The sequence below is a fragment of the Mytilus galloprovincialis genome, chromosome 7 (genome assembly GCF_965363235.1).
Source record: "Mytilus galloprovincialis chromosome 7, xbMytGall1.hap1.1, whole genome shotgun sequence".
NCBI lineage: Eukaryota > Metazoa > Mollusca > Bivalvia > Mytilida > Mytilidae > Mytilus > Mytilus galloprovincialis.
The window spans coordinates 57,679,525-57,751,613 of NC_134844.1; the positions used below are offsets into that span (position 1 = coordinate 57,679,525).

At 33.3% G+C, this 72,089-nt stretch overlaps 1 protein-coding gene across 3 annotated transcripts; it reads left to right on the plus strand.

Annotated features, from left to right (window-relative positions):
• The first annotated feature begins 20,427 nt into the window (after positions 1 to 20,427).
• LOC143083360 (sulfotransferase 1B1-like) lies at positions 20,428 to 48,707 on the plus strand. 3 transcript variants are annotated; one of them, XM_076259619.1, is made up of 7 exons: positions 20,428 to 20,446; positions 20,584 to 20,681; positions 23,622 to 23,821; positions 26,333 to 26,656; positions 27,362 to 27,462; positions 29,900 to 30,068; positions 30,996 to 31,122. In XM_076259619.1, the coding sequence occupies exons 3-7, from the start codon at positions 23,623 to 23,625 to the stop codon at positions 31,103 to 31,105; spliced, it is 903 nt and encodes a 300-aa protein (XP_076115734.1). In that variant the 5' UTR covers positions 20,428 to 20,446; positions 20,584 to 20,681; position 23,622; the 3' UTR covers positions 31,106 to 31,122. The 3 variants fall into 3 exon arrangements, with proteins under 3 accessions (XP_076115734.1, XP_076115733.1, XP_076115735.1); XM_076259618.1 differs by lacking the exons at positions 20,428 to 20,446; positions 27,362 to 27,462; positions 29,900 to 30,068; positions 30,996 to 31,122 and adding exons at positions 43,941 to 44,041; positions 48,153 to 48,321; positions 48,581 to 48,707; XM_076259620.1 differs by lacking the exons at positions 20,428 to 20,446; positions 20,584 to 20,681; positions 23,622 to 23,821; ... (2 more) ...; positions 29,900 to 30,068; positions 30,996 to 31,122 and adding exons at positions 37,005 to 37,198; positions 42,974 to 43,297; positions 43,941 to 44,041; positions 48,153 to 48,321; positions 48,581 to 48,707.
• The last annotated feature ends 23,382 nt before the right edge of the window (positions 48,708 to 72,089 follow it).

Here is a 72,089-nt window from a genome sequence, read left to right on the forward strand (position 1 = left end):
TAATCCGAGTCGATCTGTCTTTTCTTTTATCTTTTAATTTTGAGTGCTTAGATAAAAATAATTCAGTCGTTATACATGACATATAACTGGATTTCGACCATGATGTACTTGAAAGTGGCAAGGAACTCGTAAATTCCTTTTAGTTGTTATGTTCACCGTCCTCTTAAAATCCTGCTGCTTATTTTTTTTTGTAAAAGTTCTCAGTGCACACAATTAGTATTTCAGACGTAAAAGTACGCGAGACCATTTTTTTACAATTCTTGTGAGTAGATAGAAGCCATCATACATGTCTGAAATATAAACATTCAATGTATTACTATTGCAGAAAATTCGAAGCCTAAATAAATATTTTTGGTAGAGAATGGTTTGGAATGTTTATAGAGCAAATGACTGGTGCTATGAATTGTAAAGGTAAGCCCAATACAACGATAGTCATGTCGTTATATGACTTTAAATACTAAAATTGCATAAGAAAGTTCTTCAAGCAGACATAACTTTATTCTCTGGAACTGTATTAAATAAAACAAGCTGAAAACAGGTCAGCCAGACCGAGCAGAGTATTCTTTATTCAAGTCGATATGTCTTTTTATTTATTTGTAAACTTTGCGTGCTTAGACGTGTTAGAGACATCAACAAAACCTGTTTTTGGTTGGGCACGTCAAAACGACCACACTTGAACAACGAAACAACCGAAGTATTTCAAATTATTTGGCTCTTATCTTTAAGACACGTTTAGTCATATAACTCTTCACTTACATGACTTATTTTGGTTACTTTCATTCTTGACTTCAGCGTTCCTGATAAAGGTAGATCTTAATCTATAAAAAAAAAAAATTTGGACGAATAAAATAACAAAGCTATTTGCATGTCTAATTCTATTGATGTTATTGTTTATTTTTGGAACTATTTGTCCGTTCCGTACAAATGGCCATCAATCTGCTGTGTCTGTTGAAGTTTTGTCTCTTTAATCAGTCGGTATACATGACATGTCACTGGATTTCAACCATGCTGTACTTGATAGTTGCAAGAAACTCGTAAATTCTTTTTATTTGTTGAGTTCATCGCTCTCTTAGAATCCTACTGTTAGTTTATAGGGAACACAACTAGTATTTTGAAAGACGTAAAATTACGCGACACCGTTTTCAACAATACTTTTAAATCGAAACAGTCATACGTGTATGAACAGAAACGTTCCGTGTATAACAACTGCAGAAAAAAATTAACCCTACAGAATTATTTTTGAGACTTTTAGAGAATGGTTTGGAGTATTTATAGAAAAACATTACTGTTGCAATGATTGCTAAAGGCAAGCACAATGAGACGATGGTCATGTTGTTATATGACCTGACTTACTAAGACTGCATAATAAAGTACTTTTAGCATACATAACTGTATTCTATGGAACTGTATGACTAAAAGAAACAAGCCGACAACAGATCAGCCAAACTGAGTAGAGTATTCTTTATCCAAGTCGACCTGTCTTTTCATTTATCTGTAAATATTGCGTGCTTAGAGAGAAATCAACAATTCCAATTTTAACGTCTTTGGTTTGGCACGACAAGGCGACCACACTGCAAAAACGAGACCACTGAATAAGTACAATTGTTTTGCTCTTATCTTTAGGACACTTTTTGTCATATAGCTTTCCATTCGTTTGGGACTAAATAAACTTATCATAGATACAAGGATGACGCACTCTTGACTCTCAAATATCTAGCCTTGGGCATTCCTGATGAAGGTAAATCTAAATATATATAAAAAAAACAATTCGGACGCATAAAATTACAAAGCTATTTGCATATCTAATTCTATTCATGTTATTGTTTATTTTGGGAACTATTTGTCCGTTCCAGAATGTCTACCATACAAAGAGCCACCAATACCCTGTGTCTTTGGAAGCTTATTTCTTCAATCAGCCGGTATACAGGGCATGTCACTGAAACTCAACCATGGTGTATTAGATCGTGGCAAGAAACTCGTAAATCCTTTTTAATTGTTAAGTTCACCGTCCTCTTAAAATCCTGCTGTTTATTCTCTAGTTTTTTGTTCAGTGCAAACTTTTCCTATTTAAAACGCGAGACCATTTTACCAAGTCTTGTGAGTAACTTGAAACTGCCATACATGTATAAACAAAACACGCTCAAATTATTACTACTGCAGAAAATGTGTATAGATATAGGAAGATGTGGTATGAGTGCTAAGGAGACAACTCTCCATCCAATAACAATTTATAAACGTAAACCATTATAGGTCAATGTACGGCCTTCAACACGGAGCCTTGGCTCACACCGAACAACAAGCTATAAAGGTCTATAAAGATATTTTTGAGACTTTTAAAGAATGGTTTTAAATGTTTATAGAAAAAATAACTGTTGATTTGAATTCTAAAGGCAGGCACTATGAAAAGATGGTCATGTCGTTATTTGACTTTTGAATTATACTCAAGCGACATAATTGAGTACTTCATGCAAACATAACTATATTCTCCGGAACTACAAAAATGAAAACAAGTCAGCCAGACAGAATAGACAATTCTTTATCCGAGCGGATCTGTCGTTTCATTTATCCCTAAATGGTGCATGCTCAGAGAAAAATCAACAATACCTTTTTTTAAACATGTTAAAGTCTTTGCTTTGGTGCGTCAACATTACAACCACATTTCATAGTTCATATCTAAAATCAAATTAGTTGGCTCTTATCTTAATGTCTCGTTTGGTCATATAGGTCTTCACTTGTTTTGGAAAAAAGACCCTATTGACTTTCAAATACACTGCTTTGGGCGTTTTTAATGAAGGTAGATCTATAAAAAGCACATCAGACGCATAAATGTTACAAATCTATTTGTATTTCTAATTCAAATAAAATAGTTTATTTTTTTAACTGTCTGTCCGTTCTAGGGTGTCAACCATACAAATGGCCATTAATTTTGCTGTGTCTGTAGAAGTTTTGTTCTTTCAGTCAGTCGCTATACATGACATGTCACTAGAACTAGACCATGATGTACTTGATTGTGTCTAAGAACTCGTAAATTCTGTTTAAAAATGTTAAGTTCATCGTCCTCTTAGAATCCTGCTGTTGTTTTTTAGTGCAAACAACTAGTATAATTGAAAAGACGTAAAAGTACAGGACACCATTTTCTACAATTATTAAGAGTAAATTGAAACAATCATACGTGTATAAAACAGACACATTCAGTTTATTACTACTGCATATAAAATGAAGCCTACATAATCATTTCTTAGAATTTTAGAGAATTAAGGATAAATGGTTTGGAATGTAATAATACGTAAAATGACTGCTTAAGGATACAACGATGAAAAAATCGTCATGTCGTTATATGACTTTAAATAATAAAACTGCATAATAAAGTACTTCTAACAGACATAACAGTATTCTCCAAAACTGTAAAATAAGGAGGCAAACTGAAAACAGGTCAGTCAGACCGAGTGGAGTATTCTTGATCAGAGTCGATGTGACTTTGCATCTATCCTTTACATATTGTGTGCTTAGAGAAATAAATCAACAAATACCTGTTTTAACGTCTTCGGTTTGGCGTCGAGGCGACAAACCCTCATCAACGATACCACCGATAAAATTCAAATTATTTGACTCTTATCTTTAGGACATTTTTTGTCATAAAACTTTTCACTTATTTTCGTTATATTACATTCTTAATTTTAGCGTTCTTGGTGAAGGTAGATATCAATCTAAAAAAAAGCAATTCGGAATCATAAAATTTACAAAGTTATTTTCACTTTTAATTCAGTTTATGTTATTGTTTATTTTAGGAACTATGTGTCCGTTCCGGAATGTTTACCACACAAATTGCCATCAATCTGATGTGTCTGTGGAAGTTTTGTTTCTTCATTCAGTCGTTACACATGACATGTCTAAACTATGATACATTTGATGGTGGCAGGTTTTGAGTTCACTATCCTCTAAAACTCCTGTTTTATATTTTGCTTTGTTTTATAAATTATCATCGCAAACCAATAATATTAAAAGACAACGTTTTGTGGTTAGCCAAACCTCGCGCTTTAAATTCATGGAAATGTTAAATGTACCATTAAAATGACTACAGGAATATACTACAAATAAATGATAATTGAAACAATTATACATGTATGAAACAAAAACGTTCTTCTTCTTTTTCTTCTCTTCCTCTGGATTTAAATGTCCCCTTTCCAGTTGCTTTTACTTCGTGTCGTCCCGTCCTCCTGTTTATCATTTTATTCATTCTTTTTCTTATCCTTTCAAATTGTCTTTTTTTTTCTTTTGCATTTAGTTGTTCCTTAGGTAATTTTATAATTAGAATTTGAATTTTCTTTCTATAAAATCTTTTTTCCATCGATCGATTTTAGTTGAAACATACATGCATAAATTTTAAAATGGACTTTCTTTTAAGAGTTGTTCTACTTACAAAACATTAAATTTAAAACTTTTAAAATAGTGTTCTTCCTGAAATAAAACCCATGTTATATTCGTAATCATTGGTGTTCTTTGATCCTTTTCAGGTCGACAGGAAACATACATTTGATTGTTTATTTATGTTATAAAGTACACGAAATTCGCTGAAATAGGCACCATTTTGATTTTTTTTCTGTTAAGCACGTACGGTTTTATTTTGAAAATATCTGTAAAGTCGACAAAAAGGTTGTTTTGTTGGTTTAACTGATGACATTACATAAAAATATATATAAACAATTGTTGTAGAAAAGATAAATGTTGCTTTTATTTTCGACTTTACATCAAGCAAAACATGACCTTAGCCATGTTACAAAAACATAAAATTAAAGTAAAGTGATTTATTACTTGAAGAAATATTCAAATTTTATTGTCGTTTCCTTTCAATATTAACGACTTGTCTTCATAACGTGAAGTTTAATATTTTGAAAGTCAAAATTAAAAATTGGGACATGCCTTTGTTCATTGTTACAGTCATTTTATGTGTAATATTAGTGACCTAATAATTGGCTGTTTATCTGGTTAAGTCATATAGAATCTATTTCAGAATCAATGACTGTCGAATAGAAAGAAAAAAAAACAGAAAAAAATAGTACGAAGCTTAAGTGCATTTTAGCCCAAACATTCCGAATATTTCTTGAATATGTCTTATTGTCATCTTCTGGTTCAACATATATCCTCGACTCAATTTTATATAATATTATTAATTGTTCAAACAACTTTGCTACATAAGAAATTTGACTTCGCCACTTAATCATAGAAACGTGGACATCATTTAGTCTATCTTCATGCTTTTATTTTAAATCTTATTGCAGATCTTTGAAAGACTATGTCAATACTTTATTATTCACGAATCTTCTAGAATTATATTGTTTGGTAGTAAATAGTAAAATCACAAAAATACTGAACTCCGAGGAAAATTCAAAACGGAAAGTCCCTAATCAAATGATAAAACACATCAAACGAAAGTAAATTGTCTATGAAATGAATTTTCTGAATACATTTTTATTTTCTTCCTAATTATATTTCTCCTTTAAACCACCATCTAAATATTTTAGATTTTCAAAACCAAAAATGCACAACAAATGTCTCTTGGAACTTTTGCAACGTTAGTTTTGGTACAGTTTGTTTAGCTAATACATGACGTCGTATCTGTAATTTGATGAAACACTCATGATGGTAAAGAATTGAATGTTTTGTTCTTACCATATTTCTGGGTTGGTTTTTTTTTTTTGTTGGTTTTTTTTACTTTTTCTAACTGAACCAACTGGACTAATTTAACCTAACTGTATGTTTATATCATTAGGTCTATAAGAAACATCGTCATTGACACACCATTTAACTAATGCAGAATGAGTCTTTAGCTATATACCGGTATATAACTGTATGTTGTTTTTGTTTGTTTTTATTGTAGTTTTATTTATTAGTTTAGCTGGGTTTTTTTCGTAGCGGAAGTCCTTTTTCTTTGGGATATGTTATTTGCATCATATATTTGGTCACCTCTTTTGCTCACATGTCGAACACGATCTACATTCTCTTTCAGAGTACCTGTCACCCCTGTTTTTCTGGGGTTAGTATTATTTAGAGTTTAATCTGCTATTTTATCGGGTTTTTGTTTATTTCGTTTTTGTTTTTTGCAATGGCGTTGTCAGTTTCCATTCGTCTTTTGGGTTTAGCGTATCCCTTTGGAATCGGCTTGCTCTTTTTTTTCTAACTATATTTCCATCTTTTAAGATCCAAAAGTTTGACATGTTTGAACGTCGTAAGTTGCACCATAGGCATGTTTTGTAAAATATCCTGTACCAAGTGTGGAATATGGTTGTATGTTGGCAATTTTTTCTTATAGTTAATGGGTTTCACTCGTTGATGGTATGTGATCAGGATTTGTATTCGCTTATCGATTTATTGAACAGTAGTATACTACTGTTGATTTTGTTGGGACATTTTTGTGTCTTTTGGGTGATGTTTTATTTATGTAACTGTATTTGTTTTTATGCACATTCACGAAATCATGCGTATAATATGTATCATGTGAATCTACTCAAATAAGTCATATATTTAGTTATTAATACTGACAATATTTTCAAGTTATAAGTTCGATTAACGTTCAAGGTACTTGTTGTTCTATTTAAAACCATGTCAAAACTGACAAACTGTCAGAAATAAGTATCTTTATCAATCTTTTACAGTGTTTTCCCCCCAATTAGATGACCTAGTGAACAACAATAAGATCTTTCCATCAGATTTCCCACATGCCAGCATAATTAAATACTAAATATAGCAAACAACCAATTATATAAACAGATTTGTTTCTTCGTTTTGTTTTCGCAATGAATTACACAATATACAATATTCGTTGGACGTCAGCTGTTTCAAAACAATTGATAGCTAAGCCTTGGGGGTTAGATTTCCCTGAAATTATTTTACAAAGCTGGGTGATTGTTAAAAAGGCACAGAAAAAGCAATCGTGTACAGTTTACCCTTATGACCTACTCGAGCTATACATTTTTTTTATTAACGTACATGTATATGTGCACGCATAAACATAAGAAGATGTGGTAATTATGATGGCCAAAAAGACAACTGTGCACTTTTGCGCCTGTTCCAAGTCCGGAGCCTCTGGCCTTTGTTAGTCTTGTATAAATTTCAATTTTAGTTTCTGTTATATATTTCGGAGTTTAGTATGCCGTCCATTATCACTGCACTAGTACACATTTTTGTTTAGAGGCCAGCTGAAGCACGCCTCCGGATGCGGGACTCATTGGTGGCCCTCGGCTGTTTCGTTGGCTCTTTGGTCGGGTTATAGTCTCTTTGACACATTCTCCATTTCCATTCATAATTTTATTAAGACCAACGGACAAATATGGCATTAAAATCAGGTCGCGTTACAACCTCAATCGATGAAAAAATACATACCGTAAGGTTAGCTACAAGAGACTCCATTCGTCATTATATTTGTAGTACAATTCTATAATATAACGAGAGCAAACACTATATATACAATACAATGTCAAATGATATATGCGCACACACACAAAGCATGCATAACAACCTGACATATATATTAAATTGTGAGAGATCTGTTTGCGCCAAAAATGCGTCGTCCTTTTGTGTCAATACTTTTTTCTCCGATGCTACGTTTGCGCCACATGTTTTAAAATTACATGGTATCATTTGCGCCAAAAACAAAACATACGATTGCGTTCAATTTGACAGACCTTAAATTAGGTTCCACATATAACCAAAGTTGACCTTGCAATCCTATTCGGTATGGTTTCGGATCTCCTCCTCATTAAACATGTACCTATGCATGTAGCATGTATAAAAGCAGTTATGAACCAAAGTTTTTCCGGATGTTGAGTTTTATTCCTATGTGAAATGTTTAGAGCCTAAAGTGGCAGCCGAAGAGATTTATGTACTCATTCTACATTGGTTAAATGGTGTGTTGGTGACATAATACGATATATATGGGGTCAGTAAAATCCATATGAGGTGAGGGCAAAGCTTGAATTTATCTTATCGACTATCTTCACAAAAGTGGTAGTTAAGGGAAGTAACTCACATACCATGTAACTAATAATATGCTGTTTAAAAATTTATACACAAGCAGGTTCGTGCAGCAATCATCTCCAGTGACGGATCCAGAATTTTTTGTAGGGGGCGGCGCTGAAAGACCTAAAAGGGGGAGGGGGTTGCATCTCCAGTCACGCTTCAGGGATTCCCTATATATTCAACCAAAGTTTTCCCACGAAAGGAGGGGGCCGGCTCCACAGGCCCCCCTGGATCCGCTTTTGATCCCTTAAGTACTGTAGAAACATTAATTTTCGTGGGGTTTAAATTTCGTGGTTTTGTCTCTATATAAGATTTCATGGGGATTTAATGTAACAGTTGTGGTTTTCATTAAATTGGAAGTGATATAATATGTAGGTTAAATTTTCGTGGGGGTTTTAATTTCATGGATATATTCTTTCCACGAAATAAACGAAATTAAATCCTCCACGAAAATTTCTGCTTTTACATTATATCATTCGCAGCAGTCCTTTTGCGCCAATTACTGTTTTTCAGGGGTATCATTTGCGCCAAATTTTGTTTTCCAAATGTATCATTTGCGCCAATAATCGGAACTCATTTGCGCCAATTTACCTGTACACATATCTATCATAAATATATTAATGATAAATACTTATTCTTATTTTTGGCTTAAAAAGTATCATATGATCGGAGATATTTCATCATGAAGATGAGCATATTGTTTTTTCATTGGTTCACTGAGTTACCTTATTGAACTCTTCTTTTATCATCAAGGAGGTATATTTCATCAGACGAACTAACTTAAACCAAGGCCAATTTAATTTAAACCTAGCTAGTGTATTGACAGAATATGTCAACTAGTCTAATATTACATTGTATGCTTGTCCATGTCTGGTCCGCTCTAAGATAAAATCATACAAATGAGAACTGTGTGCCCTATTGAACTCTTTCTTTTATCATCAAGGGGATATATTTCAACAGACGGACTATCTTAACTTGACCATGGGCAATTTAATGTCAAATCTAGCCAGTATATTGACAGAATCAGTCAGCTAGTCTAACATTACATTGTCTGCTTGTCCATATCTATTCCGTTCTAAGTAAAAAATCATACAAACGTGAATTCTGTGCCCTATTGAACTTTTTTATGTATTTTTCTGTCAAAACGTCTGTTAAACATATATTTATATTAGCTCAGCAGATGTGACTAACATAAAGTGGATGAAGAATGTTTTTTTTCAAACAACAAAAAAAAAAGATTCGTTAGATATAATGTGAATGAATAATAATCATTTAGTGCAGATACTTCCCATGCTGTATTGGTTAATGGTATACAGATTGTACTGCAAACTCCGAAACAGTGGTGACGTAACGCTTCGCTTAACTATCATTAAGTCAACGTAGCGTAGTAAAGAGGACGTAACCGCTGTTTCGGAGTTCGATTGTATTAAGGATGTAGTTAAGTGAAAGTAAAAAAAATCTAAAATTTAAAATTGATACTATAAGAAAGAAGAACATTAGTTAAGGAACAAAAAAATAATAGGTTATGGAACTCCTTAGTATTTTGAATGATTTTAACGTTTCATAGCAGTAAATTAAAAGCAAAAGACCGTTTCAATATTTCGGATCAACACATGAGCACTGTCTATTTTTCTGTTGATTCCATCGGGGACGAAATGTCCTCCAGATCGAAGTGGCATCGACCCAGTTGTTGAAAAAACTCCTTAAGTATACCATGACATTATAATTAAATACATTCAGTATAAGACTCATCAGTTGCCGCGAAACAGCAGTTGGAATGATAACACCAAATACGAAATTGAAAAGCATTGAAAACCAAAATATCTAATAACATTGTGATAGATACATGGATGGATGGGAAAGCTACTCACTCTAGAAGAGATCGGAATTCGTCGAGTACCGGTCAAATTTATTGGAAAAGGATTGTGTTGAGATCCAGTTTGGTCGGCATACAAATATTTTACCGATCAGTATTCGATCATTTCGACTAACATCCGATCGCTTTCCGACCAACGCCATCCTGTTTCATTTGTGGTTCAGATTAACTCTACCAATGTCAAATCGCTTCTCGATCACTGCAACTCCTACTGTTTTTGATCCCAGACCAACTCGACAATACCCGATCTATACTCGACCAAATTCGACCATTTTCCTATCTCTTCTCGGTCATACACGAGTAAACATGACTGCTACAAGATTATATAAAAGGGTGTGCAGATTTGATCAACTACCATAACTTGCTGGGATGATCTCTGGTGCTCCGAAAGCGTAAGGAAATCATGTACTACACGTTGCACTTGTCATGTTGCATAACATTGGTACCAATCCGGTGACACGTCCCATTTGGTGTTGTTATTTTCAAGAAAAGAAGAGTATTTGTTTTGATTTAAGAAATTGTAAACGGTTCAAATTATTATTATTATTAATATTTTAAGGATTTCCTTAACTCTAAGGATTTCCTTATAAACTTTCAATCAAGAATTTTTTCAAAAGGCAGAAAAAAGGTAAAACATAATTACCTTTATTTTAAAACTATCTTGGCAACTTTATAACACATGAGAATAAGATGTCATACTAAAATATCTACATCGGCGGTTTCACGGTGAAACCACAAGTAACTGTATAATTACACTGCTGAACTAAATAAATACTCTCTTGACACACTCAACTGATTCAGAACCTGCTGGTGAATTGAAATAGTGTTTAAGATAGTCTCTTTGACAGACTCCAGCAGATGTTACAGCATTTCTTCCCATCTGCCATCTGCTTTCCCTGACGCCATACACCACGTTGTAGTTGATTGTCTATCCCGATGGTCGATGGCCTGGCGTACGATAGAATGATTCAAATGTATGTGAAGATGATGCTGTGTAATGCCATCTTCGCTAGCCAAGGGTTACGATCTAGTCCCCTCCTCTCCACCCTTGGCGGATTAAGGTAGAATTTTGGATCCACGATGTAATGATTTCCATTGGTTGCAGTTGTAACTGGCTGCATCCAATAAAAAAGCGCCTTTAAGGTGATCACGTGTAAATGTAGAAAATGTCAATAAACAATTGCCACGTGTTGATTTTGCAACAAGTATTTACCCCAAAAACATATGCCGATATGTAGTGACAATTTCAAAGTTCAAAATCAACTAATTGGAAGTTCCTGGGTATGTTTCTCGAGCAAATGTTGGAATGTCGACGTTTAATTTTAGTTCCTGTTTTGTAATTTGTAAACACTGGACACAACAATTTAACATATCCACACTGAAGAGAGTTTAAGTCCAGCCATTGGTCGAAAATGATGTAGTCGGAATTGGCGAGACTTTTATCTACCGGCAGATGCCACAGCATTGTAATCACAAATATTGGTTTAATCTGCTTAGGATGGAGAGAAGGGGACTGGGTCATACCCCTTGGCTAGCGAAGATGGTGTAATGCATGCAAGAATTGCGGAATCAATCGTCAATGGTCAAACAGCCAAGCAGGCATTGAAAACGCATGGCAAGAATACCACATACGTTTTAATCCACTCACATTGCACGGAAAAGTCTGCAAAGTAAAAATAAACAATGTGTAATTATACAAAATGTATTCAAATGCAAGACTATCATCACAAGTTATTGATAACTTTGTTGTTTATTTCGCAAATTAATAGCAATAAAACAATTGAAATTTCTTTGGTATATCGAACTAATAGAATTCCTTTTCTTTTGCATTTCATCAATACCGGTAGAGACCAAAAATGGAATACCATGATGAGAAATTGTTTTGGAAAAAAAAAAAAATGATACCCTCGAACAGCAAAAGATTCACGTAAGGATTATGACATTTTATAACTTATATACTTAATTTTGCTAAAGGCGGTTCCTAAATTTGTTATTAAAGACAAAGACTAACCTGTCATTGAATAGGAACTCTTCGTCGGTTATGTTACGTCTGGAGTATAGCGTCATCATCCAGGTTCTCAGTGGGAATGTATCATCTCCAATAATGAAGTATTAGGTGGTTTTTATCATCGCCAGGTAGTGGGTCATTTGACGGCGCGGCATACCGAGGTTGTTTCGCTCATTCAAAGTCCTTAATCCAGACTGGTTGAACAGCTTGGCGTCGGACGGACTTCCATTAGCACCAACACTGGCCTATATGAACTTGTAGTCTGCGTCGATGAGGGCCAGTAGTATGATTGAGAAAATCCTATGTAGTTGTACATTGTAGTACAATGTACCAGAGTCCTTTGTGCAATTAATCCACACGTGCTTGCCGTCCGGTGCTCCACATGCATGAGGAAACTTTGGCTTGGACGTCATCGTAACCTGTTGTCACTGTATGGGTGTGACGAAGGCTGGGATCACCTCTTCCGGAACGAACAAGCAAATTTCGAAATGATTACATGAGCTCTGCATAAGAAGCTTGCGAGTTGGCGAAGAGTGACATCAAATTTGGTCAATCGGGATCATCGAGTTGATCTGATCGGAAATGTAAATCTAGCTTAAGTTCACACTGCCGATCAGATCAACTCGATGATCCCGATTGTCCAAATTTCCACGACCAAGCGTAACCAAATTCTTAATCGGGCCTGTTTACTACTTCTACCTGACCGCTATCCGACTGTACACGACTTAAACTCGACCATTCACGACTCCTTAATGACTCCATCACGACTCCAACCCGACCACTAATTGAATACATATTCGATTATTCCGACCAATTCACGATCTCTACACGATCTTTAATCGACTAGCTAGACCAAATCAACTATACTCGATCTCAGCCCGATCTCGACCAGACCAGATCGACCTGATTGTATAAGGATCGTAGGGATAGTCGGAGATTGGTCGGGTATATACAATTTCAGTATAAGAAAACGTCTGAATTTTTTATGCCCCGTCGCAGCGGAGGGGGCATTAAGTGTTACCCTTGTCCGTTCGTACGTACGTATACGTCCCAACAATTAGTTTCCGTTCTCCAAGTTAATTTTGCATCAACCAAAATGTACCATGCAACACAGATCAAGTGCAAGTTTTGATGGCGTATATTTTACCGTTCTTGAGTAATGACCCTTTATAACGTTATATGCAAGCGGGGGCATTATCTGTGTCCTATTGACACGTTCTTCATTTATTTGGTTAGATTCAGTAGTTCTGACACAGAAGGTTGTAGTAAAATCATACATTTAAGTTATGTACATGTAAATAAAGCATTTGTATTTGTGGGCAAGGTGGTTAGTGGTTCAGAGAGACAGGTTAATAACTGTTACGGAGCTTGAAGAGAGCGTAGATGGCGAACAAGAAGGCGCCGAGAAATCTAGGTGAGGCAATGGCTGACACGGCGACAACTGTATGGGCAGATTAAGAGACTTGCAAGAGCTCAACAAAGAGGACCCCAATGGTTATAAAAACTTCCTCGGAGTGGACGCTGGTATGTTATGGGAGTTTTCACTGCTCTTTTCTAGAAAATGACACCACCAAATGAGATTTGACACCGCATTGGTACTAATGTTAGATAGCAATAAACATCAATTTTACCATCCCCTTTTCCTTGCTTTCTCACAAATTAACCTTACTGTCTGTGTCATATATGCGCTTATGTATGTACAGTGGAGATCACTTCTAACCTCTCATTAGAACTGTCAGAATATCTGTCATAGAACTGTTCTAACCTGTCCTAGAACAGTTCTACCTAGAACAGTTCTACCCTAGAACTGTTCTAAATAGAACTGTCAGAATCAGTTCTAGGTAGAACTGTCAGGATCAGTTCTAGGGTAGAACTGTCTAAATCAGTTCTAGGTAGAACTGTCCAAATCAGTTCTAACCGTAGAACTGTCAGCAGAACTGACTTAATCAGTCAGGACTGTAGAACAGTTCTAAATGACGTCACTGCAGTAAGGGCACTTTAGAATTTAGAAGAAATAAATCACTTCCAATTACTTTGCTATAGCAGATTTTCTATATTTTTTACTGATCAAACGTTACATGTACAAATATCGAAGTGAATACTATTCCAAGAAGAGAACTTCCCATACATGTACTTTTTATTTTAAAATAAAGTATATGAATCAGTCATGTGAGTGTTGGATGCTCCTGTAAAATAGTTTTGTTTAAAAAAAAAAAACCATTACAAACCTGAGACTACTATATACTACCAAACTAATGGACTTAAAAAGTCACTTTAGTGACGGTTCATTATTATGGATACAGAGAGGAAATAACGGCGCGCTAAATTTTTAGATATGGTATAAATACACCTTATCGCTATTTGTCTGCCATTACTGGATATCACACAGGTTCCCGTAAAAATTTGACGTCATAAAACAAAATATCTGACGCCACAATGGAAAAGTGATTGTTGTATGCTTCAAAAGTTCAAGAGGCCGGGTCAGCCAGGATTAGCAATAAGGTGTATTGTGTTCCAAAGTTGGTGTCATTTTTATCATACGATCCGTTCTGACATAGAAATATTATTGGTTTACAATGACTGAGGCCATATATATTTACATGATAAGTGTAAATAAGTTCAGTTTTGGTTGATGTGGTCCAATAATTTTGTTAAAACGACTCGGTCTGATACATGTATATCGAAACTACTGAAATTTGTTTACAATTCAATATTTTGAATAAAAAGAGGACTTGCAGAAAATTGCTGGTACTCTAAATTGATGTGGAAATTTTTTTGTAGCCAATGTGTTACTATATTGCTGTCATTTGAATTATACAATCTATCGTGATATGTAACTATAAGTGATTTACTATGCGGCTATATATATATATATTAAGATTTACATTATAATGTGTAAATATGGTCAGTTTTGGTTGATGCTGTCAAATATAAAAAAGAAGATGTGGTATGATTGCCAATGAGACAACTATCCACAAAAGACCAAAATGACACAGACATTAACAACTATAGGTCACCGTACGGCCTTCAACAATGAGCAAAGCCCATACCGCATAGTAAGCTATAAATATGGTCAGTTTTCATGGTTTTGGGTGATGCGGACAAATAATTTTGTTATATCCATGAGTCAGTCTGAGATATCAAAACTACTGAAATTAGTTTACGATTCAAAATTTTGATTAAAAAGAGGACATGCTGGCACTATAAACTGATGCGTCGAGCATAATTTTGTTTTCCAATATTGCTTTCATTTATAAAACAATCCATCCTGCTTTAAAAATATAAGCTCGTGCAATATAAAATTCTACTCGGAACAATATTCCCCAATATTCATGCAATAACCCTATAATATACATCATTTGTATTATCATGATTATACATTCCATCCTTAAATAAAAATATTACAGATTTACCATGCGAGTTACATAAAAAAAGAGCAATTATGGTCAGTTTTGGTTGATGTGGTCAAATATGGTCAGTTTTGGTTGATGCTGTCAAATATGGTCAGTTTTGATTGATGCAGACAAATAATTTTGTTACATGAGTCAGTCTGAGGTATGAAAACTACTGATATTTGTTTCTGATGCGATATTTTGAATAAAAATAGGAAATGCTGGCACCCTCAATTGATGCGAAAAAAAAATTGTGGTCATTGATTTCCAATATTGCAGTTATTTATATACTACAGTCCCTCTAGACCTAAAATTATAACTGAATTGCTGTGCAGCTATATAGATTTACATAATAAAAAGCAAATAAGGTAAGTTTTGGTTGATGCAGTCAAAAGATTTTATACACGACTCAGTCTGAAGTATAAAAACTACTGATATTTGTTTATGATTCAATATTTAGGATCAAGAAGAGGGGGTCCAGGGGTTGGAACCCCACTTTTTTTTAACATCAATGCATTTGAATGGGAGCATATAGTTGCCCCCCCCCCCCCCAGACCTTTTAAAAATGGCTGGATCTGCCCCTTCATGCTGGCACTATAAATTGATGAGAACAAAATTTTTTTCCAAAATTGCTGTAACTTGTATATTACAGTCCCTCTAGACCTAAAATTAAAGCTGAAGTACTGTGCAGCTATATAGATTTGCAGAAAGAAAAAGCAAATAATGGCAGTTTAGATTGATGCGGTCAAAAGATTTTTGTTAAACAGGTCGTCCGAGGTATGAAAACTACTCGTAAACTGATATTATATTGGTTAATGAGGTCCGATAATTTTGTTATGTGATAACGAGCCAACCTGATTCCCGGAATAACAAATGTAAAACAATTCAAATAATAATCCCCCCCCCCCCTTTCCTAATACTAACGGCCTAATTTATGTACAAAAAAAATGAAAGAAAAACAAATAATTTATGTGGCACATCAACAAAAGAAAATCACTGAATTACATGCTCCTGACCTGGAACAGGCACATACATGCAGAATATGGCGTGGTTAACAGGTTAAACATGTTCTCTTGCCGATTATAAATCTGAAATAAAACCGGCAAAATAGCAAAACTCTATATAATTTATATCGCTTTTTTACCCAAGCCTTTATATTAAGGCAAAGAGTTCTTAAAACTTATAAATCAACTCTAGCCGTAGAATTTATAAATCAATTTTAGCCGTAGAACTTATAAATCAATTCTGGCCGTAGAATTTATAAAAATCAATTCTAGCCGTAGAATTAGAAATCAATTCTAACCGTAAAACTGTTCTAGAAGTAGAACTGACCAAATATTTGGTCAGTTCTAGCTAGAACTGTCAGGATCAGTTCTAGGTAGAACTGTCCAAATCAGTTCTAGGTAGAACTGACCAAATCAGTTCTAGCTAGAACAGTTCTAACCTAGAACTGACTAAAAGGTGTCAGGCTGACAGTTCTACGTACTGTTCTAGAACAGTTCTCCTGACAGATTTAATGAGAGGTTAGAAGTGATCTCCACTGTAATCAGTATTTTTCATAGATTTGATATCAGTGGTTGAAATGTTAAAGATAATTTTTTTTTTTGGTATATCCATGGCAACAATCTGCATTTATTTGCTAAAACATATTGCAAAAAAGGGGGTACAGATGTCATATTTCCCCCCACAATTTGGCCAAAGAAGACTTTCAAACCCTTGGAGTGATACCTTTTCTGAAACTGTTTACATATATCTATCAAGAGATCTGACAAATAAAAATTATTCTTTCGTCTCTTTTTTTTAGTAAAATTGCGTCAAAAATTTCGTGTATAAAAAAGGGTTTGTATATATAAAAACATTTGGCCGTACGGTGACCTACAGTTGTTAATTTCTGTATCATTTGGTGTCTTGTGGAGAGTTGTCTCATTGGCATTAATATTGGCATCTTCTTATTTTGATACTACAAACATTTCTGGACCTAGGGAAAATACGGACAGTCAAACAGAAAATAGCCCATACAACGGATAAAAAATAATCTTGATGTTCTTATAAACCCAGTTTGAAGGCTAAATTAGTCATCAGCTTTCTAAAAATCAATAATGTTTTTGCACAATATTCGCAAAATCATCAGGGGCCAAAATACAGGATTTACTTCCCTTCCGGAGCACCTGAGATCATCCCAGCTTTTAGTTAGGTTCGTGTTGCTAAGATTTTTAATTTTCTATGTTATGTCAGTGGAGTGCTGTTTGTCTTCTCGATGATGATCGTTTTTCGCCATGGCTGTGTCGGTTTGTTTTCGACCTTTGAGTTTGATTGTTCCTTTGGTAAAATGTATCTTTTGCTTTTCTTTTAAAATTTTAACCCTCCTTGCAAAGGTACAGACAAGTTGTACATGTACATGGTGGAATTAATGTAAAGTTAAAAATAAATAGTGACAATATTTTTTTGCAAAAGAAAAGTTATGAGAGTTAATTAGATCTGCACACCGTTTTAGAGAATCGTGTAGCAGTCATGTGTGCTCGTATATATGACCGAGTAGAGGTCGAATGTGGTCACGTAGAGATCGGGTATATTGTCGAGTTGATCTGGGATAAAATGTAATAGAAGTCACAGTGATCTGGACGCGATTGGATATTGGTCGAGTTAATCTGGACCAGAGATCAAACCGGCTGGCGTTGATCGGGAAATGATCGAATATTAGTTGAGCAAAGGTCTAGATGATCGAGTACTGATCGGTAAAATATTTGCATTCCGACCAAACTCGATCTCTACGCGATCCTTCCCCGATCAGTTCGACCGCTACTCGACGAATTTCCAGTCACTTGTCGAGTAACTGGCTTCTCGATCCGTACTCGAATTTTTTTGACATGGCAAATTAAAATTCTCGGGTAGAAAGTCAGATCGATGACGAGCAAGATAGACAACCCCGCGAACATTCTTTTCGATTGGGTCAGACCAGTCTCCCGATCACTTAATCTGTCTTGATCGGGCTTGGTCGAGTTGATATGATCGGCAGTGTGAACCTGACTTCAAAAAGGTAACAGTCCGCAGTCACCCTACCCCAACACATTATTCTGATTCCGAGCCGACCAGTCTTTGCTCTTACTCCTAAATGCCACGAAGAAACAGCAAACACCAGTTTAAAGGCCTTGGTTTGATCCGGTAAGTGATCGAACCCACAACCTCCCGTACTCGAGGCGAGCACGCTACCATGAGACCATAGAAAAACATAATGCCAAATCTTTCTTAGGCCATCTATCATAAAACAGTTTAATTGAATAACAGAACTATGAATCTGACGTGAATCTGACTATGCACAATACACGATCAGATGCACATATAAACAGCATTTGTTAGATTTCGTTTCCCGGTAAACTAATACCCAAAGCGTTTTCTCCAGTGCACATATATAGCATGGTAGACGTCTTGCAAATACATTGTGTGTAATACGGTGCTAAGGGGCGCCTTGAAATTGCAGTAAGTTGTGAGCGTTTTCTCTATCTTATGAAATACCAGAATTTCATCAGCTAGAAATAATTTACAACTTGTCAATCAACAAGGTCGATATCAGCCGACTCCTTACAGGAGTTGCCAATCAATAGCGACTTTTGCTCATTTTTCCGTTGTTTTTTTTTTGCGAAAACTCTAGTAGACAAAGCGAAAAATTGTCAATAAAACAAGATCATGAAGATCTATTAGATCTACAAATAAGCCAGAAAGGTGTTGTTGCCCTTGAATAGTGAAGTTAAGTGTTAAAAATATCTAAAAAATTTATAAGATAAACCGAAACTTTTTTGAACAGCAAAATTGATCAGCAACACAAGTCCACATATTTATATTAATATGGTTGAAATCTTTACTAATTGACATCTTATCGTCTGGCGTTCAAATTGAAAACCCTGGTATTTATGGTGATGTAGAAATAAGAAGATATGTGTTATATTATAAATTGCCAATGAGACAACTCTCCACAGGAGACCAAATGACACAGAAATTAACAACTATTGATAAGTCACCGTACGGCCTTCAACAATGAGCAAAACCCATACCGCATAGTCAGCTATAAAAGGCCCCGAAATGACAAATAAAAAAAACCCAATTCAAACGAGAAACTAACGGCCTACTTTATGTAAAAAAATGAGTTTGTACCCAAAATCACAATGTTTACCCATTTTTTTATTTGCCTGTCATCTTATAAACTATAATGGATAGACAGAAACTCTGTCCAGCAAAAAAGGTCAACACAACCGAGAACACAACAAGATGTTTCCACCAACGCAGTATCTATTTAACGCACATATTCCTGTTGCATTGAATAAAATTTCTGCAAAAATGTCAGGTGAGTGATACATGTTACTTGCAATGAAGCCTCTCGATTCGTGCATCCCTTTTTAAAAAAAATGGATGCATTATGGCTTGATGTACGTGTAATTTTAAGGAAAGCTGAATTTTGAAAGAATTCTAATCTTCGATCACAGGCGGATTTCGGTGGGGGAGGGGGCCTAGGTCCCCCTTCAATGATGGAGTTACATCTATATGTTTAATGTATAAATTTTACATGTTTCACTCTTCACGTTTCCTTTTTTGGCTCTCCCTTCTTTTCAAAATCCTGGATACGCATCTCTCGATGTATTGCGGATAATTCGTATTTATAAGTATGCTGTTTGATATTGTTCATCTCACGGCGTAATCTAAAAAGAATAAAAGTTCATATCTTAAAAACAAACCCCAACAAAAGTGGGTGTAAAATTCCACCTTTAAATGAAGTTATACATGGTTTATACATGTACACTATTTTAAAAATATTGACAATTTAGTACGTGCTAGATATTGAACGTTAATAGAGGTTCAAAAGGTTGACCGTATTTTGTAATGGTGTATGCATTCCTAATTAACATAAACATGATGAAATGTTGTCTTTCTAGTTATATTCTTATTCGGAGAAGCCAGGAATAAGCAAAAAAAAAAAACATGCACTATTTATATTTTTCGTATATTGCATCAGCTACAAGCAAGAAAATCAATTACTTGACAATATAACAAAGAATGTACCAGATTTTGACACACAACGAACTAAATATTAACCCTGATATTTTCAAATAAATACTGACCTGGTTTATTTAGCACAAACAATCATTTAACAAGAAAACCAAGGTATGTTCAGTCAAAATCATCACAGTTGTGTGTATTATAATTATCGGTTTCTTTTAAAACTCATTGATTTATGTTTTAATCTAATGTACTAAAATATATTTGTTTTAATTTAATGTACTAAAATATGTATTCTTCAGAAAAAAAAAGCAACAGATTTGACGTCACGATATAAAAGAAAATAACAATCAGCAGGCTTTTATATAAAATCAACACGACTCAATAAATTGACATTCGTGTAAGTACTATGTTGAACTTTTTGAAAAGACTAATATTCCTTTGGAGACCCCGTCATTGTGTTTTGCCTATTCTGTCTTCAAAATTACTTATCTGCTTAAATTACTATTATTTGTTTTTATCATATACTTAGCATTGATATGATAGCTTTTGCATATGTGTAATGAGCGGAAGTACACAAGCCATAATTTCCCACCCGGGCTGATAACCCATATCAGCCCGGGCTGATAACCCATATCAGGGGCGTCTCGTGCAAAAACCCATAACAGTGCTTCTCGTGCAAGTTACTTCCGGTGTTTCTGGTATCGATTGTTTACTTTTCCATTGTGACGTCAGATATTTTTTATGACGACGTCAAAATTTACGGGAATTTTTGTGGGGATAGTTTAGCACTTGCTAACAAATGCCATTGACAATTAAGAATCTTTATATTTCAACAAACAGGGAGTAATATAATGATCATCATAAAACTCTTCCAAATTTTCAATGTTTCAAAATGCCTCTATAGGAAATGTTACCATACATATATATTGAGGGGGTCTCATTGGGGGGTTCTGATCCCGGGTCCTACTTACTGTTTTGTCAGATTCCCGTATCTCGCTTACGCTATGTACGTAAGCAATTTAATTTTTTTTTTTTGTAATTTCCCGTGTCCCGCTAGACTTCAGTCCCGTTTTCACGGCACAATAATTCGACTTTCACGTTTCACGCTTATAAACAATCGGCAATCCCGCGTCACGCTTAGACCCCAATGAGACCCACCATGGAGGTAGTGATGCTGTTGTTGGACAATTATAGTATATTTGATTCATAATTTAATTTCTTTATACAGTTTTTGCCTGTTTTAGTTATTGAATTTTTGCATTTGCCTTACATAAAACTATTGTCGGAAGTATATGATAAAGCGATTAATACATGGCCTTTTCCATATCAGCACCTCGACTCCGTCTCGGGCTGATATGGGGGTCTCGGGATGATACCCAGGCTGATATGGAAGAGGCCATGTATTAATCTCTATATATTTATGGACGTATCATTTATTACCGACTGGGAGCTTGTACGTTTTTAAATATTTTGAAAGACACTGGATCATTTTTTTAAACGTGACTCCAGAATAAATATACATGTATCTTGACAAAATCTCGCCGACAGTGTCAGTGGAGTCTTGCCTAGACCATGTTGACCATGTTGACATACGTCATCTAAACAGAAACATCCGGTTATAAAATCCCCATAATACATCAATACGTATCATATTTCTGAACACTTTCTGTTATACTTTTGTTTTTAAATATTATAAATGTACTTTAAATCAGCCTGCCTTCGTTCTCCGCTGAAGACATTTTTTTCTCTCGTAATATTTATAAAGTTAATTAATCCAACATTAGAATGAACAACAATCATGACAATGTTATCAAATATATCAAAATAAAACATCAAATATGAAATGATATATGAAAATAGTCAACCAAATCTTTATGAATTCATTATAAGTACTCATATCAAGGATATCATGAAAGGAGACATACATTATTCGTACATTAGGGAACGACCATTTAACTTCAGGAGGGGGGAGGTTACTGCGAGCAAACCAAACCTACATTTTGACTTGCCTCTTATTTCGCCATGTAGATAGATTAGAAATGTTTTAAATTCGGACGAATTTATGAGGGAGAATTTAAGACCATTTAACTTCAGGAGGGGGGAGATTTTCCCCATACCTTATAATTTGATTGATAGCGTCGAAAAACTAAAAATAAAAAAATCTTACTCAGACAAAAAAAAACATACCCCTCCCCTCCCCTTTGAATGGTTGCTCCCTAACACTTGCACCGATCAGAATGCGTGAAACAACTAGTTATGTTCTCATAGTTTTAGTTGGTTCATTAATACTTGGAATAGATTTGATAATAATTATTAACAATCAACAAAGAACAAGTACCGTGACCATCATGACCATGGGGACATTTCATTCCTATTCATGATACACCGTTAAAATTCCATCAAAAGTTCATCATATAAAGATTTGTAACCTTTGCAAAAACGGAATCGGGGATGAATTTCATAATTTATTCCAATGTGTATTTCCACCATTATAAAAACTTATAAAAACGTATATACCTAGTTACTATAGTACAAATGCAAGCGAGATAAAAATGAAAAATATGTTGTCATTATGTCATTTTCTACTATACAAAAACCTGTCTTTCTTCCTGAAAAAAAATCTCGAAGTATTTTTAGAAAAACCATTTATCAGATTGTGTTTTGATAGAACTTCAATATTGTGTTGTAGCATGATATCATTTATTCGATTTGAATGTATTTTCTCTGTATTTTGTCAGTCTCGCCTGCCATCATTTTATATACAAAATGTATATAATGTCATGAATGTTAGTTTATTGTCCTCTGGTACACACAATGTGTAGAAACTGAGGTTAAATAAAGAATTTGAATCTTGAAAAAAAATTACAAATCAGCTTGGGAGCTTGTACCTTTTACTAATCAATGGTATGGAACGACTAATCCAGATTTCGATTTTTTTTGTGTTTGTTTACAAGTATTTTTTAATGACAATTTCGTCGTTTCAGAATCTAAAGAATTGTGGGTAATTTCATTGTTCGTACCCCAAAATGAAAACAAAACATTGAACGCCACGTCATTATTAGAATTTCAATTGTTTTGGAACGTTGCAAGCCAATCACACAGGCACAACGTTTTGGTGTACGCTTCTGAAAATATATCCCAGAATCCATTAGACTCTAAAACTGTGAATGATTGCTGAGATATATTTCTTATAAATGTAGTCAGATAGTTGGGTGATTGTAAATAATGAAAGTAATGAAATATGACTCCTTGAGCAAAGTTTTGTTTACATTATACATGTTATATTCATTGTAAATTTTGGTAATTAACTTATTTTGCGAACCTGATTAATACACAGAATGGATATACCTCCCGAAATGATGAAGGCTATAGAGCAAATGAAGTCACTGCCTCCCGTTCCATGGCCAGAGTATGAAGGAATACCTTACCCAGCTTTTCTAACTTTCCGAATGAAAGGAGCGGAGCAATTAATACAGGGGATAAAGAACTTCCAGTCACGGGAAACAGATATATTAATATGCACGCATTCAAAATCAGGTACATGTATAATAGATGTATCTTGACCACACTGTAAACAACCTCAACAGGTAGGACCAATAATCTCCGAATTTATTCACATCAGAACCATTTTCAGAATGTTTTTCATCTTTGCTTAAATTCACGGTATTGCAGCTCACTGTTAGCTGTTTAAGGTTCTAGATATATACTTTTAATATTTTTTAAACAATTGCAAGTTGATAAACCCTGCAAAAAGATGAAAACAACACTTTATAAATGGCATGCGTCCGTAGCGCTTTTTTGGATTTGCCTTCACCATGAACGCTCAAAGACGAATATTTTTTTAAAAGCCAAGGGTGTATAGCAACAGAACAAAATACAGAAACAATTGACGAGATATTTGAACAGAAATGACCTAAAATAATAACATCTAAGGTCAACTTTGCCTGGGAGTTTAAACCTTGCTATCTTAATAATTTCATAATGTATACGAAGTAAGCACTACTGAGCTGATGATACACTCGGGGATTGATAGTCATTGATAGTCATTGATAGTCACTAGCAGCGTTATCGACCCAGTGCTGCAAAAAAAAATGAAAACACCATTTTTCACTTGAATCGACACAAAAGCTCAATTTTGACAGATTTTGGCCAATATTCAGTATTTATCACAAACATGTATAATAAGGACATCCATAACCAAAACTAAAATAATGCTTCTGATAAAACTGTAGAGTCATTGTTTTTTTTTAGATACAAATTGATAAAGTTTGGTTATCGTTATCCTTCGATGCAAAATTTTACAAAAAAACATGTAATTTTTTTTATTTTGTATCAATGCATTCAACAGCAACGTTTTGCACTGAATATTTTTTTTTGGAAATACGTTAAGATGTTTATAAATGTTTTAAGTATATTGTGTAGACTCTTTAGTATTCAATTTCCAGTATGACAACTTCGAGATTTTGATCATGTGAGCAAAACAAATACAGGGGAAATTGTCCTAACTTCTTTCGCAATCTATTTTCACGTCTCTGTATAAAAATAAAAATATGTGGAATGATTGTCAATAAAACCTAATGAGGTAAAGGTTAGAACTATATAGGTGAACGTACGGCCTTCAACAATGAGCAAAGGCCATACCACATAGCATACGTGTTACATTAAATTGGGACTATATTTGTAGACAACGAACAGATTATGGTATGCCCATATGACAATTAATTCCCTTTAATTCTTTTCCTAAACACTTCGAGAAGTCAAAGATGATAATTATTTATATGAACCGTATTGATATGACTGTTGGTGTGGATGTCCCATTTTAAAGAAGTATATGCATATTTTATCGCTTTTGTTTAATTTCTTTATTTACAGAAATCGCTGAATTTCAATATTTAATCACCCTTTTATTCATTGTTGTTTCAGTTTACATATTTCACTTATCACGGAATTTTAACGAATCGTTTCTTGGTGTTATGTGTATTGAGGCTTTTTATTTACTTTCATTTTAAATGGTGTTTATAGCTGACTATGCGGTATGGGCTTTGCTCATTGTTGAAGGCCGTACTTTGACCTTTAGTTGTTAATCTGTGTCATTTGGTCTCTTGTGAAGAGTTGTCTCATTGGCAATCATACCACATCTTCTTTTTTAAATTAAAAGACGCGAACCTTGCAGAAGACACCTATTGATTTAAGATTTTATATTGCTACATGTATAAATAGCAGAACTGTATTGGATATTTACCGCAAAATTTATTTTATTGTCACAATCTATTAATTACCCACACCACTGCATCGAAAGCGGTCTCATCTCATGAATATTATTGAAGGCTAGCCTCATGAATATTTATAACGCCGGCTAGTTTCACACTAGTAAGAAAGTCGTATCTCCGCGAATTGTCCCCATGTGTACTGGCGCAGCTTTAACCACCAGCATTTAACAATAAGGCATGCAAACGATTAAGTGTATCAACCTAATTTCAGTTCTACAAATGAATGTAGACACCAATTTATAAATATGTGTTCATGTAAAAATGATTTAAAATACATCACATTGTTAGTACAAGTACACACAGATATATGTTGACTCTATTGCGCTCCGTAAATTTTTCGTTTATATGTCGTTCGTCACTTTTATCCTTAATCTAATGACATGTGGTCTGATTACCAATGATGAAACTATCCACCAGAGACAAAAGGATGAGCATAATTATGTTTTGCAAATGTTTTGCTAGCAAATAACTATAAATGTTTGGTTTTTTTATAAATAGTTATTGGAAATTGATACATGTTCTGTTGTATTAAAGAATAAAAAATAAAAATAAAGTCTCCCACGGGAAAACCATTGAAAAGAAGTGTTTGATTTAAAAAAAAAAAAATGGGGATATTTTAATTTTGCAAGGAAAAAAGCAACTTTTATTGGCATATTAACACTTTTTAACATTTATTATATACATAGTATATAACTAAAGCAGAGCATGTAATGAAATCAGAGAAAAAATAATTTACCGAAAATTAAAAAGAGGCAATTCAGTGATTTCTCTATTGCAGGCACCCATTGGTTATATGAAATATTGGCATTGATTACAAGTAATAAAACTGAAATAGCCAAAGAGACAAAGGGAGAAAAAATGTTTGAAGCAATACCAGACTTATCCATACTTGATGCACTTCCATCTCCCAGAATTCTCGACACGCATGTGCAGTTCCAATATATACCCACACGTCATGTTGAAAAAGGTGGGAAAATTGTTCACATGATAAGGAATCCTAAAGATGTCAGCGTTTCACTCCATAACCACGCAAGGAAAGATATTTGTATCAATTTAGATATACCTTGGAATGAGTACTTTGAAATCTGGATGACGGGAAAATGTAAGATTTGTTCGTACATAGTTGCACATATATACGTCGAGTAGAAAGATCTTACTTCGACCCACCATACTGTTTTTTGTATGCCAATTGACCAATTGCTACATGTACTGGCATTTGCAAAACCGTATTGTTTTTGTATGCCAATTGAGCATACTACATGTACTGGCTTTTGCAAAAAAGCATATTGTTTTTGTATGCCAATAATAGTTGGCATATTGCTACATGTACTGGCATTTACAAAAGTTTTGTTGGGTCACTTCTAAGGTTATCAGTTTTCTTGTGTGATCCTAGACAATAGCAGGAAAATATTTGTTTTTCCAACAGCGTCAGAGAAACTCATAATTGATTTATTTGGTGCTTAATAAAAATTTCTTTACCATTAACGGATCCAAAATAGGATGGAACCAATTTTTTCTCTCCTGGTTTTTCATAGCATACGAATATCGACCGTCAAGTATTAGGCAATCAATCAAAACATTCCGACAACCTTATGATTTAAAGAAGCGTTCTAAAAAAAAATGCAATGAAGCATATCTGATGCATGTACGGCATTTTTTTATAACTATACAGTAATATTGGATCGAAAATTACATCTAAATTAGATATCTGAATAAAATGATTTTTTAGCACAACATAATACACATTAATCATGTTAGATATCAATTTCTAAACATAAACATTTATGTAGTTTTTTTACTTTTGAAGTGCCGTATGGATCATGGTTTGATTATGAACTTGGAATGGAACAAGCAGAAAAAGATCATCCGGGACTTATTTACACGTGTTACTACGAGGATATGAAAAAGGTAATAATCTATAAATACTCTTAGTGGCGACTTGATATGTTATCGTATGCTTAGTTTTTAGAGGGAAATGACACACTACGTCATCAGTCAATATTACGTCATTGGTTGTCTATTAAATTCACCATTATAGAATCTAATGCATTCTGTGTTTTATTTTCAAACAGCGTTAATAGACTCCATAGACCTTATTATAATTGTTCGCTTAGAGATCTATCATACATGTCTTATTAACAAACAATCAATTCAGAACAGTTTATTCTATGGTCCTCTCATCTTCTAAAAAGGACACATGTTTAAGCTCAGTCAATTATTTAAAATTGCACCATGTTTAATATCATTGCACAGCAATTTTTAGTGTGCATGTTAAAAATTATGTCTTTGAGGTGCATTCGGGATATTGGCCAATATGTTAGTTTTAAAGATTTAATTTTCAAATTAGTTAAGGCCGTTCCATTGTCTAGTTGTTTGGGATATTCTCGTGTGCTATACGATTTATGAGCAATGGTATCAGCAATTGTGATACAATTATAATATAGTTTAGTAAAAACCACAATATTTCAATCAGTACATTTCTTTATTAAAGTAATAAAGGTTATTTTAAAGGATTTCATTGTTGTACACCCTCAAACATACTCCCAACCTGACACATTTACAAACTGTTTGTAAATGAAAGACCGAGTCGACACCTCAAATGAAATCGTAAATGTTAAAATGCTAAAGTATTTCCAAAAATGAATCATGAACATTTCACGAACACTTACAAAACCTTTTCACCCGTGTAGGAATTCAAATTTATGACGGGTTTTGACAATCGTGGAATGGATAAAGACTTAATATACAACTTTCAACATTGAAATTATTTGTCTTAGAGTTCAATGCTTCTTTTATAGCGCTTCATACTAAAAATATGCACACGAGAAACGCCTTTAAAACCCTTTAACACTATATAAAAAGAAGCAATTAATTCTTATAATTACATTTTATGGTACAACAATGAAATTGACGAGAAAAATCAAGCTTTTAGTTCTGTTTTTTTTTATATTTATATTCTGTGCATTATGTTTGCATTGTCATATATGTTATTTATAGCACGTGCAGTCATAGCTATTTCGGAAATAAAATATGACATCGGAGTGCCTCGCAATTGATGTTGGCCAATCACAGTTACGGATTCTAATGAAACATACATTGAATGATAATTATAATGCTAATCATCATCTTAGGAGCATGCGATGTCTAGTGCGATTCTCTTGAATGTATTGCATTATTCATGTCAGGAGCATGCGATGCCTAGTGAGATTCTCTTGAATGTATTGCATTATTCATGTCAGGAGCATGCGATGCCTAGTGCGATTCTCTTGAATGTATTGCATTACTCATGTCAGGAGCATGCGATGCCTAGTGCGATTCTCTTGAATGTACTGCATTATTCATGTCAGGAGCATGCGATGCCTAGTGCGATTCTCTTGAATGTATTGCATTATTCATATTAGGAGCAGGCGATGCCTAGTGCGATTCTCCTGAATGTATTGCATTATTCATGTCGATAACCTTCCTATTGATGTCAAATCGAACATGTATTGTTTCATTCTACGTGTTTGATGGTTGTCTAAATGAAAGGGAATGGCAAATTTGTAAGTAAAAAAAAAATACAATTTCAAAAAGTAAATACTAAAGTAAAGAAAACGGAATGATATGTTCAAACAAAGGTATCTGCGGAGTATGGGCGACGTCCAGGAGTAGATATGAATGAGACAACACAACATTGATACCGATATAAGTATTATTTTTCATTTAAAACATATTTTATTTGCTATGACATAAAACAAAAAGGATCAAAGCGGATCCAGGCATTTTGAAAAGGGGTAGGGGTTTCCAACCCCCGGAACACCAGGAAACGTTTATACATAATTAAAAAATAACTGTAAAAGGGGGGTTCCAAACCCCGGAACAATCCCCCTGGATCCGCCAATGGGATCAGACACAAATTATCACATCTTAGATAGTCCTCTCCTAAATATAATAAGTTATAAATATAAAGCAGCAACAACATTAAACAATTATAAACTATTTTTTTGGAACAATTGTTACAGAAAAAAAAGTACATAATTTCCCAAATATTCAACGACATACCAAATCATATAAATTCTTAAGGAAAGAAGAAAAATATCTGAAATTCAAAACGTTCACTTATTCGAATGACATGAAAAACTTCTGTGAGTGAATTCTGATTTAGTGTTAAATTGTATTTCCATTTAGTAAAGTAACGACATCTAAAGACGGAGTAAACACAATTTATCAAATAAGATGAATTCTGATTTCTGCATAAAACGGGCATTCAAAGAAAAATATGAAAGCTGTCTTCAAAACATACTAGTAGTAGGCATATTCAATACTTCATTATTTCAAAGATTTGAACAATCAGCTGTCATTTTAGAATCCAACTAAAGAAATTAAGAAGCTTGCAGACTTTCTTGAAATAAACGTAACTGACGACCTTGTCGAGGGCATTGCAAAGGCAACATCGTTTGACAATATGCAGAAGAACAAAATGGATTTGTCAAAGTTCGTAGCTAAAGATGGACAAGGTTTTATTTACAGAAAAGGTAAGTGTTCCCAATTGACAAAGAAAAAGACGAAGGACAAAAGAGACGTGATTTTTTAAGATATTTTTTGGACCCTGGCCAGGTCAAACCAAATACAGTAAATTAGGTAGTTGTTCCTTCTCCGCTTATCACGTGGTATTAAGGAGTAAGAGCAAAGACTGGTTGGCTCGGAGTCAGAACAGTTTGTCCGGGTGGATGACATGTCTTCCTGTGTACTATTACCTTGAGAACTAGCCCGTTAAAACATCCGCTCACCAAGAAAAACATGAAGGACAAAAGAGACGTGATTTCTTAAGATTTTTTTTTTTTTTTTGGACCCCAGAGACAGAAAATTAGGTAGTTGCTCCTTCTCCACTAATCACGTGGTATTAAGGAGTAAGAGCGAAGACTGGTTGGCTCGGAGTCAGAACAGTTTGTCCGGGTGGGTGACATGTCTTCCTGTGGACTATTACCTTGAGAACGAGCCCATTAAAAAATCCGGCTCAGCGGGTCGGTCTAGTACAAAGTATGGTTCATATATTAATATCGCACTAACATGTTCTCGTCCTGAATATGCATTTAATTTACCACTGGGTGTTAAACAGCCATCCATCCATCTTTTGTAAATAGCATGTCCTAAACTAAGAACTAACAGGTGTTATTATATAGATAGAGATATCTATATAAGATATATATTTTAATTTTATTGTAAAAATGTCGTTATCTATCTTTTTTATTCGTAAATATATTAATATAATAAGAATGTTTGATTGGAATATTATTGCATAATAATTGCAATTTTTTTAATTTATTTAACAAATAAACATAAACGAGTAATAACAAAATACGAATGAACTTAATTGCACGGAGTAAAGTAATTTATTTATTTATAAGCATATTTAAATGTTTTGATACGTTGTTCTCAATTTTTTTAAATTTTATTTGTAGGTGAGATAGGTGATTGGAAGAATTATTATACTGTTGCTCAAAATGAACGATATGATGCTCTGTACGAGGAGAAAATGAAAGACAGTAAATACAAATTTCAGTACGAATAAAAATGACTGTGCGAAAACGAGTTATTTCAGTTATTTGTGTTCGTAGTTGACAGAGAAAGAGTAAAGAAATGAGAGCTCATCAACAGAAACTTTTAGAAGTTAGACATATGATAAGGGACGTAACTCTTAAAAGTCGCTGAAACGTTTGTGTCAATGATTTTTATAAATATATCATTAGCCTCTTAGTCACACAGATTATTCAATTTCTGTTTCACATGAATGTTTTTTAAGGGTTATTATGTAACTGCTTTTAATAAACGCATTACTGATTTTAAGATTTATCTCCCTTAACCAAGGTCTGTCCCATTAATTTTTTTTTTTTTTTAATTTTAATTATGGATAATACTGTCAATATTTTATTCAGATATCATGTTTTTGGCAGTGTTGTATTTGAGTTGTTCACTTGTCTTTCGACATCTTCCATGCACTCTCGTCATAAATATTTATCATCCATCAATGTCTTGAAAAAATTGTAATTCCAACCAAAATACTCGAAGTGTCAAACTGTTCACACACCAGCGTTTATCTGTGAACGTAAATGTATAGAGGAGTTTATGGTTTTTAAAATAAGCGTTTCAGTGAGATGTTAAGCGTTTCATGGAGATGCTAAACGTTATAGTAAAAATGAGGAGATGTGGTAAGATTGCCAATGCGACAACTATCCACCAAAGTTAAAATGAAGTTTTAAAAGAAAGTAATTATAGATAGGTTCATTATAGTTAATTACCGCTAGATATGTTCGTTGTGGATCTATCCTTTTCTCACTTGATAGCGCAAATCCACATTACCCTTTTAAAAAGGCTTTCAATAAAATTTCAGTACAGATGATACACATAAGAAGTTGTAAATGAACACAAAAAATTTGGTCAGTCATTTTGATTGGCATGAACATTTAACATATGAAAGGCAATTTATATGGAAAGAGATAATCATTTTGCGAATTGCTCACACTAACACTGGTGTATGGCATATATTGACTTTATGTAATTCTTAATCATAAGTTGTAGTTTTGTTATAATTAAATTAAAATGTGCAGTAAGATTGATTATTTTCACTCTTTAGTGAATAATGGTGGATGTGTTAGCACACAAGTCACGTACGGTCTATGTCTGTAATACCGGCGTCACACATCAGCGTATAGCACCGACGTACCCCGGGCGTGGTAAAAAAACATGTACGCTGCCAATACGCTAGTAATTTTGGAAGCATTCAACTTTTCAATTATATCTGTATCGTGTGCACAACGAGCTGTAATCGTGTTTAGGACGTACGAGAAGCGTACATACGCGTTTATCGGGCGTTCAAGTAACGTATCTTGGCGTATGTCTGGCGTTTGTCTAACGTAGATGAAATGCACGCTACGAAGAAGAAAACGTCCCTTGGACGTATTTGAGACGCGTCCCGGTCGTACCTGGGACAATATAAAAACCGTGCTTTCGGCGTGTCTGGGACATGTAATTATGGGGTGTTTCACTGAACTAGTACACATCTTTATTTAGGGACCAGCTAAGGCCCACCTCCGGTTGCGGGATTTTCTTGCTGCATTGAAGACCCATAGGTGGCCTTCGGCTGTTATCTGCTTTTTGGTCGGGTTGTTGTCTCTTTGACATATTCCCCATTTCTATTCTCAATTTTATTGTTTGTACTACTTCGAGTATGTTATGGAACGACTTGTCGTTCCATAGTACCAAACTGGTTCCTAACTCTATGTTTAGTTCTTAAACTATGGTGAACACACACTGACTTAACAACATTTCAGACAAACAGAATTAATGTTTAAACAGTGTTTACAAGCTAACAATAAAATAGAAAATATGTCATACTGACATGGTGGTGTCATTTCTTGATGAAATATTACAATGATAGTGGCGAGAAATTAATGCATTTCGTCAGTGTAATTTTCCGTTTTAGTACAAATTCAATCCATGTTTATGCATTATGTTCATGGCCTAATGGTTGCAGAACCAGTAAAGATACTTTAAATGAACTGTTTTAATATATATAGCCTTTTTGTACGGAGGTGGCGTAAAGCAAACACCAATCATTCAATGTTCATACACGTAAGAAAAAAAATAAGAAAAGTTGCAGTTATATAAAAACTGTATGGACTATTATATATCATGAAACTATTACTTTACATTTGTCATATAATAGTATTTTTCTTTTGTTCTCTGCTGTCTATCCATGTTTTATATTTTGAAATATAAATTGTTAATTTAGGATAATAGGATGAGCGTCAATGAAATAGCAACCAAAAAACAACAAAAAAGATCTAGAGGTACAAATACACAACAAAACGTTAGTCAAATGTCTTAATAGAAAAGAGAGTATATGGGATATCCATTTATGACTCAAATTCAGTACAGTTGTACATGCACAACCAAAAACACAGCAAAGCAGAGGAACAGCGCTTTTATTGATAATCTTCATCGAAAGTCAAAGTGAAGCCTTCAATACATAGCAAACAAAATCTCACCTCACTGAATAAAAACGCCACAACTAAAAAAAAAACAACACATAAGAGCATACACTTCATCAAGCATGGGGAAACTTTCTAAGGCCTCCACACAGCACGAGCTTGACATAATGACAAGGGCTAAGTAAGTGAACTTACTTACAAAAATTGATCCTTTATGTTCATTATATAATAATTTAATATGATAAACGCGCTTTTTGTCTACATAAGACTAATAATGGACGTTTGAATCAAAGCAGTCAAAATCAAGAAGTGAATTGATAACCCAAAATTCCAAAATAAGTGCCGGATCTGGCTTAGTCTAGCAATTCCTAGTGGTAGAAAATCCTTAGTATTTTGAATGATTTTGATATTTTATAAAAGTGAATTAAAAGGAAAAAGTAAATTAACAAAAGTATCGAACTCCAGGGGAAATTAGAAACGGAAAGTTCCTCATTAAATGGCAAAATCAAAAGCTCAAACACATCAAACGAATAGAAAACAGGTGTCATATTTCTGACTTGGTACAGGCATTTCCTAAAATAGAAAATGGTGGATTAAATCTGGTTTTAAGGCTAGCTAAATCTCTAACTTGTATGACAGTCGAAAAGACTGTTTCAATGATATTTCGGATCAACACATGAGCACTAGCACTGTCTACTTTGCTGTTGACACCATCGTAGATGAAATGTCTTCCAGCAGTGGCATGGACCAAGTAGTAAAAATTCATCAAGGATACCAGATTTGTTATTTGGCCGCGAAGCAAAGCAGTTGGAAGGCTAAGATCAAATACGAAATTGAAGTGCATTGAAAACAAAAAAAAATAAAAAAACGTTGGCATAGATAAATGGATGGCTGTTGAACGTCAAAAGACAAATTAAATGCATATGCTGAACGAAAACGTATATGATATGAATATAAACCTTACTTTTTTCTAGACAGACACGATAAGCCGCATTTTTAACGTGCTAGTTAACAAGGTAACAGTCCGCAGTCACCCTACCCTGGCACATTATTCTGACTTCGAGCCGACCAGTCTTTGCTCTTACTCCTAAATGCCGCGTGATTAGTGGAGAAGCAGCAAATACCAGTTTAAAAGCCTTGGTCTGATCCGGTAGGGGATCGAACCCATGACCTCTCACACTCGAGACCAGCACGCTACCACGATACCACCAAAAACGTATTGCCAAATCTGACTAAGACCATCTATCGTCAAACAGTTTAACTAAATACAAAACTATAAATCTGACTGTAATCAATAAATAAATCGTGTACGATAAGTAAGTAAAGACGAACAAATAAACAGCATTTGTTAGTTTTTGTTCCGGTACACTGTTACCCAAAGCGTTTTCTTTAGCGCACATATATAGCATGGTAGACATCTAGCAAACACATTTCGTGTTACAGTAAGTTGTGAGCGTTTTTTCTATCTTATGAAATACCCAAATTTGATTCGTCAACTAGAGAAAACTTTTGGGAGTCAACAAGGGTGACATAAGCCGACTCCTTACAGTAATTGCCCATCAATAGCGATGTTTACCCATTTTTTGTTGCGTTTATGGAGAAAACTGTAATAGTTGGAGGGAATTATGGTAAATAAAACAAGATTAATAAGATCTACAAATAAGCCCAAACCGTCGAAATCATCTGCGAACTCCTTATAGGTGCATTTTGTTGCTCTTAAGGGCATACAATGTACGATACAGTTTTGATCCCGTATTTAAAGTTTGATGACAATTTGCATATAGGCTATAATTGTTTACCTGATTAAATCAAATATGTAATATAAAATATACCTTCATGTGCTACTTTTTTAGTTAAATGAGGTCGAAATCTTGTATATTTGCTCAAAATTCGGCTTTGTGGCCGTATTTTCTCTTTCGAAAGAAAGTCATAACTTTTTTGTTTTAAAAGATAAACACAAATTGTTTTTTTGTTAAATAATTTGTAATTTCTGTTTTTTATAAGTATCCTAAAAATTTATGCATTTTTTATTCAGAAATAACTCATATTTATCAAATGATCATGAATTAAGAAAAAAAAACGTCATTTTTTGCTGTATATTTATCAAAATTAAAAAAAATGCACTATTTACAGTTTTATCAAATTTGCTCCACATAATCTCCCTGCAAAATGAAACAAAATGTCGTTTTAAAAAATAGGGGTCCATGCACTCGTTTTCAAATAAAATCAGTTTGAATGATAAAAATCAGTTGAAAAATGCATCTTTTCCCGATATGTCACAGTTTGACGTCGCGAAAATAACATTTCACGTTAGCAACGTCATTACCTCTCCTGTAACTGTATCGTATGCCCTTTTAAAATGTCAAAGTTGTGTGTTCAAAAAAATCTTAACAACTATATATATTAACCTTAGAACGGCAAAACGAAATATTCTGTATATTAATATAGTTGAAATCGTAAATTGACACCTCAAAGGAGTTTGTGCCTTTAATCACAACGTTTACCTTTTTCCCAATTGTCTGTCATCTTAAGATTGTAAAACTCTGTCCAGTAAAAAATGATCAGCAAAACAATGTTTTCCCCAACACAGTATCGATCCAATTAACGCAAATGTTCTTATTGCATTGTACAAAACATAAGTGCCAGGTAAGCGTGACATGCTTCTTGCCACTAGATTCGTGTCTTGGACCCCTCCTTTTTCTAAAAAAAAAGTATAGATACCCTCTTGTTTGATGTTTAATTTTAAGCAAAGATGAATGTATTGCAGATATTTCGGATTAAGTATGATGTCTAATAACTATTTAGATTCAAATCACGTTTCTTGCCATCGAGGTGATAAATGGTGTATATGTATACCTTAATTTGATAATATTGACAATGTAGTACGTGCTGAATATTCTATGCTAGAGGTTCAAAAGGTTGACCTTATTTTGTAAATTAACATCAACATGATGAAATGCTGTCGTTTGTGTTATTTCTGTTTTCGGAGAAGCTAGGAATAAGTAAATAAACATGTATTATTAATATTTAGCAAGAAAATCAAGGTAATTATGTTCGGTCAACATTAGCAAAATTGTGTGTATTATAGTTATTGGTTTCTTTTAAAACTCATTGATGTATGTAATAAAGTAACCCGAATAATTCAGTCGTTATATTCCGCTGATCTACGAAGGCTACATCTCCTCGTGTGGGAGAAAATCGGACACGGAAAGGGCTTGAATTATTCGAGTTAGTAATAAAGTGGAATTGCTTTAATCTATATACATAAAATGAAATGTCCTGCGCAGAAATCATATCCGGTCCGTTCCATATTACGTAACACTATACTCAATATTAACAGCCCATATTCAGGACGATTACAAAGTAATGAGATTCGACTTCTTAAATGAAGTTTCGTTTACATTGTATTCAATGTAAAGTTTGATTATTAACTCGTTTGATTATTAACTCGTTTTAGCGAAACTGATTAAACAGAATGGACATACCTCCAGAAATGATGAAAACTCTGGAGCAAATGAAGTCACTGCCACCCGTCCCATGGCCAGAGTATGAAGGGATACCTTACCCATCCTTTCTTACTTTTCGAATGAAAGGAGCGGAACAGACTATTCAGGAAATAAAGAACTTTCACTCACGAGAAACAGATATATTAATATGCACTCATTCAAAATCAGGTACATGTATAATAGTTGTGACCACACTGTAAACAACCAAAGAGGTAGAATCAATAACCCCCGAATTTATTTCAAAGCAGGGCTATTTTCAATATGATTTTCATCTTTACCTAAATTCACGGTATCTCAGCTCCAGGTGTGTAGTTTAAGGTTCTAACTATTTACTATTCTAAACATAATTATTGCCAATTCATAAACGCTTGCAAGAAATGAAAATAACACTTTATAAGTGTCATTCTTCGGACGCAATTTTCTGGGTTTACTTTCATCAGAAACGCTCAAATCTGAATATTTGAAACCCAAGGGTGTATACAAACCTAAACAGTTGACGAACTATATGAAAAAGAATGACCTAAAATGATAGCCAAATCTACTGATCCAATGTGAACTTTGCCTGAAATTATTATGAAACCTTATAGTTTCATAATAATTTCTAAATATATACGAAGTACTGACTACAGTATTGAGGGTTGACCATGCATCAAAGATCATAGTCAACCGGTAGCGGTATCGACCCAGTCCTGCAAAAATTTAATCAACACGTTTCACTGAAATTAGCACAAAAGCGAAATTTTGACAGATTTCATCTAATTTTGAGTATTTATACCAAAAATGTATAAGAAGGACATCCATAATCAAAACTAAAAGTATGTTTATCCAAACTGTAGGGTCGTTTTCTTTCGAATACAAATTAAAAGAGTTTTGTTAGTGTACTCCTTCGATGCAAAATGTTACAAAACAATGTTGCCTTGAGTAAATTTTTATTTATTTCGGAAAGGGGGGGGGGTAAATTTACGTAAATATGTTGATATATGTTTCAATTTAATTGTGTAGACTCTTTAAGTATTCAATTTCCAATATGAGTTAACAACTTCGAGAGAGAAACAAATTCAGGGGAAATTGGCCTCATCTCTTTCGCAATCGATTTTCATGTTTCTGTATAAAAAAAATGTAAAACGATTGTCATTAAAACAATGTTACACTAGAGACCTAATGAGGTAAAGATTAGAACTATAGGTAAACGTTCGGCCTTCAAAAATGAGTAAAATCCTCACATAGCATGCGTTACTTATACAGGTTTTATCAGAAGAAAACTACTGATAATATAAATCGTCTCGAATGTTTCAAACATGACTTTTCTGTTAAACAAATAAATAAATAACGCAAGGAAATCGAGGAAATAAAGCGCCGCAAAATTTTATAGAAAGTACTTGTTTTAAATAGCTAAATGTACGCTGATTTCAAAAATATATCGTTTTTAGAAATTCTTTTTTGAATAAGGGAGATAATTTTTTACTTACGGTTTGAAAAAAATTGCACTTCCGGTATTATTTGATAGGTTACTTGACACTAATTCCAAAAATATATGGTTCTATATACTTGTACATTACACAAGTCACTTCCATTTGGCTTTTCCATGTAAAAAGTCCCATGGCTTTATCATGTATGCATATATTCCAAATATATATGTATATGCCTCTATTGTTGTTGTTACCAATTATGTAAATCAATTGTATCTGATTTTATGCCCTTTATGGGCCCTGTAATTTGGGAAATAAAAATATTCTATTCTATTCTATGCATATGAAGTAAAAGCAAAGGTCAAAATCTAGAACGTCAGATTTTCCTATAACCTTGAGTTCAATTTGAAGGTCATAAACCAGGGACCTCAAATAAAAAGACACTAGGTCTTTATTGTATATGGTGAATGATTTATATCACCATACGCGTGATTTTAAATATAAGATGGGAGAAAACTTTCAATTTAACGTCAGCAAACCTTTTCAACCAAAATGTATGTGTTACGACATGTGGCAACTAACAATTAAGTAAAAATACTTTGTCGATATCTTATACGATTTTTGAAAAGAAGTGAAAATAAGCCAAAATCTAAATTTAGAATATGACCTTGACCTTCGACATTGACCTTTTTTTTTTACCTAGGACCCCAATTTAAAAGTGCACAAGCAAAGGTATTAATAAAAGCTTTTAATCCGCCAAAATAATATCCGCCAAAATATTTCGTAAACCTAATGCAATGAAAATCGCGAAAATTCAAATTTTACACCCGCGAAAATGACTCGTTATACGGTATATCAAATGCATAAGGGGGAATAACTCTCATATGGAGTCTCCGGATAGCTTTAGTCAAAATAGAACGTAACATCCTGAGGATATAATGAGCATTTTGGTAACAAAAAATTGTCGCTTTTTTTTACGGTTACGAAGGAAATCTCATAACAAGAAAAACAGTTTTTCGGGGAGATAACTCTTGCACAGAAAAGTGTTCGGTTAGACAGGGTCAGTTTCAAAAGCGTATAGACTGTATGATATTATATATACAAAAATCTAAGCGATATCTTTTGAAACAAAAATACAGCGCAAGAAAAAAAATTGGCTGAAGAAAAACCACGGAAAAGTGGAAAGACCTAAATATACCTTTAGTATCGCCATATTAAATGTAGAAGTACACACATATATACATGTATGTGTAATGCATTGTGCTCCTTTTTCATTTGTTTTTCGCCACTTTTATCATTTAATTATATAACTAGAACAGACCCGCGAAATCGCGGGCATTAAAGCTTGTGAGATTTTGTGTCTGGAGAATTTCAGTAAAAGATTTCATATCTGGAGAATTTCAGAAAAAGTATCAAAATTCATAGGTACTTGGAAACAGTTTAAGTCCTCTCCCTTGTTTCCAATGTCCGTTATTTTTTTCTGTTAAATTCCATTATTTTCGCGTTTCTGTATACTATAAATGAAGTCTATGAATTTCTTCTCCTAGACGATCACTGCTATATATTATTTGGAGAGTCTCTATCAACGCAATAATTATTGTCCTGTCCTTGAGTACTCTTATGAAATTTATGTGGAAGTTTAAAACCGGAAGTCCTGTTTGACTTACATTTGAAAACGAAATTGCGGACATTTTAATAAAAGCTTGGTTGAATGTATGTTAACTATTTTAGGCTGAATTTTTGTAAAAAAAAAATTTGTCTGGAGAATTTAAGAAATGATATCAAAAGTTACATTGAGACAGGACAGTATTTCCAAGCCCTCTCTTTTTTTCAAAGTCCGTTATTATTTTGTTTTCTGTTATATCCCATTATTTTCGCGTTTCTGTATACTTTGATCATAGTTTTACGTATCTTTATTATAAATATTAAAGTGAATTTAATTTTCTATTAACTATTAATTCTATAAAGTTTCTTCTCCCTGGCGATCACTCACCTGCTATATTATTAAGAGAGTCTCTATATATAATAGTAGTATATTAATCAGGATAGTATACATGGGGATGATGCAGATAAACGTGAAAATAATTGTCTTGTCCCCGTCCGAGTACTTATGAAAATTGTGTGTAAGTTAAAACCGAGGTATAATTGTAAAGCAAAATTATATCCGGGTGAAATTTGATCCGGAGGAAAAAATGTCACAGTAGTTGTTGTTATTTTTTTATCCGAAGGGAAATATTTCCCTGGGTTATTTTTTCCTTTGTCATGAAATTCTATCTGGGTAGTTAACTTGTTAAATAGTTATTAGAAAAAACTTATCCTTTACAAATACTATGAAATAATAATAGTGTATTTGAATTAAAGCGGAATTGCTAAAAACAAAATGTATTATAATGGGAAATAATTTCACAAATTATCACCTGAAATATTCAAGTCAATATCATCCTTTTAAAAAGAAAATTATCATGAAATATAGGGAAGAAAACCAGAAGTAATTTCAAAGATCGTAATTGTGAAAATAATATCATGATTAGATAAGGTTATTGAAATACATGTAAAATTGAGTTGTTTTCAGATATCAGTACAAATATAAATCAAAAAGTAAGGTAGAAATATAGTTGCATTACTACTGTTAACAGTAATAGAAGAATTTGATTATGATGATATTTTTAACTATATAAATAATTTTGTCTGGGGACAGAGGTGTAGTTGTTGATTGTATGGAAATCAGATAAATCATAGCATAACAATATATTGGAACAAAAGCATGTTTAACAGCTGGATAGTATTTACCTGTGAAATGTTATCTGTCTTATTAAATCAAGTTGTAAGTCATCTTTTTATATAAATGAATATATAAAAAATAAGATTCAAGTAAAAATTTCACTATGAAATAGATTCAGAAATATATTATATTTTAATATCTTTTAAATATAAATTGCTCATAATTATTACCAATGTTATTTCAACTGATCGGGCGGAGTTTATGTTTTAATTTGCATAAGGACAGTCTATTTGAAGATGTGTGTGATAAGAATGATTGCCGTTATAATTTTTACTGATTTCTAATCACCTATCAGTGTCATCAAATGAATTTACAAAACAATGATTGCACACTTTATTGATGAGTTTATCCTAAAACACCTATGTTAAGATGGACTGGTTTATTATGAGCGAACCGGCTAGACTCCGCCCAGTCAAGTGAAATAACTTGAGTAATACCTCCCTTTGAAAAATTATGCAAATTTGTGAAACATTTTATAATTATAGTCAGGTATATATTGATTGTGAGTAACTTACATAGTAGTTAATGGGACTCTATTTCACAAGGTTCTGTGAAATATAGTACGGCAAATATATACCGGTACATACTATCCGCATAACACAGATAGATTTTCACTCCTCTGGAAAAAATCTACCTGTGAAATACCATGCCTGGAAAAAAATTACCGTGACAAATTATCCTCAGGATAAAATATCACAGAGGAAGAAATAAACCGTTACATAATAATAATGGTTCTTACGATATAAAAACCACGATGTGGACAACGCTCTGATTGGCTTATTTATTTATCTTTTTTTTTTATCTATCATACGATTGGTTATCAATGTTAAAACCGGTAGTCATGTCTGACTTAAAAGTCGGTTTGATGACAGAAACGCAATGCTATATTGTATAGAGAGTCTCTATATATTATAATAGTATACTATTTTAATCATAGTATACATGCAGAAAAACGCAAAAATAATTGTCCTTCCCCCGTCCGAGAACTTATGAAAATTAATATGTGTAAGTTAAAACCGAAGTATACATGTAATAGTAGTGGTTCATACGATATAAAAACCACGATATGGACAACGATCTGATTGGCTTCTTTATTTTTCAGTTTTGTTATCTATCATACGATTGGTTCTCAATGTTAAAACCGGAAGTCATGTGTGACATGAAAGTCGGTTTGATGACGGAAGCAATATTCGGACGCCTTAATTTTCGTTTTTCTTCCAAAATAACCCAAACTGAATATTCATAAGAATAGATGACAAATACGACTATGCATGGTACCTATAGGACACAGATACATGATGATTAATTTATTGTGGGAGGAAGAGAAGCGACACACAAAATGAGGTCTTCTCGTTTAATAGTATAGATGACATTGGTCTGATTACCAATGATGAAACTATCCACCAGAGACCAAAAGAAGAGCATATGTTCTGTTAGCAAATAACTATAAATGTTTTAATAAGTTCAATAATTAATAGACATTGATATATGTTCCGTTGTCTTAAAGAATAAAAAAGTCTATCACATATTACGCGATAACCATTGAAAGGAAGTGTTTGCTTTTTTAAATTTACTGAGATCATTTTAATTTGACAAGGAACAAAGCACTTATTGGCATATCAATACCTTTTAACGTTCATTACATACATAGTATGTAACTAAAGCAGAACATGTAATGACAGCGAAGAGAAAACGAACTATCGAAAATGAAAGGGAGGCAATTCAGTCAAAGTATACATCTCTTTATTGCAGGCACACATTGGTTATATGAAATATTGGCATTGATTACAAGTAATAAAACAGAATTAGTTAAAGAGACAAAGACAGAAAAGATGTTGGAAGTAATCTTAGACTTATCCATGCTTGATGCGCTTCCATCTCCCAGAATTCTCGACACGCATGTGCAGTTTAAATATATACCAACACGTCATATTGAAATAGGCGGGAAAATTGTTCACATGATAAGGAATCCTAAAGATGTCAGCGTTTCAGACCATAACCACGTAAGGAAAGATATTGTAACCAATTTAGATATACCATGGAATGAGTACTTTGAAATTTGGATAACGGGAAAATGTAAGATTTGTTCGTATATAGTTGCACATATATACACCAATTTCGAGTTGAAAGTAATTTCAACTTCGACTTGCCATGTTGTTTTTTATCTGTTTTTGTATGCCAATTTACTTAGAGCTACATGTAAATGAACTGGCATTTGAACAAACCTTATTTTTTTGGTATGCTAATTGTCATAGAGTTTCGTGTAGTTGGCATTCGCAAAACCATATTGTTTTTGTATGCCTGGCATTTAGCCTATAGGTACATGTGTTGGCATTTACAATTAGTATGTTTGGTCACTTTTGACGTCATCAGTTATCTCTTGTTAACCTAGACAATAACAGGGAAAAAATATATATAATGTGTTTTCCAACAGCGTCAGGGAAACTCGTGATTGATTTAAGTGCCTTATAATGAACGGATCCAAAATATTATGGAACCAATTTGTGTTTCTCTCCTGATTTTAAGAATCGTTTTGATAAAAAAAAAAAAAAAATGCATGTACGGCCATGTTTATAACTAATTCGTAAAATGTAAGACAATATGATATATATTTGATGGACATTAAAATAAAATATCTGAAAATGATTTTTTTAACGCGACATAATGCATATTGATTATCAATTTCGAAACATAAACAATGATGTAACTTTTTTTGAAGTACCGTATGGGTCATGGTTTGATTATGAACTTGGAATGGAACAAGCAGAAAAGGATCATCCTGGACTTATTTACACGTGTTACTACGAGGATATGAAAAAGGTATTGTCTAGATGGGGTTTACAGAATAGAAAATAAGGGCAAATTGAAGAAAGATAGACAAATGCAGAGAATAGTGAAAATTAGGCAAAAACAAATAGAGATTAGCAAAATATAAATGAACGAATATAAAATATAAAATGATGGGTCGCATAACTATAAAGAATAGAGAACAACGGGGAGCTCGACTATCAAAAATATAGAATAATGGGCAGCATTTATGAATAGAGAAAATGGCTTAAATATCAAACAGTACAGAATTGCAGACACCCTCATTCAGACCTTTTATTTTTGATTTGTTGAGACTTGCTGTATCCTCAGTTGCCGTATGCTTAGGTTTAAGCGGGAAATGGGATTATGTCATCAGTCGACATTTCTTCTTTGGTTAGATTAAAACTGTTATAGAGGTTATGTACGCCTTTTCGAAATATTACTCAGAAAGCATTATTTCTGAAAAGGAGAATTTAATAGGCCTCAACTGTTAATGTTGTGTACGGTATTTTAAAATATTACCCAGAATGCATTATTTCTGAAAAGGGGAATTTAATAGGCCTCAACTGTCGAGGTTGTGTACACTATTTGTAAATATTACCCAGAAATTGGCCAGAATGCATTATATTCTGAAATGGGGAATTTAGTGGCTTCTAAGACCTAAGGAGAAGTGGTCGATTAGATAATCATACAAGTCTTCTTAGCAGACAATAAGAACTTCTTAACAGTTTATTCAAGTCCTCTGATCTTCAAAAAAGGACAACAAAATATATATTGTGTAAGTTTAGTCAATTATTAATAATATCATAATGTTCATTATCATTGCACAGCAATTTTTGATTTGCATAATCATATGTCTATGTGTATTCGCGGTATTGACCCATATTATGTTATTTTTAAAGATTTAATTTTCAAATAAGTCAAGAAAGTTTTACTATCTTCTTATTGGACATATTCTTGTAGACACAGGACAAAATATAAGCAATGGTATCGCCTTTGTGGTGATACATGTACAATTACAATATATTTTAGTAAAAACCACAATATTTCAGTCGACATTTCTTTATTGAAGTTATAAAGATTATTTTAAGGAATTTTATTGTTGTGTAGGCCCCAAAACTCGCAAATTTACTCCCACAACGAAACAACTGTTAAGTTTCTCTTTAAGTTTGTCAGTGAAAGACCGTGGCCGAGTTGACATCTCAATAGACCTCTTTGTAAGTATTTTCAATCAAACATTTCATGAAATTTACAAAAACCTTGTTGCCTGCGTAGGATTTCATATTTGTGACGTCACATGTGAAGCGGGTTTTCACGCTCACCATTTTCGATAACCTTTCAAATGTTGCATTCAACGTGTTTGATGGTTGGTTAAGTCAACGGGATGGCAAATTTAGTAAAGTTAAGACACAATTTCAAAAAGTAAATACAAAAGTAAAGAAAAGGAAATGACATTTACAAACTAGAATGTGTGCGGCGTATGTGCTACGCCTATGAGTAGATATGAATGAGACAACACTGCATCTATATCAAGAAGATGTGGTATGAGTGCCAATGAGACAACACTCCATCCAAGTCACAATGTGTAAAAAGTAAAGAATTATAGGTAAAAGTACGGTCTTCAACACAGAGCTTTGGCTCAAACCGAATTATTATATTACATTTCTACAGAATCCAGTACACATTTTCCCAAATAAATAGGTTAGAGTGCTACGTCACAATGCCTGTTCACCGATCGATCGTGACATACTAAACTAAACGAATTCATGAGAAAGAATTACCTTTATATAATAACATTACATGTACAGGTATTTTTCATTATAATACGTTATTTTGATTGGCTAACAGCAAGCTCGCGTCATTCTGAAATCAACCTTCATTTCCAAATGAAATGTAAAATTCATGATGACATAACAATAAAGTGCACAGGTAAATAAAATAAGAACTTGATATAAATCGTGTTTTTATAGGATACTATATCTAAAATATGTAATTATAAGTATTGAAAGCTTCTTTTAGTAATTAAATAGGGTTGTAAAAGCGTTGACCGAAGTTTATTTTGTAAATTCCAAAAATGTACGCACGGTCAACGCTTTTACAACCTAATAAATTTACTAAAAAGAAGCATTCAATTCCTAAATAAATGTCAAACGTTCACTTTTTTCGAATACAATGACTTTTTAGCTCACCTTTCCAAAAGGAAATGTGAGCTTTTGCCATCACTTGGCGTCCGTCGTCGTCCGTCCGTCCGTCCGTCGTCGACCGCACGTCCGTCGACGTCGTCGTAAACCATTTCAAATATCTTCTCCTCTGAAACTACTGAACCAATTCAAACCAAACTTCATCTGATTGATTCCTAGGGTATCTAGAATAAAGTTTGTGTTTTAATTCCCATTTCATCAAAAAAAATGGCCGCCATGGCTAAAAATAGAACATAGGGGGTAAAATGCAGTTTTTAGCTTATAACTCAAAAAACAAAGCATTTAGAGCAAATCTGACATGGGGTAAAACTGTTTATCAGGTCAAGATCTATCTGCTCTGAAATTTTCAGATGAATCGGACAACCCGTTGTTAGGTTGCTGCCCCTGAATTGGTAATTTTAAGGAAATTTTGCTGTTTTTGGTTATTATCATGAATATTATTATAGATAGAGATAAACTGTAAACAGCAAAAATGTTCAGCAAAGTAAGATTTACAAATAAGTCAACATGACCGAAATGGTCAGTTGACCCCTTTAGGAGTTATGGCCCTTTATAGTCAATTTTTAACCATTTTCCGTAAATCTTAGTTATCTTTTACAAAAATCTTCTCCTCTGAAACTACTGGGCCAAATTGAACCAAACTTGGCAACAATCATCATTGGGGTATCTAGTTTAAAAATTGTGTCCGGTGACCTGGCCAACCAACCAAGATGGCCACCATGGCTAAAAATAGAACATAGGGGTAAAATCAGTTTTTGGCTTATAACTCAAAAACCAAAGCATTTAGAGCAAATCTTACATAGGTTAAATGGTTTACCAGGTCAAGATCTATCTGCCCTGAAATTTTCAGATGAATCAGACAACCGATTGTTAGGTTGCTGCCTCTGAATTGGTTATTTTAAGGAAATTTTGCTGTTTTTGGTTATTATCATGAATATTATTATAGATAGAGATAAACTGTAAAGAGCAAAAATGTTCAGCAAAGTAAGATTTACAAATAAGTCAACATGACCGAAATGGTCAGTTGACCCCTTTAGGAGTTATGGCCCTTTATAGTCAATTTTTAACCATTTTCCGTAAATCTTAGTTATCTTTTACAAAAATCTTCTCCTCTGAAACTACTGGGCCAAATTTAACCAAACATGGCCAAAATCATTATTAGGGTATCTTGTTTAAAAATTGTGTCCGGTGACCCGGCTAACCAACCAAGATGGCCGCCATGGCTAAAAATAGAACATAGGGGTAAAATGCAGTTTTTAGCTTATAACTCACAAACCAAAGCATTTAGAGCAAATCTGGTATGTGGTAAAATTGTTTATCAGGTCAAGATCTATCTGCCCTGAAATTTTCAGATGAATCGGACAACCCGTTGTTGGGTTGCCGCCCCTGCATTGGTAATTTTAAGGAAATTTTGCTGTTTTTGGTTATTATCTTGAATATTATTATAGATGTAGATAAACTGTAAACAGCAATAATGTAATGCTTGGGGTATACAATGTTTTTTTATACTTTCATCATAAATTATATTATGAACACGAGACAAACGAGACATTTCAGTGTGTCCACTCTTGTTTTTGCTTTTGAAGAAGATATGACAGAATTGAAGAACCATTTATATAAATTGAAAACCCAAAATAATCATTCATGGAAGATTTAAGCAAAAAATTTAAGGTGAGCGATTCAGGCTCTTGAGAGCCTCTTGTTTTTTTAACTTAGAACATACTTTGATTTAGTTTTGTTTTCCTCGTTTCTATTAAGTAAAGAGATCTTAAGTTGGAACAAAAAGTAATTATCAGTAAGATGAGTTCTGATTTATGCAAAAAGCGGACCTTCAAAGGAACATGAACGCTTTCTTCAGTATACAATAAGCGGGATAAATACTTCATTATTTCAACGGCTTGAACACTCAGCTTTTATTTTAGAATCCAACTAAAGAAATTAAGAAGCTGGCTGACTTTCTTGAAATAAACGTAACAGACGAAACTGTTGAGGGCATTGCCAAGGCAACAACGTTTGACAATATGCAGAAGAACAAAATGGATGGGTCAAAATTCGTATCAGTTGATGGGCAAGGTTTTATTTATAGAAAAGGTAAGTTTATTACTAATGTTCCCAGTTAACCATGTGATCTCTAAAAAGAAAACAATTACAGTAAAAGTGTATATATACTTGATTTTTTAAAATGAAAATAACTCCCTATTACAATTTCGAGCGACAGAAGTACTTTTCTTTATCTACGTTCATAAAGAACTTAATATCTACATTTGAAACCAAGAGATGTATAATTAAATTAAGTACGAAGTTGAAGAGCCTTGAAGAAAATTGAATGTTTGGTTTTGTTTATTTGTAGGTGAGATAGGTGATTGGAAGAATTATTACACTGTTGCTCAAAATGAACGATATGAAGCTCTGTTCAAGGAGAAAATGAAAGACAGTCAATACAAATTTCAGTACGAATAAAAATGACTGTGCAAAAATGAGTTACTTTAATCATTTGTTTTTCCTAGTTGGCATAGAAAGGGTTAAGCAATGAAAACTTATAAACAGACATAATTATGTTTATGGGACGTAACTCTTAAAAGTCACTGAAACGTTTGAGAAAACTATTTTTATTTTTTTATAGGTATATTTTTAGCTTCTAAATCACACAGATTATTCGACTTCTGTTTCATAGGAATGCTTTTAAAGGGTAATGCCGATACTGCCTATAACAAACGCATCACTGATTTTAAGATTTATCTCCCTTATCACTGCCAATATTTTTTCAGACATCATGTTTTTGACAGTTGTAATTTCCCCTAGCTATGTTCATTGTGGATCATCTTTTTACTCCTTTGAGTGCGCAATTCCTCACTACCCTTTTAGATGTCTTTCAATAAAATTTTAGTAAAGATAACACACATCAGAAGTTGTAAATAACCACACAAAGTTCTGTCAGCCAGCCTTTTTAATGGACACATACATGAACTTAACACCAGAATAAAAACCACCCATATAAGATGAGATTGAATTCGTGAGCTGTTTTTATTTGTCGTAATTAAATTAAAATGCGCAGTGAGATTCACTTTTTGATGGACAACGGTGAATGTGTAAGCACGAAAGTCACGTCTATGTCTGTAATATTGAATACGTATGTTGGACGTGTGATGTAGATTGTCGACATGCACGATCTCATTTTGGGATATGCAATCATCTATGGAGATACAAGTATGTATTCCTATTGACAATAACTTGAATCCATTTGGTCCATCACTGGAAAACAACAGGAGACAATTTGGAATATTCAATGTCCGGTGACGTACAAGAGCCGTATTTATGAGGACCTTTGTTCATTGTTGTTCGTTTAATTCGCCGTTTCAGAATCTAATGCATCCTGGGTAATATTTTCAAAAGCGTACACCAAAGCGTTTTGATTGGTTTAAAACGTTATAAACAATGGAAATTCAACCAATGACGTAACGTTATTTTCACTTTGGGGTACGAACAATGAAATTACCCATGATGCTTTAGATTCTGAAACGGCCAATTGTACGGGATGTATAGTAGATATCATAACTTTTGATTGGTTCAAAGGCTATTTGGACTGAAATTACTGTCCAACAAATGTGAGGTTTGGCACTGATCTATTTTGTAAATGTACTTTTAAACTAAGTACATTTATTATTCCTTATTTACATTATATTTCAAAATAAACCAGCACATGACATTTGACATTTGATATAAAAACATATAAAAATGGCACATCTACAAAATGTAATAAATCGGCTGGTCGTTACATATGTATCAAACTGGTTCCTAAACTGTATGTGTTAGTTCACAAACTATGGAGCGCACACACTGACTTAACAACATTTGAGACATACAGCTGTAATGTTTTAACAGTGTTTACAAGCTAACAACAAAATAAAAAAAATATGTCATACTGACATGGTGGTGTCATTTTTTAATGAAATATTACAATCTTATGATAGGAGCGGGAAATTAATGCATTTCGTCATAGCAATGTGTACTTTTCCGTTTTAGTACAAATTCAATCCATGTTTAGACTCTATGTTCATAGTTTAATTGTAACAAAACCAGTAAAGACAATCTGATCGAACCTGTTTTAAATTCATGTTATTGAATATGTTTTACTATCAATTTTCATATTCGCCTCGATATAGCTTTTTTGTGATGAGGCGGCGTTAAGCAAATGCTAATCAATCAATCAATATTCATACATATAAAATAAGGAGATGTGGGATGATTGTCAATGAGACAACTATCCACCATATTTCAAACGAAGTGGATGAAAGCAATTATAGGCCATGTGTACAATACGTACATGTACCACATGAAAGAAAATTTGGAAGTAATAACAAAAAAGGTAGAACTTTTCATACTTTTCGTTGGTGTGTTACATGTATCATGCTATTTTCATCATATTATTTATTTTACTTTTTATATATCAAAAATAGAAAACAAATCTACCATATATATATTTATATATGGGCACAGTACAAGGCGATTTGGTGCCACGATATTCCAGTATCATGAGTTCGAATTCCGGCCAGGGAAGAACAAAAATTTGCTCCCGCAAATTTACAGATCTAACATTGTTGGGCTGATATTCAGATGAATTATATATATCTAACATTGTTGGGTTCATGTTTAAACGAGTTGTATATATTCATATATATTCTACCAAGAAATTTGTTTTGCATGCACACGTATAAAAATTGCGGTTTTTATACAACGCAATCAGACTTGTTTATATTTTATTGTTTGGGCTTGTATTATATTTTCCTTCGGGATTATAAGATCCGTTCATCCTATTTCGACTCTTTTAAATTCAAGAGTCCATCCTAAATTGAGTTAAATTACATGGCCTTCCAAATACAGTTTCGATCCCTAACATCACTGAAGAGACATTAATTGTCGAAATCCGGATATGGTGTAAAAAAAAAAAAAAATAGCACCTCATGTTTGTGGTTAACCATCTTTGCCGCAAGTTTATTGTTTTCTGTTTGTTATTTAATTAATATAAGATCCATTTTGTTAGTCAAATGCGTTTTGTTAAAATATACTTTTTCACTGTTTTTGGTCTTTTGGAAAATGTTGTTTGTGCTGTCTTTAGACCCTTCTACAACGCAATTTGTTTTACATGCACACGTATAAAAATTGCTGTTTTTATCCAACGCAAACATAGGTTTGACCGTTGTTTTCAATTTAGACTTGTTTAACTATATATATATTTAGTACATCATTTAAACTAATCAATAAAGAAAATTTCATATATTTGATTCAATCAAAAAGTGTTCTTTTTTTTTATAAAAGTTGTTATCAAAACAGTTAAATCCCTTTTAAATCTTCATTTTAATTAAAGAATCACGAACACATTCCATTCGTGCATACTGCTTTGCTTTTTTCTTCAAACTTTTTGGCCAATCAATTAGGCTCTCATTTGCAAACGAAGGCAGCGAAACAGTCCCATATGATTAAAACCACGTCATCGAGCATTGAGTAACAGAGTCCAATGATGGGGGAAATTTTGTAATAGCCTGGGGTCCTGGCTCACTGCTTGCTAACGCTATCAGTATAAACGGGCGTAATACAATCAGTTCTATTATCTGAGTGAATAAGGGTATCGTTACCGCAACACTAAATTGTGGGATAGCATCAAACAACGGCGTATTCCATACTCAATCGATGTGATACGAAGTGTTTATAGAATTTACAGCGTATTATACGCATAATGTATGCACTTTTCGCAATCACTTGTTGTAGAGATAATTTCGATCGTTGTACTGATTACTTTTGGATCTCTGAAATGTAATTGGGAACCAAAGTTTGATTGGTACCAGTTACCAGCTATATTAGGGATATACAATGTACGATAATGGTAACAAACGAAGTCTTATTTTAGACAATCATATTTGTTTTTCGTGAATGAGTAAATGTTTTGTTATAAATACGTTTTCGTACCCGTTAGAATTGTTTAAACAATTCACATTTTTTCTTGTCGAAGCCTTTCATAGCTGACTATACGGTATGAGTTTTGCTCATTGTTAAAGGTTGTACGATGAACTATAAGTGCGTATATCCACACTTTTTTGACTCTGGTGTAAAGCTGTTTCATTTGCAATCATACCACATCTCTTTATTTGTATTAGTAAGTATACGTCTCGAAATCTGTTACACAAGTAACTTAAAGGTATGTTTACAGGTAGACAATACTCTCCAAGGCCAAGGTTTGACAATTAAATTGGTAGACAAATATTTTTTTTCGGTCAAATATAGCTTTTATCAGCTTAAAAAAATACAAAAATGCATAAATTTGTATATATGCAAGGCGACACACGCTGTCACTGTTGACAGTTGGAGTGATAACTTTAGTTTATTTACGTACAGGTCACTGAACGTTTTAATGTAGACCACTTCCCTTGACAATTCGTCCGGTATTTAATTTAAGTTAATTAAGGTTAAGAATTCGACAATTCAATTGTGTTGGGAAAAAAATTATACGTTAAATTTCTTTTTGGATTATACAAAGGATTAAAATGAAATGAAAAAAAGAAAGAGGACGAGGGACTGCCAAAACCCACTCATATTCACATAGAACAGGAAGAGGTTTAAAAGTGCTTCTTTCTTCACAATGTTCTTGTAATAGTCAGGTGTACCCTTAACAAAGCCATCAATACTCCGATGGTCTATATTGGAGGGGGGAAGGGGGGGATGGTGGTTCCTTCATTGCTTTATTCTTTAATTTTCAGTCGTTTTTCGCTATTCTTTATTTTTTTTTGTTGCACCCCATTGTTCTCTATTCCTTTTTTTTTGTGCCTTTTTTCTCTATTCTTTATTCTGCACCTATTGCACATTATTCTCTATTCTGTAAACCCCACGAAGACCCTCATACTACAAGACAATTTCTACAAGGTGCTGCCTTATATATTTTTTTTTTTAACGTAACAAATTTTGTATTGCATATATGCTCTAACAATTTACTTAGTTTATAGCTTTTAACTTATTAGGGGCCTGGATGGCCAAGTGGTCTAAGTAGTTCTACTACTGTAATCACTAGCCAGTCAACACTGAGGTTGTACGTTCAAACCCCGCTCGTTTGGGTGCACTCGACTCAAATCTTAATTGACTAGGATTGTCAGTTTTCTTATCGAAGGTCGGTGGTTTTCTCCGGGCACTCCGGCTTCCTCCACCAATAAAAACTTACCGCCACAAAATATCCCTTGGATGAACTTACCAAAAAGTTAATGGTATAACTTTATAGTATTATATAGTATTATGTAACCTTATTCATCAGTATTTTAGTGAATAAAATATTTATTTAGTTTACAACTTTTATTATTTAATAAACACAATTGTAATAATGAAAATGAATACATATGTAAATCGTTTTAAATCAATTTTATTCCGGAATCAACTCCTTATTTTCCACTCATTAAATTCCATTGTACTATTATCATTTCAAAAGATCTTCATTAATGATAATACATTTTCAAAAGGAGTAGGTACGGTAAGGGCCGGTTTTGGCCTCAATTTTCAAGTTCATCTAACGAAAGATTTTGGACACTTTTTAAACACTTAAGTGTCTATTTCAATTGATTTGATTGGTTTTCAGATGATTTTTGTCAAAAATGTAAGTGGCCGCATCCGTGTTCATCCTCAATCTTTATTATGTTATGTATCATCATCAAATACAACTTAACTAAAATGCTAAAATTGTGAAGATTCCAGTGATTTAGCATGACTTATTGATCCTAGTACCTGATATATGCACATTGTATTGTCGAAAACAGCCTATATTTATGTAGCAGAAGCATTCTACTTTCAAATAAATAGCTAAAATATTACAATTTCACAATTTTGTAAAACTGCTATATTTTGGGGCCAAAAAGGGGTCTTACTGAACCTACTCCTTTGACACACATATTTTTATGAAAAAAATAAGCGCATTGTTTGTCCTGGATTCCAGTCATTTTACTTGGAAAGGAAATAAGAATGTATAACACACAAGACAATTGAACGAAAGAAATATCTTGTAGATTTACTAGCTTACCTATAGTAAAAGAGAAAAGTAAAGGAGACATTATAACTATTTATAATTATACTAACTATAGTCGGTACATTTGTCAACTTACTAGACGTATAGTCTTTTTAGTTAAAATTACTGGTCTTTCTAGTTAATTTACTTGTCCTTCTGGTTAGTTTAATTTCTACTTTATAAGTTTTACTAGAACCACTAGTAATCCCATGGACACTTAGTTTACTTTCTAATTTATAAGTTTTACTAGAACCGCTAGTAATCCCATAGACAGTTAGTTTACTTTCTACTTTATAAGTTTTACTAGAACCACTAGTAATCCCGTGGACAGTTTGTTTACTTTCTACTTAATTAGTTTTTCTAGAGCCACTAGTAATCCCATGGACAGTTAGTTTACTTTCTACTTTATAAGTTTTACTAGAACCACTAGTAATCCCATGGACAGTTACTTTACTTTCTACTTTATAAGTTTTACTAGAACCACTAATAATCCCATGGACAGTTAGTTTACTTTCTACTTTATAAGTTTTACTAGAACCACTAGTAATCCCATGGACAGTTAGTTTACTTTCTACTTTATAAGTTTTACTAGAACCACTAGTAATCCCATGGACAGTTAGTTTACTTTCTACTTTATAAGTTTTACTAGAACCACTAGTAATCCCGTGGACAGTTAGTTTACTTTCTACTTTATAAGTTTTACTAGAACCACTAGTAATCCCATGGACCGTTAGTTTACTTTCTACTTTATAAGTTTTACTAGAACCACTAGTAATCCCATGGACCGTTAGTTTACTTTCTACTTTATAAGTTTTACTAGAACCACTAGTAATCCCATGGACAGTTAGTTTACTTTCTACTTTATAAGTTTTACTAGAACCACTAGTAATCCCATGGACAGTTAGTTTACTTTCTACTTTATATGTTTTACTAGAACCACTAGTAATCCCATGGACCGTTAGTTTACTTTCTACTTTATAAGTTTTACTAGAACCACTAGTAATCCGATGGACAGTTAGTTTACTTTCTACTTTATAAGTTTTACTAGAACCACTAGTAATCCCATGGACAGTTAGTTTACTTTCTACTTTATAAGTTTTACTAGAACCACTAGTAATCCCATGGACAGTTAGTTTACTTTCTACTTTATAAGTTTTACTAGAACCACTAGTAATCCCATGGACAGTTAGTTTACTTTCTACTTTATAAGTTTTACTAGAACCACTAGTAATCCCATGGACAGTTAGTTTACTTTCTACTTTATAAGTTTTACTAGAACCACTAGTAATCCCATGGACAGTTAGTTTACTTTCTACTTTATAAGTTTTACTAGAACCACTAGTAATCCCATGGACAGTTAGTTTACTTTCTACTTTATAAGTTTTACTAGAACCACTAGTAATCCCATGGACAGTTACTTTACTTTCTACTTTATAAGTTTTACTAGAACCACTAGTAATCCTATGGACAGTTAGTTTACTTTCTACTTTATAAGTTTTACTAGAACCACTAGTAATCCCATGGACAGTTAGTTTACTTTCTACTTTATAAGTTTTACTAGAACCACTAGTAATCCCGTGGACAGTTAGTTTACTTTCTACTTTATAAGTTTTACTAGAACCACTAGTAATCCCGTGGACAGTTAGTTTACTTTCTACTTTATATGTTTTACTAGAACCACTAGTAATCCCATGGACAGTTAGTTTACTTTCTACTTTATATGTTTTACTAGAACCACTAGTAATCCCATGGACAGTTAGTTTACTTTCTACTTTATAAAATTTACTAGAACCACTAGTAATCCCATGGACAGTTAGTTTACTTTCTACTTTATAAGTTTTACTAGAACCGCTAGTAATCCCATGGACAGTTAGTTTACTTTCTACCTTATATCTTTTACTAGAATCACTAGTAATCCCATGGACAGTTAGTTTACTTTCTACTTTATATGTTTTACTAGAACCACTAGTAATCCCGTGGACCGTTAGTTTACTTTCTACTTTATAAGTTTTACTAGAACCACTAGTAATCCCATGGACAGTTAGTTTACTTTCTACTTTATAAGTTTTACTAGAACCACTAGTAATCCCATGGACAGTTAGTTTAATTTCTACTTTATAAGTTTTACTAGAACCACTAGTAATCCCATGGACAGTTAGTTTACTTTCTACTTTATATGTTTTACTAGAACCACTAGTAATCCCATGGACAGTTAGTTCACTTTCTACTTTATAAGTTTTACTAGAACCACTAGTAATCCCATGGACAGTTAGTTTACTTTCTACTTTATAAGTTTTACTAGAACCACTAGTAATCCCATGGACAGTTAGTTTAATTTCTACTTTATAAGTTTTACTAGAACCACTAGTAATCCCATGGACAGTTAGTTTACTTTCTACTTTATAAGTTTTACTAGAACCGCTAGTAATCCCGTGGACAGTTAGTTTACTTTCTACTTTATAAGTTTTACTAGAACCACTAGTAATCCCATGGACCGTTAGTTTACTTTCTACTTTATAAGTTTTACTAGAACCACTAGTAATCCCGTGGACAGTTAGTTTACTTTCTACTTTATAAGTTTCACTAGAACCACTAGTAATCCCATGGACAGTTAGTTTACTTTCTACTTTATAAGTTTTAGTAGAACCACTAGTAATCCCATGAACAGTTAGTTTACTTTCTACTTTATAAGTTTTACTAGAACCACTAGTAATCCCATGGACAGTCAGTTTACTTTCCACTTTATAAGTTTTACTAGAACCGCTAGTAATCCCATGGACAGTTAGTTTACTTTCTACTTTATAAGTTTTACTAGAACCACTAGTAATCCCATGGACCGTTAGTTTACTTTCTACTTTATAAGTTTTACTAGAACCGCTAGTAATCCCATGGACAGTTAGTTTACTTTCTACTTTATAAGTTTTACTAGAACCGCTAGTAATCCCATGGACAGTTAGTTTACTTTCTACTTTATAAGTTTTACTAGAACCGCTAGTAATCCCATGGACAGTTAGTTTACTTTCTACTTTATAAGTTTTACTAGAACCACTAGTAATCCCATGGACAGTTAGTTTACTTTCTACTTAATTAGTTTATCTAGAGCCACTAGTAATCCCATGGACAGTTAGTTTACTTTCTACTTTATAAGTTTTACTAGAACCACTAGTAATCCCATGGACAGTTAGTTTACTTTCTACTTTATAAATTTTACTAGAATCGCTAGTAATCCCGTGGACAGTTAGTTTACTTTCTACTTTATAAGTTTTACTAGAACCACTAGTAATCCCATGGACAGTTAGTTTACTTTCTACTTTATAAGTTTTACTAGAACCACTAGTAATCCCGTGGACAGTTAGTTTACTTTCTACTTTATAAGTTTTACTAGAACCGCTAGTAATCCCATGGACCGTTAGTTTACTTTCTACTTTATAAGTTTTACTAGAACCGCTAGTAATCCCATGGACCGTTAGTTTACTTTCTACTTTATAAGTTTTACTAGAACCGCTAGTAATCCCATGGACCGTTAGTTTACTTTCTACTTTATAAGTTTTACTAGAACCACTAGTAATCCCGTGGACAGTTAGTTTACTTTCTACTTTATAAGTTTTACTAGAACCACTAGTAATCCCATGGACCGTTAGTTTACTTTCTACTTTATTAGTTTTACTATAACCACTAGTAATCCCATGGACAGTTAGTTTACTTTCTACTTTATAAGTTTTACTAGAACCACTAGTAATCCCATGGACAGTTAGTTTACTTTCTACTTTATAAGTTTTACTAGAACCACTAGTAATCCCGTGGACAGTTAGTTTACTTTCTACTTTATATGTTTTACTAGAACCACTAGTAATCCCATGGACAGTTAGTTTACTTTCTACTTTATATGTTTTACTAGAACCACTAGTAATCCCATGGACCGTTAGTTTACTTTCTACTTTATAAAATTTACTAGAACCACTAGTAATCCCATGGACAGTTAGTTTACTTTCTACTTTATAAGTTTTACTAGAACCGCTAGTAATCCCATGGACAGTTAGTTTACTTTCTACCTTATATCTTTTACTAGAATCACTAGTAATCCCATGGACAGTTAGTTTACTTTCTACTTTATATGTTTTACTAGAACCACTAGTAATCCCGTGGACCGTTAGTTTACTTTCTACTTTATAAGTTTTACTAGAACCACTAGTAATCCCATGGACAGTTAGTTTACTTTCTACTTTATAAGTTTTACTAGAACCACTAGTAATCCCATGAGCAGTTAGTTTAATTTCTACTTTATAAGTTTTACTAGAACCACTAGTAATCCCATGGACAGTTAGTTTACTTTCTACTTTATATGTTTTACTAGAACCACTAGTAATCCCATGGACAGTTAGTTCACTTTCTACTTTATAAGTTTTACTAGAACCACTAGTAATCCCATGGACAGTTAGTTTACTTTCTACTTTATAAGTTTTACTAGAACCACTAGTAATCCCATGGACAGTTAGTTTAATTTCTACTTTATAAGTTTTACTAGAACCACTAGTAATCCCATGGACAGTTAGTTTACTTTCTACTTTATAAGTTTTACTAGAACCGCTAGTAATCCCGTGGACAGTTAGTTTACTTTCTACTTTATAAGTTTTACTAGAACCACTAGTAATCCCATGGACAGTTAGTTTACTTTCTACTTTATAAGTTTTAGTAGAACCACTAGTAATCCCATGGACAGTTAGTTTACTTTCTACTTTATAAGTTTTACTAGAACCACTAGTATTCCCATGGACAGTCAGTTTACTTTCCACTTTATAAGTTTTACTAGAACCGCTAGTAATCCCATGGACAGTTAGTTTACTTTCTACTTTATAAGTTTTACTAGAACCACTAGTAATCCCATGGACCGTTAGTTTACTTTCTACTTTATAAGTTTTACTAGAACCGCTAGTAATCCCATGGACAGTTAGTTTATTTTCTACTTTATAAGTTTTACTAGAACCGCTAGTAATCCCATGGACAGTTAGTTTACTTTCTACTTTATAAGTTTTACTAGAACCGCTAGTAATCCCATGGACAGTTAGTTTACTTTCTACTTTATAAGTTTTACTAGAACCACTAGTAATCCCATGGACAGTTAGTTTACTTTCTACTTAATTAGTTTATCTAGAGCCACTAGTAATCCCATGGACAGTTAGTTTACTTTCTACTTTATAAGTTTTACTAGAACCACTAGTAATCCCATGGACAGTTAGTTTAATTTCTACTTTATAAGTTTTACTAGAACCACTAGTAATCCCATGGACAGTTAGTTTACTTTCTACTTTATATGTTTTACTAGAACCACTAGTAATCCCATGGACAGTTAGTTCACTTTCTACTTTATAAGTTTTACTAGAACCACTAGTAATCCCATGGACAGTTAGTTTACTTTCTACTTTATAAGTTTTACTAGAACCACTAGTAATCCCGTGGACAGTTAGTTTACTTTCTACTTTATAAGTTTTACTAGAACCACTAGTAATCCCATGAACAGTTAGTTTACTTTCTACTTTATAAGTTTTACTAAAACCACTAGTAATCCCATGAACATATAGTTTACTTTCTACTTTATAAGTTTTACTAGAACCACTAGTAATCCCATGAACAGTTAGTTTACTTTCTACTTTATAAGTTTTACTAGAACCACTAGTAATCCCATGAACAGTTAGTTTACTTTCTACTTTATAAGTTTTACTAGAACCACTAGTAATCCCATGAACAGTTAGTTTACTTTCTACTTTATAAGTTTTACTAGAACCACTAGTAATCCCATGGACAGTTAGTTTACTTTCTACTTTATACTTTATAAGTTTTACTTTCTACTTTATAAGTTTTACTAGAACCACTAGTAATCCCATGAACAGTTAGTTTACTTTCTACTTTATAAGTTTTACTAGAACCACTAGTAATCCCATGGACAGTTAGTTTACTCTTTATAAGTTGTACTAGAACCGCTAGTAATCCCATGGACAGTTTGTTTACTTTCTACTTTATAAGTTTTACTAGAACCATGCACTAGTAATCCCATGGACAGTTTGTTTACTTTCTACTTTATAAGTTTTACTAGAACCGCTAGTAATCCCGTGGACAGTTAGTTTACTTTCTACTTTATATGTTTTACTAGAACCACTAGTAATCCCGGGGACAGTTAGTTTACTTTCTACTTTATAAGTTTTACTAGAACCACTAGTAATCCCGTGGACAGTTAGTTTACTTTCTACTTTATAAGTTTTACTAGAACCACTAGTAATTTCATGGACAGTTAGTTTACTTTCTACTTTATAAGTTTTACTAGAACCACTAGTAATCCCATGGACAGTTAGTTTACTTTCTACTTTATAAGTTTTACTAGAACCACTAGTAATCCCATGGACAGTTAGTTTACTTTCTACTTTTAATTATAAGTTTTACTAGAACCACTAGTAATCCCATGGACAGTTAGTTTACTTTCTACTTTATAAGTTTTACTAGAACCACTAGTAATCCCATGGACAGTTAGTTTACTTTCTACTTTATAAGTTTTACTAGAACCACTAGTAATCCCATGGACAGTTTGTTTACTTTCTACTTAATTAGTTTTACTAGAACCACTAGTAATCCCATGGACAGTTAGTTTACTTTCTACTTTATAAGTTTTACTAGAACCGCTAGTAATCCCGTGGACAGTTAGTTTACTTTCTACTTTATAAGTTTTACTAGAACCACTAGTAATCCCATGGACAGTTAGTATGCTTATTTGACTAGTAAATTCTACTAGGTATTTCTTTGAATGAAACGAATTCTGCATCAAACCAGCTTATCCAAATTTAAGATGGTTTTTTTTAATAACTTATATCTTTTTGTCGTCGAATTACGTTGCTCTGTACCTACAACCCACAATTTTTTAATTTGGTTTCTGAGACACTATATAGAATAAATTGTTATATACTAGTAAGGTGTTATTGTATTTGTACCGTAAGGTGTGACGCTATACGGAACTTGTCCCCCTTTTTTATACTTATCTAGAAAAAACTGCAATTAGATCTCCAAAAGGTATATCCGATTCCCTTATTTCAATTGCACATTCCATGTTTTTCTTTCGTTGTCTACACTATCATTTAGAGATTTTAGTCTATGTGTTTCTAATATTTATAAAAAAAATCCGAAGTTTACCGAATCTGAACCACGGACCACCATCACATACATCAATCATCATCATCACCATCACTGATCATCACCTTCATCAACAAAAAACGTATAATGTTGTGATCACTGCATATAATGTTGTGAGCACTGCATGTATTGTTGTGACCACTGCATATAATGGTGTGACAACTGCATATAATGGTGTGACCACTGCATATAATGCTGATCATCAACATAAGGCAGTCATGGCGTTCCATACAATAAGTCGGAAGAGCATTAGTAAATGAACACAAGTAATAGCTTTTCTAAAAAGCTTGCCGTATTTTAGCTGATTATATTGAGATCAGTGGTTTGTGAGTAGTTTATTTTTATTGGAATATTGCACTTCAAGAAATATGAAAACATGCGCTTTTTTCTACTAATTTGTCATTTTTGGTGTATTATTGGTCTACCCGTGTTATAATGGAAGGAGATTTTATAAATTGAGAATGGAAATGGGGAATGATATTATAATAAAATGTATTTTGTGTCTATAATCAACTTGATAAAAATAGCATATAACCTACAAGTACTTTTGAGGATTACTACTTGACAAAATGGACAACAACAGAAGGAAGTGGCGGATCCAGAGGGGGATGTATAAGGCGTACACCCCATCCCCCCCCCCTTTTGCTCATTTTTTTTTTTTTTTTAATGATTAATCATACTAGACTATGTGAACTTTGCGATTTCCTGTGTACTCTATTTTTTTATATTTATGTGACAATTCTTTACTTATAAAGATATTTTTGGCTGGAATTTACTGATTGTCAAAGTAATGTGATTCGCTATGGTAGAGTTGACCAGTGCTTCGAAAAACGTCACTCAGTTGTTTTGAAATTCAAATTACAGTAACACATTGCTAAGTCTGAGGATGACAATCATGACACCGTCAAAGCGACATAGGATTGAGCAAGAACGTATTGACTTCTATTTAACTATTCCACCGAACAGGAAGTAATACTCTATAGACTATAAGACTCTCATGAAAAAATTCTGAGGCAATATTATTTACCTACGAGAACATGTTTAACCCCAAATGCCATTGTCATGATTGATTGAATATATAAAAGTGCTGCTTTGCGTTGAAGACTAAACTCCAACCTTTAATAATTTACTTTTATAAATTGTGACTTGGATAGACAGTTGTCTTTGGTACTTACATACATGTATATGAGATCCAGTTATATCTATCTACAAGATTGAGCACACATTTTTTTTGTAATAAATTTAAAAGATAATTATTTCTATAATATCTGATAATATGTATCAGTTATTTGTGATTTTTCATTTGATGTGTACTCTCTGGTAATGTCAGTTTCAGCATGATCAGTTGATTGGTTGTGATAGAAAAAATGGGGCAGTTTGCAATTGTCATGTGCAGGTACACCACATGTGGATCTTCTTTCCCCTCTCATTTATAAAATTGTGCATGATATCTATCACAGAAACGCACCAGAATTTTGGTAAATGAAACACTTGTCATATTAAATTAAAGTCAGGGGTGGAATTAAGAGGGTTTTTCAGGGGGCCTGGGCCATCCCTTTTGTAGGAAAATTTTGTTTTTTTATAGGGAATCACTGAAGCATGACTGGAGTTGGCCCCTTCTTAGGCAGTCAGTGGGCTCTCGCTTATGAAAATTTCTGGATCCACCACTAAAAGTTTGAGTATAGTTAGATAAGAATTTATGACATATTATGTTGAAATTTGCACAGATAATGAATGAAAAATAGAGTAAATTAAAAAATAGGCACTATTATTAAAAGCTTTCCTTGCTTATTCACAAGGACATATAATATCCTCCATGCTATTCCGATCTTAGTTTCTATTCATACATACATGTAGTCTGGTGCTGTTCCAAGTAGTTTTCTTTTTTCTGTTTCTTGAGAAGTATTTCTTTTACCTGTTCAGTCACTGTAAAGTGTTACAATTCCTATTTAAACGCAACACATAAATAGTGACCAAAAAGGTACAGCTATCACATGAGAGAAGCTAGAAAAAAGTAAAATGTATACATTTTAAACATTTTTGTAGGACCATGAAAATGGGGTATATAGATAGATATGCATAAAGAGACCATAGAACAAATAAGCAAACAAATTCAAAGGAGATGTACAAGTACATGTAACATGAATTATTATTATTAAAAAAAAGTCATGGCATGGCCAGAGACCCCAAACTTGACAGCATTTGGTGTTGAACAGGTAAAATGTTTGCATTGACAATAAATATAGCCTTTGTTTCACCCAGGTCGCCTTTCCCTAAATCAGCTATATTAAAGGTAACCACATATTTCTGGGCCGGGTTGAAAAATAAATGAAAATGACTTTGAAAAAAGCTTATAGAAAGACACCAAATTTGGGAGACATCTATTAAAATGTTTGAAATAATAAGAAAGTTGACAAGAAATAAGCTTTTTTAGATAATATACAGACTATTGCAGTCAGCCGCCTGAAATGTTTGCTTATACACTTTGCTTTCCTATAATGATTTAAAATCAGTGTGATAGTTTTCATGAAGAACACTGAGCGTACAGGTATTATGACGAGATAAATGTTGTGTTACATGTATCTACACAAATAAGTAAAATATGAAAATTCTTGCCTCCAAAACCAGTGATTGATCTCCTGATTTATATCTCATCACTCTATGCAGATGCTGTGTGAAAAAAAAAATTGACTAAACAGTATGCTTCTATCCATTGAGTTGATTTATTATTAATTATTTTGCTTTGAATACACCTTATTGCTACAATATGAATATGTCCACCATTACAAACTGTACATGTACATCACAAATATTCCATGTAAAATTTTGATGTTTTAATACAAAATATATGATGCCACAATGGAAAAGTAATTGTTGTACATGTATGACGTTAATGGTTTAAGAATGGACAGATTCTTAGGTCAGGTGGGACAATAAGGGGGAAGGGGGCGACTTCTCCAGTCATGCTTCAGTGATTCCCTAGATAATCAACCAAATAGTAATGTTTGTTACGAAAAAATATACTAAGTGTAAAACCTGATGATGTGAATAAATTGAAATCAGACATACATGTATCAAATAAAATTTTCAGTGCTTTTGATATATCAATGGGCAATCTGATGAGTTAAGACTTTTTTGACTGATTTTTATAGTTCGTTCTTATGTTGTACTGTTATACATGTACCACTGTCCAAGGTTTGGGGGGGGGGGGGATCAGAATCCCGCTAACATGTTTACCACGCCACATAATTTATGTATGTGTCTGTCACAAGTCAGGAGCCTACAACTCAGTGGTTGTTGTTTGTTTATGTGTTACATATTTGTTTTCGTTCATTTTTTTATATAAATAAGGCCGTTGGTTTTCTGGTTTGAATTGTTTTACATGTCATATCAGGGCCTTTATAGCTGACTATGTTGTATAGATTTTGATCATCATTGACCTATAGTTGTTCATGTCTGTGTCATTTTGGTCTCTTGTAGACAGTTGTCTCATGGGCAATCATACCACATCTTCTTTTTTTATAATGACTGCTGATCACCACTGTGTTCATACTGGGACTATTATGGTCCAACAACCAGTGGCGGATCCAGAAATTTTCATGAGTGCAGGCCCACCAAATTTCCCAAAAAAGGATTGCATGCCCCCTGGCCCCCTTCTAAATCAGTCTCCTGACAGCTACAAAGAATAAATTATCAGGTACGAGTACATCAAAGATCATTAAACTATCTACCCCACATGCAAACATCTATTTGGGAGTTCACTGTATTGCAAGTTTTTTTGGGGGGTTCGAAGGATCGTATAAATCATTGCATTGGGGGTCATTGTCAAAATATAGAGCTAAAGATAAATTATATAATTTACAACAGCTGACACTATATATATATAGTGCACTGAAACCCTTGCAAATAACAATACAGTGTCAGTGGTGCTTGGTGTAGGCTTCTTTGCACATAAGAAACCATATTGTAGCAACTGGCACTTCCGCTAGGTGGCGTCCCAAGTCAATCAATAAATAAATCACAAATGGCGACCTTGATTGACATGGTAATTAATACGGGGATATATGAAAAGTCCTCTTTCCGAATGTTCCGAACGTATTCAAATTCCATAAAAAGAATGCCCAAATAAGGCGTATATATGCGTTAACAATCATAAGACACACCTTTTCATTGATTAAAAGCAACGTGAAGTGGAAATTCTGTAGAATAATGAAATTTTAAATAATATACGGTAAATCGACGATCATTTTTCACAAAATCAATATTAATTTTATATATTTTCAAATGATATAACAGTCCTTTTTTGTCGTTTTTCATATGTATTTTGTGAAAATAAAACTGCGAAAATTTAATGAGGGGAGATAATTCCGGCGAAATCATACTTCCGGTTTTCTGAGCAGACGACAGAACTGACTCCTGAAATTGAAGTTGAAGTTGTTTTTATCGGTAAGTAGCCATTCAGGGTCATTATATTAACTTTTAACAGACACATGATATCATACTTAAGTGTTAATTATAGATTATACCACTACTACTTGTGTTGAAGCGTGAAATTATCACACTGAAAGTGAAATGAATTTTGAAATTGAAAATGAAATTTGAATATCCTTCTTTGGAATGGAACACAGGCACTAGACGTTTTGGCCATAGTAATAAAATATTAGCAATGGGAAGAAAATAATATATATTGCCAATATTTTAGTACTTAACTATTAGGCAGCAACCATTTGATTTTCTGGGGGGGGGGGGGGGGGGGGGCTATGGTTTTTTTTGGAAAAAAAAGTTTGTTTTCAGTTTTTGGAGAAAAAAACAATTTGTTTTTGATTCTGAGAAAAAAAAATTGTTTGTTTCAACCTCAGCTGCCACTATATGTAATGCTAAAATTGAAAGAAAATAATTGTTTTCGACTTGTCGTGAAAAAAATAGATTGTTTTTCGCCGCAGGCGGAAAAAAAATTTGTCCAGAAAAAAAAACCATAGCCCCCCAGAAAATCAAGTGGTTGCTGCCTTACTGAACGACAAGTGCCAGTGCTTGGAATTATGCTCCATCTTAACTGCTCCTTAAGGGTGAAGTTTAAATCATGTTGTTTATTTACTATAGTATTATGTATAATTATGTTTTAGATTTATGAGTTTGACTATCCCTTTGGTATCTTCCGGCCCTCTTTTATGTATAAAGTATAGTATACTGTATAGTTCTTATATTATAACACAATAAATAATGTTACAGTGCAGCATGTTCAGCTACACACACTGACAGTGACACAGTTACAATGACACATGTTGATAGTTTTAAATTATTTTACATTCATGATCCTGATTCGCACACATACAATGATACATGTACATGCATGTTGGTTAGTAATTTAAATTACACTTAAATCATTGTCTGAAAAAGACCTTGAATTGGATGAGAATTATTGTTTTGCCATCTGATCTGTATTGAATTAATGAGGATAGGTAAAGGGTTATGTTTTGCCATATTTATTTCATTGATTCACTGAAAAAAAGCAACAGAAGCAATGTGCAAAATATTTTATTTTTCGTTCAACATGATATTGTAACGTTTTGCATGTAACTTAGGAGATAACTGTATTGTATTTTAAGCTTGGCCTTCGTAAAACGTAGATTTTACTGTCGCAAATTGAGTTTACCTAGCGACGCGGAGCGGAGATAGGTAAACGGATATTTGCGACAGTAAAATCAAGTTTTATGAAGGCCAAGCTTAAAATACAATACAGTTATCTCCATTCTAATGCCACATATTAAAATAAATGTCATTTAATAAATATGTTGGCTTAAAAATGGCATAAATGAAAAAGTCCGCGAAACTGTTGCATTGCCTTTAGCATCTAAACAATGTGACGTCATGTGTTTACTCTGGGTGTCAAACATGAATACTAAACATATTTTTACTTTTCGTACGCTTCAGAATGATTTCAATATAGACTAAAAGAAGATTTTGAGGCTCAAAATGTGAATATATTGTTTATATTTTGAGAAATTACATATCCCAGAATTCAAAATGGTGGCTTTCTTAGTTACGGACTGGTAGAACGTGGAATCTAACCCCTCAAAATATTTATCAACGTCCAATGAAAATTATCGTTACAAACTAATTGCATTAGAATGACATATTTAATACTTCTAGTAGCAACTAGCTCATATTTTCACATGTTAAAACCTGAAATAGATGTTTATTATGAGTATGATAATCTTATATTATTATATTTCACGTTAAAATGCCATATTTTGATTGGCTAATACGAGGGTGTCATTTTACTCTATCACATAGCTGAGAGGGTGACAATTTTTTTGAATGTTACCCTCTCGTCTTAACCAATCAAAAATCGACAATTTAAAGGACAATGGATTGAATTTACATCAAGTAGTTGAATACAATGCTTAAGTTTTACGTTTTGGATCAAATTTTATTATTTAACTGTCAAAATAAAAAAAAAAACATCTTGTTGTTTATTTCTAACACTCGTAACGTTGTTATGTACGTGACGTCATAGAAAATCCTTTTGAAATAAAATTAATCTGAAAAAGACAAAAATGGTAGGACGTTCAGTATAATAAATTAAATGACACATAGCTGAGAGGGTGATAGAGCAGATTGGTACCCCGAGAAAACATTGTCAACCGCGGCGAAGCATGATAATCTTATAATGCCCCATATATGGGCATTATGTATCTGGTCTGTGCGTCCGTCCATTCGTTCGTCTGTCCCGCTTCAGGTTAAAGTTTTGATTAAAGTTTTTGGATGAAATTGAAGTCCAATCAACTTGAAACTGAGTACACATGTTTCCTGTGATATATGATATTTCTAATTTTAATGCCAAATTACAGATTCCCCCCGCCCCCCATTTTCACGGTCCACTGAACATAGGACATGATAGTGCGGATGAGGCATCCGTGTACTGGGGACACATTCTTTTTTTTAATTGTATGTCAAATAACTTGAGGGTTTTTTACTCTCATTTCATGTTTGAGGTATCAGTAAACTGTGGACACATTTTTTTGTTTTCAGATTGCTGATCATCTTCTTTTTTTTATAAATGGATTCAGACTCAGACTATGCAGACAGTAACTATCAGCTAACATCCCAAAGTGAGCTATCGTTGGAGTTTGATTTTGATGATAGTCCAAATGAAACCTCATGTATCGTCATTGACGATACATGTACTGACAGTCAAATAGTGAGTTAATAATATTAATTAACAAAAAATATTTTTATTAGGAAGCAACATTTTGTTTTTGTATAACAGTATAAGTTTTTTTTTCACAAATAATGTTTGTGTCAAAGAAAAAAATTATATGCTTTTACCTATGATAATTACCAAATGCTTTTCTGTATGCATGCTATCACTCATAAATATGAAAGCCATTACTGCGCAAATAAAAATAAAGTAAAAGAAAACAAACGAATATATAAAAAAAGAAGATGTGGTATGATTGCCAATGAGACAACTATCCACAAAAGACCAAAATGACACAAACATTAACAATTATAGGTCATCGTACGGCCTTCAACAATGAGCAAAGCCCATACCGCATATAGTCAGCCGTTCATTGAAAAGAAATATTTTTTGATAGATGATGAAAGAAATATTTTAATACAGATTCGTATGAAAACACAATTTTTTCATATGATTTTAAACTTATAGATCTAGACACTAAACAAATTGTTTGGTCATATATTTGTACTGGTAGTCCTTAATCATGTTAATTAGTGCATAGCTTAATCATGTTAAGAAGTGCATATATTAAATGCTGTAGTTTACTGAATTACTGGTTGTATATATTACTACACATGGGCAAGCTGACCCCCCCCCCCCCTCCCCCCAGGTTGATGCATTCTCTAATCTATTTAGAATTTAAGTTAAAATATAATTTAGAAAAAAAGTATTCATAACACATATCAATATAGATCACTTCTTTTTTATTAGGTTCATGACAGTGACGCAGAGACACAAATTCCAGTTCCAAAAATATCTTTACGATTCGTTTCATCATCAGATTCAGATTCAGAAGATTTACCACACCATAAGAAACAAAAGAAAGAACAGGTAACCAAAATAGACAATAAAGAAACCAGCACACAAACTGTTTGCTCTGGTGATTTCATAACCAACACGGTTGGTATATTGGCCATACCACTCGTAAAATCTGAAGAAAACAACAAATCAACACAAACTCTTGTAACTGGAACAATTCTGTCCTTCAGTAAATTCATGTTTATTGAATAGAACAATTTAAAATGGAAAACTGTTTGAAACTGGGTATAACTGAAGATGATTTGAAAAATAAAACAATACGCATAAATATTTTACAAAAAGAACTAAATTTTGGATTGTTAGTTGAATTTTACAATTTCCTAAAACTTGAAAACTTAGCTCTTCAAAATTACTTTTGCCGCTGGATTTCCAATTTATGCAACATTGATATAATCAGCATTAATGAAAACGCCTTAATATCCAAATTCCACCGTCAGTATAAATTACTCAAAAATAAAAGAGGACTGGCTAGGTTAGAAATTTTGAATCAGCAATTTTTATTACCACTACAGACATGCTCAACACCGAAGAGGAAGCCATGCAAACAGATTGATCCAAATATTGAACTTGTTTCAGATTTACAACAGTCTTTCTGTCAACAAGAAATTAAATTGAAAACAGTTAATTTCAAATTGTCAGATAGAAGAGAAAAAGTTAAACAAATCAGTGAAAAAAATAAACAATTGAAAAGAAAATTAGATAGGTCATTCAATCGTGAAGATGAAAAGTCAACAAAAATACAAAAATATGAATTAGAAATAAATTCTTTAAAGAGGGAACTGAAGAAGAAAACTACAGAAACTACTTTACTGAAAAATATACTTGATAATGCCAAAAAAAAGTCTACCAAGTATACAAACTTGTATTATGAATCAAAGCGAACAGAAATAAAATTAAATAAGGAACTTAAGTCCACTTCAATTGAAATTAGTAATGCTAAAAGTGCACTGCAAGAAAAAGAAACGGAGTTAAATAAAGACAGAAAATTAAATGAAGAATTAAAAGAATGTCATACAAGTATTGAGTATCTTGAATCTTTACTACAAGACACACCCGAGTTGATTCTCTATGATGAAGATCTTAAAAAATTTAATACTAAAACAATAGAATGTGTCATTAACCTTAGCGATTTAAAAGTGCCAATTGAGAAAATATCACCTGTCATAAAGCAAATTGCTGATATATGTGGTAAAATCCCAAACAATCTTCCATCAACTAGAACTATAGAAAGAATGATAGACAGCAAAATAGCTATTGCGCATAAACAAATAAGCAATGTTCTGTCTAATAAAATCGATACAACTTTGTATACAGATGAGACCCGTAAGTATGGTAAAACACTACAAACATATATTGTTACTGATGACAATAAGACATCTTATGTATTAGGCTTGCGAGAAATGCTTGATAAAAGTTCAAAATCTTGCTTAGATACTTTTAAAGAAATATTGAAAGACATAACTGACCATTGTTATGGACAGGAGAAAGATAATGAGAAACAAGCAGGCTATGAACTTTTATGCCATTTGAAAAACACGATGTCTGATAGAGCTTCCACTGAAAAGGCATTCAACGTTTTGTTGGAAAATTTTAGACGTGAGATTCTTCCACTTATTATCGAGGACTGGAACAAATTAGATGTCACTGAGCAAGCTCTTTGCTCAAAGATGAACAACTTCTTTTGTGGATTACATTTAATGGTTGGAATAGCAGATGTATGTGAAAAAGCCCTTTATAAATTTGAAGAAGCTTTTTTAGAGGGTAAAGATATAGGATCTGCACATTATCCAGAGCTAAAAAGATTTCATAGGCATGAAAGTGGGACACTAAGATTAATACGAACTGCGTGCAAAGTATTTGCTGTTGGAGAAGATGAGAAAAGTGGTGCCAGTATGGCTTGGATGACATTCCTCAAGCAACAGGGGGAAAAAAACCTATTTATTCGTTTTAAGCACAACCGCTTTAACTTGGTGTTTGTGCTTGGTCTAGCATGCTATTTCCACAAAACTTTAGCGTCTATATTTTTAGATACAGTTCATGGAACTAACAATGGACTCCTTAGAGCAGTTTCCCTTGATATTAAAGAAGATCTTTATCTTGCAGGCTGCAAAAGCTTTGGTTTAATTTCAAAACTAATAACAGGTCCATTGTGGCGTTTGCTTGAAAGTCCAGGCCACATACTGGAAATGAACAAGTTTTATAAACAGGTAATAGACTTTCTAGTGAAAGGAGTTTCAGATACAGAATTAGCTGTAAAGTTTTGTAACGGTACAGAATCACCTTTTGACACGGACATAAGTACAGATGACAAATTACTGCAAGATTTAGTAAAAGAAAATACAGATGTGGATGCAATTGTTGTTCCAATGGTTCAAAATTTATTCCAGGCTATTCATGAACTATTAAGCAGACTTATAATAGATCATTTACCTGGTGGAACTTTTTGGGAACCAGAAGAGTACACTTTGTTATCAAGTAAGTCTGCTTTAAAACACAATAGGCTACCTGAGTTTGTGTTTGGACAACTAGACCAGCTGTTGCGGTACCGGCCAAATGCCACTGTTCTTACCAATGAATCTTTTATAA

What these genes read in the sequence shown, in the direction of transcription:
- LOC143083360 (XM_076259619.1), top strand. Translation starts at nt 23,623, where the DNA reads ATGGATATACCTCCCGAAATGATGAAGGCTATAGAGCAAATGAAGTCA. An exon ending in ACTACGAGGATATGAAAAAG is followed by an intron (nt 27,463 to 29,899) that starts GTAATAATCTAT and finishes CTGTCATTTTAG; the next exon opens with AATCCAACTAAAGAAATTAA. An exon ending in AGGTTTTATTTACAGAAAAG is followed by an intron (nt 30,069 to 30,995) that starts GTAAGTGTTCCC and finishes TTTTATTTGTAG; the next exon opens with GTGAGATAGGTGATTGGAAG.